At 46.5% G+C, this 71,399-nt stretch overlaps 2 protein-coding genes across 4 annotated transcripts in view; both read left to right on the top strand.

Annotated features, from left to right (window-relative positions):
• The first annotated feature begins 20,727 nt into the window (after nt 1-20,727).
• LOC309326041 (uncharacterized protein) lies at nt 20,728-46,423 on the top strand. Of its 3 annotated transcripts, XM_081834570.1 has the most exons (7): nt 20,728-20,853; nt 37,884-38,011; nt 40,242-40,379; nt 40,902-41,064; nt 43,057-43,105; nt 43,923-44,321; nt 46,257-46,423. In XM_081834570.1, the coding sequence occupies exons 4-7, from the start codon at nt 40,934-40,936 to the stop codon at nt 46,356-46,358; spliced, it is 681 nt and encodes a 226-aa protein (XP_081690696.1). In that variant the 5' UTR covers nt 20,728-20,853; nt 37,884-38,011; nt 40,242-40,379; nt 40,902-40,933; the 3' UTR covers nt 46,359-46,423. The 3 variants fall into 3 exon arrangements, with proteins under 3 accessions (XP_081690696.1, XP_081690695.1, XP_081690697.1); XM_081834569.1 differs by lacking the exon at nt 20,728-20,853 and having other exon boundaries at nt 37,849-38,011; XM_081834571.1 differs by lacking the exons at nt 20,728-20,853; nt 37,884-38,011 and having other exon boundaries at nt 40,119-40,379.
• Nucleotides 46,424-66,253: 19,830 nt separating this feature from the next.
• Nucleotides 66,254-71,399, top strand: part of XIRP1 (xin actin binding repeat containing 1) — a 14,040-nt gene continuing 8,894 nt past the window's right edge. Inside the window, exons 1-3 of the mRNA XM_081834120.1 lie at nt 66,254-66,339; nt 68,795-68,849; nt 71,081-71,399. The exon at nt 71,081-71,399 is cut by the window's right edge and continues 8,894 nt beyond it. Of these exons, the coding sequence (XP_081690246.1) occupies nt 71,081-71,399 (319 nt within the window). The 5' untranslated portion in view covers nt 66,254-66,339; nt 68,795-68,849. The remainder of the gene's footprint in view (nt 66,340-68,794; nt 68,850-71,080) is intronic.

The following is a 71,399-nucleotide window of genomic DNA, read 5'->3' as shown; positions in this document are numbered from 1 at the left end:
GCCCCTTCCTCCACTGAGCATCCTGCCTTCCACGTACTTCATTTCTTCACAACGCTGAATCTAACCTGGTTTCCAGCTTCCACGGGAGGTCACAGATCCTTTCAGAAAGGATTATTAATGAAGTGCAAGCACAAAGTGGAGCTCAGTGAGCCGTAATGGCGTTTCTCGCCAAGCATGTGTGGCCGTCGGGAGCTCGAAGGACTTCTATGTTGATAGGAAGGTCTTCTGCCTTCAGAGGGCCCTCTCTTTTCTTTTCCATTTGGAGAGTGTGCAGGAGAAACAAGCCCTTCTCCCTCCCACTCCACTGCCCAGTGGCAAGACCCCAGATGGGGAGAGCCAAGTTTAGAGCTGGACTTCGGCTGTGTCATAACCGCTTAGATCAATCATGTCTCATTAAGTATGGTGACGAATACAACCAGGCATCACCCATCACAACCGCTACCCGTCAGCCTCAGGGGGAACATAGAAGATCTACATTTTCAAGAGGTTATAAGCAAGCCATCCTTCCGCTTGGTCCCATGTTTTCTCTTGGTTTCAGAAAGACATGGAAAGGAAAAAGAAAGGAAAAACCAACCAACACAATATATGCTCTTAATATTGCATGCCACATGGATTCGCAGCCAAAGTTAGGAGGGGGAAATAAGTTGAACGGAATCCGTTCCAGAAGTCCGTTTGACTTCCAAAACCAAAGTTTGCCATCAGCATGCTGATGACACCCAACTCTATCTGTTAATGGATGGCCATCCTGACTCGGCCCCAGACACACTGACCAGATGTTTGGAAGCTGTGGCTGGATGGTTACGTGGGAGCTGGTTGAAGTTAAATCCTTCAAAGACAGAGGTCCTCTGGCTGGCTCGGGAAGATATGAGATGGTGGGGGCAACTCCCATCTCTTGCGGGGGCGCAATTAGTGCCAGCACCGTCCGTTAAGAGTTTGGGTGTAATCTTCAACGCCTCCCTTTCCATGGAGGCGCAGATTGCAACTATAACAAAGGCGGCATTTTTTCATCTCCGCCAAGCTAAGCAGTTGGTTCCTTACCTCTCTCGCCCTGACCTAGCCACTGTGATCCACGCGACGGTCACCTCCAGACTGGATTATTGTAACTCACTCTACATGGGGCTGCCCTTGAGACTGACCCAGAAACTCCAGCAGGTGCAGAATGCCATGGCAAGACTCCTTATGGGGTCCTCGCTGTGGGATCACATTCTCCTGGTGCTATACCAGCTGCACTGGCTCCCGGTGGAGTACAGGATAAGGTTTAAGGTGCTGGTTTAAACTTTTAAAGCCTGACTCCCTCCTTTGGCAATCTTCACAGAACTCTAGACCAATGGTTGCCACTAATTTGATTTGAACTGATTTTATAATGAACTGATTTTAGAATGTTGTATTATTTTACTGTTGTTAGCCACTCTGAGCCCGGCTTTGGCTGGGGAGGGTGGGATATTAATAAATTATTATTATTATTATTATTATTATTATTATTATTATTATTATTAAAGTGTGGCTTCTGGTTGGCTGCAGGAAGCTCCTGCAGCCAATCGGAAGCTCCATCGGACCTTCGGCTTCCAAAAATAGTTCACAAACTGGAACAGTCACTTCCGGGTTTCGATTGTTCGGGAGACAAAACATTCAAGAACTAGGCTGTTCGGAAACCCAGGTACGACTGTAACTATGAACTTTTGGTCAAGTATTTTCCTGCTCCTGCTAAGATCAGAAGATGAGTCCTTTCTGCTGGTTCCTCCTCAGTATCAGGTACCTGGTGTTGGAAGCCCAGGAAAGGGCCTTTTCAGTGATGGCTCCTTCTATGTAGAATTCCCTTCCTCTTGAGCTGTGCCTGGCCCCCATTCCGCTATAGTTTCAGATGGTTATTTAGGATTCCTCTTTTTTGGCAGGTGTTAGGAGAAGATACTTGATTGCTCCTGCTACTATTAGCAATGGCTATTCTGGTGTTGTGATGTGTTTTTGCAGGTCATTTTGATGGCTTTCTATCCATTTTGCCTTGTTGCAAGCAGCTCTGCAGTTTGTGCAGGGAGGTGCAAAAACCATCTAAAGAAATGTCATTCAGGTGATGCAACCTAGTCTGAGGTCCAAGCTAAATACCTGAGAGAAGTAAGAGCCCCACACAAATTACAACAGGCCTCTCTCTTGTCAAACCTATGCTTCATTCCTCTGTTATTAATGGCTTCCTCCAAACAATTCGGAGAATCGCAGTTCCGTGAGGGTGCTGAGAATTCCTTGGCGGAGATCATTCTGCACCACGGAGTGGCAATTTTCAGCATTCCCTGGGGCAAAGGAACAAAGGCTGTAGCAGTTTCCTTTGGCCTCCAGTGATTCCCACATCAGATGGTCATTTGACAGCAAACAAATTACGCAGGGCTCGTTGTCTGGACATGTTTGGCACTGTGAAGCAGGATAATTCTCAGCACTCCTGTGCTGAATGAATCCATCAGTTCTGGCTTTTCTCAGCTTCTTAAATTCAGTCCACCCCATTTCTGGAGGAGTTTACTAACTTCTTTGTTTGTTTGTTTTTAGAAAACCTCAAACAAATATTTGCACACATTTATTTTTTTTGCCTGTGTTTCTCCTACTATATGGATTTTTTGCACACAATCTTCCCAAATATTATGTATTTCTATGCTTTGTTCTCACTAATATATGCATTGCCCTCTCTTAGGACATGCTCCTTGCACACAGGTTTTGGAACTGCATCCCAAAATTCAGAAGAGTGCCAGTTTCAAAGGACAACTACATTTCAATTCTTGCCTTTAGTTCTGGAAGAGCAAAGTAGGTTGTTTTGCATTAAACTGATTGGATTTATCCCCCACCCTCATCCATTCCTACTCCAAAAATTATAACTGCTCCAATTGTGCACCCTACTTAAATAGTTAAATCCACTTTTGCCTCTGATGTTTTCCATCTTTGGGGTTTCAGGTCTTACGGGGCAACCTTGTCCATTTTGTTCCTCACTGAACTCCAGTTCCCAGAACTGTCTGAATCTCTACCATTTTCAGTGCAGGAGGCCACTAAATATTGCTTCTCCTAGGCTCCTGGTTTTCCACAATGAGAGGATGTTGCTGGATGGAACTGATCCAGCAAGCCTCTTCTTACATCCTTATCTGGTTGGCTGGATTTTCTTTTTTTAATGCTTATGAAACTTCATAATTTAAATTTGTATTTAAATAGGTATTTGAATGCACCAAAATGCATATTTAAATTCCATGCCCACATTTTGAAACACATTCCATCCGAAAACGTTGCTACTTTTAAACATTTTTTATTCCCTCCAAAGTTGCTTATATATTAAAATAAGAGTATACATCAAAAGCAGAGACATCACCTTGCCAACAAAGGTCCATATAGTTAAAGCCATGGTTTTCCCAGTAGTGATGTATGGAAGTGAGAGCTGGACCATAAAGAAGGCTGATCGCTGAAGAATTGATGCTTTTGAATTATGGTGCTGGAGGAGACTCTTGAGAGTCCCATGGACTGCAAGAAGATCAAACTGATCCATTCTGAAGGAAATCAGCCCTCAGTGGTCACTAGCCAGTGGTCACTGGAAGGACAGATCATGAAGCTGAGGCTCCAATACTTTGGCCACCTCATGAGAAGAGAAGACTCCCTGGAAAAGACCCTGATGTTGGGAAAGATTGAGGGCACAAGGAGAAGGGGACAACAGAGGACGAGATGGTTGGACAGTGTTCTCGAAGCCACAAACATGAGTCTGACCAAACTGCAGAAGGCAGTGGAAGACAGGAGTGCCTGGTGTGCTCTGGTGCATGGGGTCACGAAGAGTCGGACACGACTAAATGACTAAACAACAACAACAACAACAACATACATCAACTGCAGCAGAATAAATTAGTACACACACGCACCCTGAAACTCCCGGGTTATATCACAAAATCCAGAGGAGTGCAAAACTTGAAGGGTAATTAGGCTCCGATTTCATGAATTGTGCCCAGGAGGCATGAATCTGCTCAATTTCCTTAAAAACGCAGACCAGACAAAATTCTCCCTCCCTAGACTGTGCTACACTCATTCCCCGAGATCTGCTTATCCACCCACGAAAACGCTGCCAAACGAGATCTGCGTGCAGCCTAATACTTTCTGCTTTTATTATTTTGTAAAATAACGTTCTGGCTGGATGGCAATCTGTGGAACAAAGGTTCCCTTCCCTCTGTACTCTGCGACAAAAATAGACCTGCCGAGTTATTTTTAGCACGGATCAAGTGCAAAGCGGGTCTAAATTCTTACCGCCAGCAATGAATATACCTCTAAGAGTGTCTGGGAACTCCTGTAAACAGTGATTTGCAACGAGGCTTCTTATTGCCGGAGAGGCATAATTATCTATTCTCTAATTTCATAGTTCGTGTCTCATAACATCAAGGTGTTTAGGGTAGGGAGACAGAGCAATATATCACAAAGCACCGCACACACAGTTTTTCGAGCCTCGATTTCTACTGAGCAAAGGACGCATTACTATGCATACATGAGAGGAAGGAAAAATAAGTTTCCAGAAATGTTACCTCAATCTTTTCTTGTATACGGAATTTTGTGGCAAGGGTGGTAACAGGCTATTATATCCCTCCTCACCTCTGCATTCGCAGAGCCATTTGCTTTTCACGCCAGGAAGCAGTTTTCAGAAAAGAGCACTTATATTCCGGATTTTAACATTTGATCCACAGCTCTTGTCATTGTCACATACCTTAGTTCGGCTTCTGTCCACAACACTTCAGCCGTGCAGGCTGTTAGGAAGATAACATATGAAGATATGAGCAGAGGTTGCGGAATTTGGGGCTTTTTAGTTTTTTTGGGGGGGAAGGAAGGTGTGCAGGGAAAAGGCAGGATGATAAGAAGTGTGCAGGATTATACGGCATGTGGGGAAATGTAGACACAAAGAGGTTTCTCTCTCTTTCTCTCTCCCTCTTGAAATCCTGGGACATGAGGTCATCATTGGGGAGTTCAGGACAGACAAAAAAAGTAATTTTCACACAGTGTATGGTTAAAACTATGGACTTTGCTGCCGCAAGGTGCTACAACACCTTGGTTTTTTGAAAGAGGATTTGATAAGGCCATCAAAAGCTCCCGGTCATGGTAGCGATGTGGCAACGTCTCTGTTGGGGGTCGCAAGCAGGAGAGGTCTACTGTACTCCTGATCTCATTGGAAGCCCCTCACAGAAAACCCCACAAAACCCCACTCTTTACCGCCAAATCAGCGCAAACGGCAGTCCATGGGAAACCCAAACTGCTGTTTGTTCTGATTCAGCATTGAAGAGCGGTTTTTTGTGGGGAAAGCACCAGGGCCATAAAGAAAAGCACTCAGAATAACCGCTTTAAAACACGTAAGTGTGGGTGAGCCTTCAAATGAAATATGCGCTTTTTGTACACTTGCGTGGGACTGTCACAGAGTTGAAAGGCACCCTGAGGCAGTGACGTAGCAAGGTCAGGTGGTACCCGGCGCGAAATTTGTTTTAATCACTCCCCCCCCCCACATATTGAAATCTAATTGGACTCCCAAGAGACTGCGATCTGCTCACAGTATAAGAAGACTGCCTGTGATCTACCCATTGCCAGGAGTTTTTGAGCTTTTATTCAGGGAAGGGTTGACCAAAATTGTTGCGCTTTTTCAGGGGGAGGGCTGGCCAAAGTTGTTGAGCTCTCTACAGCAGCACGGGAGTGTGGGGCTGTCAAAACGAAGAGCAAAGGGGGGAACGCCACAGCTCCCCCCCTTTCACCAATGGCTTGGGGTAGGCAGGAGTCGCAGGCTGGCGGCAAGCCGATGACACCCCCCTCAGTGATGACACCCAGGGCAGTCCGTCCCACCCCCACCTTGCTCCGCCCCTGCCCTGAGGATCGTCTAGTCCAGCCTTTCTCAACCTGTGGGTCCCCAGATGTTGTTGAACTACAACTCCCATCACCCCTAGCTAGTAAGGCCAGAGCTCGGGGATGATGGGAGATGTAGTCCAACAACATCTGGGGACCCACAGGTTGAGAACCACTGATCTAGTGCAACCCCCTGCAATGTATGACTGTGCAGCTGTCCTATACAGTGGTACCTCGGGTTACAGACGCTTCGGGTTACAGACGCTTCAGGTTACAGACTCCGCTAACCCAGAAATAGTACCTCAGGTTGAGAACTTTACATCATGATGAGAAAAGAAATCGCGTGGCGACAGCGGGAGGCCCCATTAGCTAAAGTGGTACCTCAGGTTAAGAACAGTTTCAGGTTAAGAACAGACCTCTGGAAGGAATTACGTTCTTAACCCAAGGTACCACTGTACAGGGATTGAACTTGCAACCTTGGCATTCTCAGAACCACACTCTAACCAACTGATCTATCCAGGCTGACATGAGAAAAACTGGAGAAACTGAGACTGGCAGATCCACCCATCCCTGTGTCAATTTCCACAGCGGGGCTGCTCTTGGCATGTTTTGTGGGTCTTGGGGAAAGAGGGGACAGGGTGGTGGAGTGTCACACTGAACAGAGCCATTGGTCGGCCTGACCTACTACTAAGGGACCAAGAAAGGGTGTAGCAAGTAGTTTTTCAGTGATCGGTTCGTGTGCTGGCCCCAGGGGTAACCCGAGAAACACGGTCCAGGTCCGGTCCAGAATCCGAAGGTTCCGCTAGGAGTCAGTCCAACAGGGTCAAGGCAAGACACGAGGCAGGAAACCAGGCAAGGACAGGTATAGGATCTCAGGCAGGATCCAGCATACAGCAATGTTGCTCCCGCAACCTGGGGCGGGGTCCGACAGCCTTTTATCTTTGTCGGGGTAACGGCCAGTCCTGATCCCCCGGCGACTCACCTCCCTGTTTCGCCCAAAGGCGAGCACTCCTCCTGCGAGTACTCAGGTCTCTCCTTCTCTCAGACCTGAGCCTCTGCAGCTCGGGAGACGTCGGTGGGTTACTAGACCCAGGGGCCACCTCAGCCTTTCCTGACCAAACCAGTAGTGGAGCAGCTGTAAGTGATGGCTCAGCTGAAGGCAACGAGGTAATTCCTGCATCTGGAGTCAGGGCAGGCTCCGGCCCCTGACTCGGCCCAGCTGGTGTTTGTTGCTGGGGAACCTGTGCAGACTGGGACTCTTCAGAATCAGGCCCCAGACTTGGTTCAGATGATGCCTGAGGCAGAGGATCCAGTGCGGACTGAAACCCCTCTGGTTCTGAGTCCGAGCCCGAGTCCCAGGCCATCACAGTTCGGTTCCACCCCACGTGCTGCTTTCAGAGCAAACCTGGAAATCAAGACTCTACCTTTGAGTAGTCTCAACACGTCAAGTCGTCTTGAATGCAAAACACAGTTTGAAACCTGTATTAAATGTTTCTCTTCCACTCTGCACAGCATTAAATGGTCGCCCACAAAGAAAGAAGCCAACTAAGTCCCCGGCCATTATTTTAAGCTCTTGCTTCCCCCTGCAAATGCAATCCAGAGCACTGAAAAACCGCAAGCTGCTCTTGGTTTCTGGAGCACACAGGTATGTGATTTGTGAGAGTTAAAAATGTAGCAGCAGCTAATAGCGTCCGTGTGCAACTCGGCGTGTGTGCTGGAGCGTGTGGCAGAGTTTTTCTGCAGAGTGATGGGTTGCAATAATCCAGCCAAGACATTATAAACACTCACACACCATAGACTACTAATTCCGCCTTAGGCTGCCTGCAGCGTTTCTGGGTTATTGTCCTAGAAAGCCAACAGTCCAGACATTTCTTGTTGCCGCGACTGACTCATGTGAACTGGAAACGACATGAAACGCTCCCCAAGCACCTTTGTGAGCAAAATCTTCCCTCTCTGAGACCCACATCGACTCTGAGCTGTGCAAGATTCCAGGGGTCCCAGATTTCCTTTTGGGTTCAAACAGAAATCAAACATGGCTCTCAAACATTTCCTTTCCCTCTCTCTACCCAGCTTGCTCTTTTACTTCTAGGTCACATCACTGTAAAAAAAAAACACCCCCCAAAACAACTCTACTCTAAACCCTGTTGAGGGAGGGGCACCCGCCCATTTGCCCTCTCACACAGAACCCCTTAATTTCCCTTTATTTAGTTATTCATTCATCTACATTGGCTCCCAGTACGTTTCCGAGCACAATTCAAAGTGTTGGTGCTGACCTTTATAGCTCTAAACTCTACTCTAAACCCTGTTGAGGGAGGGGCACCCGCCCATTTGCCCTCTCACACAGAACCCCTTAATTTCCCTTTATTTAGTTATTCATTCATCTACATTGGCTCCCAGTACGTTTCCGAGCACAATTCAAAGTGTTGGTGCTGACCTTTATAGCTCTAAACGGTCTTGGCCCAGTATACCTGAAGGAGTGTCTCCACCCCCATTCTTCAGCCAAGACACTGAGGTCCAGCTCCCAGGGCCTTCTGACGGTTCCCTCACTGCGAGAAGTGAGGTTACAGGGAACCAGGCAGAGGGCCTTCTCAGTGGTGGCGCCTGCCCTGTGGAACACCCTCCCATCAGATGTCAAGAAAATAAACTACTATCTGACTTTTAGAAGATACCTGAAGGCAGGTTTAAAAGTTTAATTCTATTTTTAATATTCTGTTGGGACCCACCCAGAGTGGATGGGGAAACCCAGTCTGATGGGTGGGGTAATAATAATAATAATAATAATAATAATAATAATAATAATAGTAATAGGAGAATCCGAGACCAGGGAGAAGAGTCGGTGGAGGAAGATTGGAGGAAATTTAAAGACTATTTACAGAAACATTGTAAAATTAATATTTGTTAGAAGGATGTTGGAATAATATTATATGATTTTAGCAGGAATGATATAAAGGATTTGGGAATAACTGACTGTTAATTGGTGAAAGGAGGAAAAGTAAAGTTACATTATATTAAGACACTTTACAGGACAAAAATTTTAAAAGAAGGAAAGGATTTGCTGAAATAGATAATCAGCCTAGAATACAAAAAAGGGAAGTGTGAGGAGGTCAAGGAAATAAGCTAATGAAAGAATAGTAATGAGGAGATCTGATGCATTTTCTTTTTTGTGTTTCTGTTTCTGTTTAATGGGTTTTATTTTTCTTTTTTTTCTTCTTTTTTATGTTGTGGTGTGTTGTTTTGTTTTTGTTTAATGTGGTATGTTTATTTTTTCTTTCTGTAATTGTTGAAACTTTAATAAATATTATATAATAATAATAATAATAATAATTACAGTTACAGATAGGTAGCCGTGTTGGTCTGCCATAGTCAAAACAAAAAATTCCTTCCAGTAGCACCTTAAAGACCAACTAAGTTAGTTCTAGGTATGAGCTTTCGTGTGCATGCACACTTCTTCAGATACTTCAGTTATCTGAAGAAGTGTGCATGCACACAAAAGCTCATACCTAGAACTAACTTAGTTGATCTTTAAGGTGCTACTGGAAGGAATTTTTTGTAATAATTACAGTGGTACCTCGGGATGCGAACAGGATCCGTTCCAGAGCCCCGTTCGCATCCTGAATAGAACATAAGACGCAATTGCGCATCGTGCGCGGGTCGTGTTTTGCCACTTCCGCGCATGCGCAAGCGGCGAAACCTGGAAGTAACCGGGTTGCCACAGAGCATAACTTGCTCAACCTGAAGCACATTCAACCCGAGGTATGGCAGTATTATTATTATTATTTTCTGCTTTTTCCTTCTGATGCCCTGTGGTTAGGGGTGGGGGCCAAATTGAGTTCGGTTTGCATTTTCATGCCAACCCAGCGAATTCAAATTCTCTGAATCGAAGCATGGTTGAGCCACAGACACATTTGGCTCCCCGGGCATACTCTTGGTGAGGAGTTGTGACCCTAACGCCTGCACGCTATTGCAATAACATAGCAATCTTGACGCACCTAATTCTGTAGGCTTGAAATTGGCAGAGGTTTGACGTATAGCTTCATCTGAGTGAGGCAGAAGGGAATCCTCCCCAAAGGCATTTATCCTTTCATGAAGAAAGGGACTCTTTTGCTGTTTCTTTTGCTTGTTCTTTCCATTGGACAGGCAGAAAACAACTCTTTAATCTACACCGAAATGATTGTTTTGGTGGTCAGCTGGCAAGAGGAACTGCGCAGCCCAGCCACTTTGGGGGGGGGTGGTAGAAGATGCTGTAGGGATTTTCGGGAGACCCAGAAATCGATGGGCGGTGAGGCTTGCTGTCCATTGATCAAAGCCTGCATCGCAAATAACCCTTCTGGGCCTGGTGCCAAAGATGCTGGGCTTGAAAAGAGCCCTTTGATACCTGGCGAGGATAATCTGTCATTCTAGAGTCATAATCCACTTTCTCCTTTAGTTTAACCAGAGAGCTGCAGTTCAGGTGTGAAATGTTAAAATCCCAGCTCAGAGGAGATGAGCAGGACTTTGGCATGTTGTCGTTGCTGTTTCTGGAGATTTGCTTCGCTCTTTTCCCTCGAGGCAGCTGTAGTAGCGAAGTTCAGCTTCCTTTCAAAGAGAGGAGAAACACATTTCAGAACCCCTTCTGAGCAAAATGGAATCAAAATTCTTTTCACCTTCCCTTGAAAACCCAGCCTTCAGTCCCTTGGGATCCTCCAAAATCGCCCGGAATGAAAAGAAGAACAATATTGATAAATCTTTGCACATCCTTCTGTAATTATTTTTACTGCTCATGTGGATATTTCACAGACCCTCCATACAGACACAGCCAATTCCAAGCTCTTGTGTCCTCACGAAAATTCGTCAGCATTTGAGTGGTAATTTCTCTTAATATGCACATTTTGTGTGTGTGTACGCAATTTCCCCTAATATACACATTTTTTGCAAAAGCATTCTCCCCCGACATTATCTATTTATTTATTTGCTCACATACTTATTTATAAAAATATGCACATGCCGCCCTCTCACAGAACATCAAGCGGAGGTGTACAGCAATGTTGTAAAAGTACCCTTTAAAAGGAATACAGAACAATCATTAAAATGACTGGCTGCTTTTTGGTATGCTATTTTCTTTTCTTTTTCTGGGTGGGATGCTTCTTTTTTTTAAAAAAAAAAACTTTTAAAGTTTTTATTATTAAAATAATTCAGCATCAATACACACATATTGCGAATGTACAAGCATACAAACATACATTTCATACAATCCTTAAAAATGTTCAAGCATACCTCCACTCAATCCCACAGATAATTCCTTTTCCCATCACCATCCCTCACCCCTCACCCCACCCTTGTGTTAGACTTCCAATCTACTCAATTGCAATTTCTTTCCACTTCTATTACTTTCTTTCACACACCTTTAACCTAATTTCATGCTCCTTTTTCTATTACACATTGTTATCCATCTTATTTAGTATTTCAGTATTTTAAACGGAACTTGTTTATTCTACTAGGAGTTCTGATTTTTCAATATGGTTTTGCAAGTATCCTTTAAACACCTCCCAGTCCCTGTCTATCTCAAAAGAGAAGACAGCTATTTTCAATGAATTTATGCATTCATCAGCATGATTTGCCCAAGTATATGCCATTTTGTACGCATGCCTTGGCTACAGAGATGCTTTGCGAAATTCAGAGAGGTGCGAATTTCAAAGGATGGCTGTCCGGAGTGTGTGCAGGAGCCATGCCCTGTGACCAGTAGGACTTCGCAGGATTGGGGCCTTCCTAAGTTTGTTCTGGAGAGGCAAGGTGCGGCCGCACAGGTGAGGCCACTTGGTAACACAGCATTTCCCTTCGGCTCTTTGCCACAGCAACACGTTTCCTGCCTTGCTGCATTTGGCTTCTTGCTTTTGACCCTCGGACCCTTGACTTTGTGACTCCCTGCTTCCTGACCCTTGGACCCCTGGCTTCTGGACTTTCATTCCTGCTCCCACCTCGCCATCTTGCCCCCGGTCCCGACATCCTCAGCCGGGACTTCAATCGCCCGTAGAATGGACCGTGACAATGGCTGTGCTTTGGTTGTTCCAGGAAGTGTGAATTCAGCATGTTGGCCTTTAGTTGTGAAGTGGATCAAATATCTCAACCATCCCTACTTAGGAAGGAGACTTTAGCTCCTCTTCACTGCATCATCATCACCAGTCCTGCCGGAACCATGAATGTTAGAGGCGATGAGGAGCCTTTTCTACTCTTTTAGGCTTCTTGCTCAATTCAGAATCCTGATTCTTCCAGTGATCCAAATCTCTATTATCAACATCACCAATTTATTAATTGCCTTCTAAAGAACTGTCTCAAGGCGATGTACGCTGAATATCATCAAAGTTTAAAACTCAAAGGAGCAAATACATTTAAAACAAAATTAAAACATATAAAGTAGACTTAAAAGGGACACAGGTGGCACTGTGGGTTAAACCACAGAGCCTAGGACTTGCCGATCAGAAGGTCGGCGGTTCGAATGCCCGCGACGGGGTGAGCTCCCTCTTGCTCAGTCCCTGCTCCTGCCAACCTAGCAGTTCGAAAGCATGTCAAAGTGCAAGTAGATAAATAGGGAAGGTAAACGGCATTTCCGTGTGCTGCTCTGGTTCGCCAGAAGTGGCTTAGTCATGACCCAGAAGCTGTATGCTGGCTCCCTTGGCCAATAAAGCGAGATGAGCTCCCAGAGTCGGTCACAACTGGACCTAATGGTCAGGGGTCCTTTTAAAGCAGACTTAGGGTAGACACCCATTTCTCCAGCTGAGAAAGCCTGTCAGAACAAACATGTCATTGATTGTTTCTGAAAATGCAGGTAGTGGGAGCCTTTCAAATCTTGTCATGAATGCAATTCCGTAGAAGTGGGGCAGCCACACTGAAAGCCTTGCTCTGAGTTACTGTGAACTGGGCTTCTGAGATCTTCAGAACTTGCAAGAGAAACTATTTGCACTTCTTAGTGCACTCCTACAGAAGATTTAAAACCCAGCCAGACTTGACAATTCCCCTTTGTCCCACAGAGGTTGGACTGTGTAAACTCTTAATAAATACTTCCCAAGCAATCTGGTCATCAATGCACACTTGCCCAGGGAACTAACACGAATTACACAACTTGATTTGCATCACTCTCATTTCTCAACGATTTAAAGAACCCATTTTAAAATCTCGCCCCCCCTGCTGCCAACAAGGGTTGCCTCCCTTGTAAAAGATTGGCGATTTGTTCTTCTGTAATCTTGTAGCCACTGGAGGGGGAGAGAGCTGGGGGTATCTTAGGGCACAAGTTCAGAGTAACAAGAGCAGAAGAACTTGCTGGATCAAGCCAAAGATCAAAGATCTAATCCAGGGGTGGCCAACTCCCAAGAGACTGTGATCTACTCACAGAGTTAAAAACTGGCAGTGATCTACCCCCTTTGGGGGGGGGTTCAGGTCAAGGTAGTTGAGCTTTTTTTTAGGAAGGAAAGCCCTGTTTTGGGGGGTTCAGGTTGAAGTTGTTGAACTCTTTAGGGAGGAGGAAAGCCACATTTTTGGGGGGTTCAGGGCAAAAATGTTGACCTTTTTTTAGGGGAGCCCAAAGTTGTTGAGCTTCTTTGGGGGGAGCCAGTGATCTACCAGTGATCTACCACAGATGTCCAGTGATCTACCGGTAGATCACGATCTACCTGTTGGACGTGCCTGATCTAATCCAACAATGGACATTCGGAGGACACCCAGGACTATAGCACCACACACTGGTGCTGGAGCTATCATGCAGTGGTTCCTTGGCATGAAAACCGTTCCCCAAGAGAGAGACCTTGAAAAACATTGCAATAGATCAGTGGTTCCCAAAATCGGGGCAATGGAGGAAAGGGGGCGGCAGAGGGCGTGAGAGGCACAAATGACTATCAGACTTTAAAAAGCTGGTATCTCCAGAGCGAGTCCATCGATTTTGTTGAATTAATTAAACTAAATCATTTTAATTGAATTTTGAATAAATGTGCAGTTACTGTTTCTAACTTTATTGTGCCACTATTTTCCTTAGTGGGATTATTGCTTTCTTCATCATCATCATCATCATCATCGAATTTATATACCGCTCCATACCTGGGGGTCTCAGGGCGGTTCACAGAATAAAATCAAGATATAAAACCACAAAAAACATAATAAAAATAAAGACAACAACCCAATAGCCCCCCCTAAAAAAAACATTTTAAAGGGGCATGTGATGTAAATCAGATCAACCAAAGATCTGGTTAAAAGGGAATGTTTTCCACTGGCGCTTACAGGTGTATAATAAAGGTGTATTATGTATTTTGTTTTTTCTATTGTAATTTAAGGTTGTGAACTGCCCTGAGATCTATGGATGAAGGGCCGTTTGATGATGAAGATGAAGATGAAGATGAAGATGAAGATGAAGATGAAGATGAAGATGAAGATGAAGATGAAGATGAAGATGAAGATGAAGATAATAATAATAATAATAATAATAATAATAATAATAATAATAATAATTTATTTATACCCCGCCCATCTGGCTGGGTTTCCGCAGCCACTCTGGGCAGCTTCTAACAGAATATTAAAATACAATAATCTATTAAACATTTAAAGCTTCCCTAAACAGGGCTACCTTCAGATGTCTTCTAAAAGTCTCGTAATTGTTTTTCTCTTTGACATCTGATGGGAGGGCATTCCACAGGGCGGGTGCCACTACCGAAAAGGCCCTCTGCCTGGTTCCCTGTAACTTGGCTTCTTGCAGTGAGGGAACCGACAGAAGGCCCTTGATGCTGGACCTCAGTGTCCAGGCAGAACGATAGGGGTGGAGATGCTCCTTCAGGTATACTGGACCAAGGCCGTTTAGGGCTTTAAAGGTCAGCACCAACACCGTGAATAATAATAATAATAATAATAATAATAATGCTTTTGATAGGGTAGGGAGCCCTGGGGATAAGTTTATGGAACCAAGTGTTGGATCGTGGCATTCTTGCAACTGCAAAAAAAAAAAAAAATCCCTTGCAATTCTTCCTGGCACTAATAGCAAAAGCTGCATGGATTCGGGAATCAACAACCAAACGACTCGCACCAACAAGTTGCACGAAATCAACACTTCCGTCGCGAGTGACATGCCGCTTATTAATGGCAGGTGTGAGAAAGTTAAGCACGGCGTGTACACAGATCTTTATCCGCAGCTATTCTTCAACAGACTGGCAGAGACGCATCGCTGCCTGCTGGGCAGGAGACAGAGAGGGATTAGATGTTAGGCGGGAGACCCCCAACCTCCCAGCTGTAAGTTTCTGAAGAATACAGATGTGTCCTCGGCTGATGAGAAGCGCAGACAGGGGTCTGGGAAGGAGATACATCAACAATGAAGGTTATTGCCATATAAGGCAAAGAAAGCAATGGCGCTTGCCGGGGGGGGGGAGAAAAGCAGGTTCAGGCAGACGGGGAGATCGTGGGATCAGAGCATTGGCACGTTGCGTGGTGCCGGGATGAAAAATAGGCAAGGGAGCTAGGACGACAGACAGCCAGATCAGCCAATGAACAGAGCTCTCAGTACGGGGAGGAATGGAGCCTGGGATGGTGTGTGTTTGTGTGTGTGTGTGTGTGTGTGTGTGAGAGAGAGAGAGAGAGAGAGAGAGAGAGGGAGAGAATGGACCATAAAGAAGGCTGATCGCCGAAGAATTGATGCTTTTGAATTCTGAATTCTGGTGCTGGAGGAGACTCTTGAGAGTCCCATGGACTGCAAGAAGAACCAACCTATCCATTCTGAAGGAAATCAGCCCTGAGTGCTCACTGGAAGGACAGATCCTGAAGCTGAGGCTCCAATACTTTGGTCACCTCATGAGAAGAGAAGACTCTCTGGAAAAGACCCTGATGTTGGGAAAGATGGAGGGCACAAGGAGAAGGGGACGACAGAGGATGAGATGGTTGGATGGTGTTCTCGAAGCTACCAGCATGAGTTTGACCAAACTGCGGGAGGCAGTGGAAGACAGGAGTGCCTGGCGTGCTCTGGTCCAGGGGGTCACAAACAGGCGGACACGACTAAACGACTAAACAGCAACAACAGCATGATCCGGAAAGCTGTCTGTGGACAAATGCCAGCTCCCTCAGCCTTGAAAGCGAGATGAGCACCACATCCCCATAGTCACCTTTGACTGGACTTAAGTTTAAATTCTTATAAACTTGTTTTCTATGTTTTTTGTTTTCTATGTTTTTTAGCGGTTCTTATTTTTATCTGTAAGCTGTCTTGGGTGCCGTCAGGGGAAAAGGCAGTGTATAAAGAAATATATCATCATCATCATAATTATAGGCCACACTTCCATAACAAAAAACAAGGCGATTTCCAGAAATTACAAACCCAGCATGACAATAAGTTCAATAAAAGCACCAGTAAATACTGGTTGTGGAAAAGAAATTTGCATTTCAAAGGCCCGTCTGAATAATATAGTTTTCCAAAGGCATCTAAATGGAAGCAGGGATTATTCCCACTAGATATCTATTGGCAGGGAGTTCCACAGGGCAAGCCAGCGTGTTCCATAGTTTAACTATGTGCCTTTTAACTGTCCTCAATCTTCCAACATCCTTTTGAAAAGCAGTGGAGGCTGGTCTATGAGGGCAAATGGGGCACTGCCCCCACCAAACCCAGCCTACCTTCTGCCAGCGCCTCCACCTGTTTGCCCTTTTACTTGCAACCAGTCCAGGGGGTGCCACGGAGTGCCAGCTTCCTCTTCCTTAGTCTTATTTGTAGAACTCAGTAGGAAGTATGACCGGGACAAAGCTATACAGTGGTACCTTGGGTTAAGTACTTAATTCATTCCGGAGGTCCGTTCTTAACCTGAAACTGTTCTTAACCTGAGGCACCACTTTGGCTAATGGGGCCTCCTGCTGCCGCTGCCGCCGCACCACCGAAGCACATTTTCTATTCTCATCCTGAAGCAAAGTTCTTAACCTGAGGTACTACCGTATTTTTCACTCCATAAGGCGCACCAGACCATTAGGCGCACCTAGTTTTTAGAGGGGGAAATCAAGAAAAAAAATATTATCCCCCCCCAGCCCCAAGTGCGCACAGCCGGTCCACTTCTCCCAGAGCTTCTCGGGTTTGCCGGGGGAAGCCCGGGTCCCCCCCCCCCCAGCCCCAAAGAGCAAAGAAGCTGAGACAGCCAGCAGGATCCATCCCGCTCGCTGTCTTGGCTTCCTCTTTAGCTGCGCGCGGCTATAGCAATTGCCCCACCTCCCGCACAAGCCCACAGGAGCCATGCACCCTTTAAGGAGTGCACGGCTCCTGCGGGCTTTTCTACGAGGAGGGAGAAGGAACTGACTTGCCGCGTCAGTCCCTTCTCCCTTCTGGGGAAAAGCCCGCAAGAGCCGCGTGGAGCTTGTGTGCGGCTCTTGGGGGCTTTTCCTGCCCGCCGCCCCCCTGCATTTGCGCCATAAGACACACACACACTTCTCCTTACTTTTTAGGAGGGAAAAAGTGCATCTTATGGAGCGAAAAATATGGTATTTCTGGGTTAGTGGAGTCTGTAACCTGAAGCATATGTAACCTGAGGTACCACTGTAATCCGCTGGCTCTGCTTTTCATTGGCTCTGGCGCCACCTGCTGTTCAGCTCCTTGCCTTCTGGCCTACCAGCTGCAAAGGTCAGCAATCGCCACTGTTGAAAAGTAGCCCTTCCTTCTTCTTCGAAGAAAGGCACCAGGTGGATTTAAAGAACTAAAACAGCAACCACGTCTTAAAGAGAGTTCATTCGGCGCAACCTATTTCTCAAGGCTAAAGGATGACGAGGCTCCAAATGTCCTGGTTCGCATACGAGATGATGAACGATCTCAAAAACAGAGGGTAGGTGCCGATCTATTAATTCCAGCCTCGTGGTTCTCCCACACCTCCGCCCGGCGTCTCCTCGTGGAACGGCGATCAGAATTGCACCTTTGCCGCATAAGGAAGCCGGGAATTAATGAGGGCAAAGTCTCGGAGCTCCTTTCCTTCGCAGAAGTGACACGGAAGCTGTGAATAATGAGCTTTCGCGCTACGCAGGCCCCTCTCCAAGGACCCAAATGTAGACACGTTCCATTAAGAAGCCACTCCATCAAAGGGTCCCGGGAGGAGACGCGCTGGTGCGTTTTCCAGAAAGATGCCACAGAGCGGAGGGGGCAGGGGGAGGCTGGCGGATGATAGATGCCCGATATGATGTGCAAAGCTAACCACAGAGGACCGGATGAAGAGACATCGTCGACAGGTAATGGAAGACACTCATTCCGATTCCCAAACAAGCCTCGGAAGGAGACCTGCACGCAGTGATTATTTGCTACAACTTATTTATCATTCGGGTATCCTGCTGCTCCTTGGAAAAGCTCAGGGCAGCTTATCGATGGTTGCCAAAATGTCCCTCATCTTTTTCCTTTTCCTTTTTTTCTTTATACTTTTCAAATTTATACGTTCCATTAATTCGACAATCCATTTAACATTTCTTCTTCCCCCTCTTTCTGCGGCTCCTTAAATTTATTTTTCCATATCTTCTGCACATCCACATTCATTTAATTTACTCATTTAATTATCTACTGCATATATATACTTTCACAAAACTGCAGACTTTTACAATAATCCTGCTAATGTTTTTATCTGCTTACAATTTGTCTGTAAATATTCAATAAACCACTTCCATTCTTTTATAAAGAGTTTGTTGTCTTGATTTCTTATGCTTCTGGTAAGTTTCGCCATTTCTGCATACTCCATAAGATTTTTTTATCCATTCTCCCTTTACTGGGACTTCTGCTTCATTCCATTTTTGGCCAGGAAGCATTCTTGCTGCTGTAGTAGCATACATAAATAAATTATACAATTTAGGTAGTTCTCTCCCTATAAATTCCCAAAATAAAAGCTTCTGGGTTGTTTTTTCAAAAACCTTATTTTGAACATCTTTTTCAATTCATTATATATCATTTCCCAGTAAGCTTTAACCTTACTACAAGACCACCACCATTTATCCAAAATGCCTCTCATCCATACACCTTCCAGGGCCAAACCAGCTCTATATGTGCAAAAGAACCACAGGGCCAGATTTAGGTTTGATGAGGCCCTAAGCTACTGAAGGTAATGGGGCTCTTTATATGTCCAGCTGTCCTTTGTCTACAACAAATTGTCGCTGGTTTTTTTGGTGTTGAATATATGCTATATGGTAATTTATGGACCTAATAGGTATCTAAAGCCATTTGCATGCAACAAAATATGTATTTTATCGAAGTAATTGTTGATCCCTTATTTTAGCTGCTGATCCCTTATTTTTGAGGCTGCTGGTCCCTTATTTTCAAATCTGTAAGTTGACAGCTATGCAACCAGTCCATGCAGAATCTAGGCACCCTATATATAGAAATGAGCAAACCAGTGATATTTTAGGGAGCAGGCTAGCAGGCCTGACTTACACCATAGGAGCCTACACAACACAAAACACTGTTGCTGTGTGTAGGTTTTATTTTATTTGTTTTTTATCTTATATTTTGGAAATGTACATTCAGGTTTTTTCCCCTTTACATTTTTTGGGGGCTCCCAAGAGAGTGGGACCCTAAGCTATAGCATGTTCAGCTTATACGTAAATCCAGCACTGAGCCTCCCAAAATGGAAACCACACACCTGTTCCCCAAACCAGGGAGCAAATTAACCCCTGACTGTGTGCAGAATTGGCTTCAAATGCACATGTTATTTAAAATCACCCACCCAGCTACGCTAGCTGCCCACCCGCTCCTCCTTTAGGGCTAAAGATATGAAATACCCACCTGTGCCAAAAAATATCTGAAGAGTGGGAACTGAACCAGAGAGAAGTATTTGCTCTGAGGTACAGTGGTACCTTGGGTTACAGATGTTTCATGTTACAGACTCCGCTAACCCAGAAATAGTACCTTAGGTTAAGAACTTTGCTTCAGGATGAGAACAGAAATCGTGTGATGGCGGCAGCAGGAGGCCCCATTAGCTAAAGTGATACCTCAGGTTAAGAACGGACCTCCAGAACAAATTAAGTTCTTAACCCGAGGTACCACTGTATAGTATACCCCCAATGGTGAAGAAACATATCTTCAGCCACAGTCTCTTCTGGGCAATTTTGCAGGGGCCGTGAGACTGTGGTGGGTGGAGCCAGAGGTAAAAGTGGGCAGGGAAATGGGTGCAAATATTTAGCTTCATAAAACCATAGAATTGTCGAGGTGGAAGGGATCCCCAGGGTCATCTAGTCCAACCCAATGCAATGGAGGAATCTCAACTAAAACATCCATCGTAAATGGCCATCCATCCTCTGCTTAAAAACAATCTCAACATTGTAGAGAACTATCTTCCAGAACCCTGGGAGTAATAATGTTAAACTATCCAATAATCCAGCTTGGTGAACGTGAGCTGTCTGGAGAATGTTCAATAAACACCAGTCGTTCTTAACATTCACCAGGCATTTAGCTATTTCGACCCTGCTTTTTCAGCATTAAATGTTGTCCGCCTGTCTCTCAAAGATGTTCAGGTAGAACCTAAGGAAACACAAACGAAGCCACAATAAAACCCGAGAGCATTAAAAAACCCAACAACACTGGGTGAGGAGAGGAAGGCATTTCTTAGAGGCCAGGGTCACACCGACACCATGCTGCATTTAACTTCATCACCCCGTTTGTGGGTGATGAATGGGATACAATGAAACAGCAAGCGCAAAATTCATGGGGAACCTAAATCTCTGCCAAAGCATTTCATCGAGTTCTGGGCAGGGTCTCCCTATTATGAACGGCCAGCGCATTATCCCCCCCAGGGAGCAAAAGATAAATACCGTGACCCTGGAAAAGCATGTCACAGAAAATAGCTTCCCAGTCTCCAAATTGCAACAAAAGGGGAGAAAACAACACCTTGCAGCTTACATTTTCGAAACAGTAAACGTATTGTTCCGACTTGATTTCCTGAGGGCAAGAGTTGGAACGCAGCACGGAGCCTAATGGGAAAGGGACGCAACAGGTAGGAATGGCTTCGAAAACACCTATTCTAACCCACCAGGTGTGCTCAAAGATATTCAGGCAGCATCAAGCCCAATATTGGCACTCGGCGCTATCGGGTAAATGCCAGGCTCCACAGTCCCCTCAAGGGTCCACCATGGCTGGCCACCGCCCCCTGCCAGAACCTCCTTTGCTTCTTACATTCTTACCAGGGTGACAGGGACTTTGCAAGGCACCAACAGAGGCTGCAACCGCCCACTATTACCATTTAACAAATAGGGACCAATTCACCTACGAGATGGTCTTACCCCACATGTGCCCACCTGACTGCTTTGATCAGCCGAGTTGGCGCGAATACTGCTGCCACATGATACCCGTTCCACATCTGTAAGAACCCACTTTGGATCTACCAGCCTGTTGAGATCAAGCAGGTACCTTCACTGTTCTCTTTTTGACGCCTACGCAGGTGCTTCGCAGGTGGCACTGTGGGTTAAACCACAGAGCCTGGGACTTGCCGATCAGAAGGTCGGCGGTTCGAATCCCCGCGACGGAGTGAGCTCCTGTTGCTCGGTCCCTGCTCCTGCCAACCTAGCAATTCAAAAGCACGTCAAAGTGCAAGTAGATAAATAGGTACCGCTCCAGCGGAAAGGTAAATGGCGTTTCCGTGCACTGCTCTGGTTCGCCAGAAGCGGCTTAGTCATGCTGGCCACATGACACGGAAGCTGTACGCCAGCTCCCTCGGCCAGTAAAGTGAGATGAGCACCGCAACCCCAGAGCCGGTCACGACTGGACCGAACGGTCAGGGGTCGCTTTACCTTTACTTACCCAGGTGCTTTGAAAGTGAAGGTGATTTTCTGTTTTAGAAAGTTAACTTTCATCTGTTTCAAAGTAAGATTGTTGTTCCCACCCCCACCCCCTTTGCTGGTGCTCTTTTGTCTTTCGTACAGCACTGTGAGGTTTTTTTGTTTTTACTTTCAAGCGGTGTAAAATTTTTACGAAAGGAAAAAATACATTAATTTCCCCCATGGTGCCTCTGTTTTTAACTACGTTGGGGTGCCCAGAAGCATTCTGGGGGGAAAGGAGGCATCAGGCAGCTGCGTCTGCCCACCACTTGGTAAGTTTGGGGGGGGTGTCACCATTGTGATGCAGGAGGTCACACAAGGATGTGTGGGGCTAAGGCCTAACACTGACCCTGAATATCCCTATGGTTTGCAAATGTCCAGCAGTGGCTTGGGGAGTTAGGATCCTGTCAAGCTTCAAGGACTTGTCTTCCTTCCCTCCTTTGGCAGTAGATAAGCAGAACAAAGCAAATGGAGTCTCTTACCAGTTAGAGATTTTAATGATCACAGCGAGAGAACAAAGGATCCTTTCCTAGGAATGGTGGTGCTCCCAGTTAAGGGTTCCTCCCACTTCCCCTCTTGTCACCCACGTTACTTCCGCGTCCTGCAACCTGATCTCACAACCACTCTGCTTTCTGCGCCACCACCTTATCTGCTCTCCTTGACCTTTGGCTGAGCGGATGGACGCTTTCCAGCGAGAGAGTCTGTTAACTCTTCCTCTCCCATTTCTTCTCCTAGCTGTTCACCAGCCAGTTCTTCCCAACTTCGGCCTTCTGAACTACGTCCCTCTACAAACCGCTTTTCCAAATCTATACTGGGAAGATTCAGGATCCTAATCAGGAGCAGGGGAAGGGGGAGGCTCCCACTATTATTCCTCAGTGCAGCCCTCCTCAGCACAGTCCCTGACAGATCCGCACCCAACTCCATCAAAACGCAGGCTTTGTACTGTATTTTCCCGTGTATTAGACTAGGTTTCCCCCCCCCTAAAAAATAATGTCCAAAATTAGGGGGCGTCTTATACACGGATAGTGCCGAGGGTGGATTTTCTTAAATCTGAGTCCTCCAAAATAGAGGGTGTCTTATACATGGGGGCATCTTATAGACAGAAAAATACGGTATGTGTCTGATTTACTCTGGAGCTGAACTTGGAGACTTTCCACCTAGGGGTGGGCAAATCTACTAATTTTGGTTTCTTTCAGTTCTCATTCCCACCCCATCTTCAGTAAAGTTATCCACGTTTTCACATTTGTGGGGATCCCTCCCCCACAAAGTCCACTTGAAAATTCACCAGCATTTTAGTGTGAAATTCTCCCAACGTAGACGTTCTTGTGTGCAATCTGGCCTAATATTTTGGTGGTTTTGCTTACATAGGCATTTATATACAGTGGTGCCTCGCAAGACGAAATTAATCTGTTCCGTGAGGCTCTTCGTATAGCGGTTTTTTCGTCTTGCGAAGCAAGCCCATTGACAGCTTAGCAGATTAGCGCTATTAGCGGTTTAGCGGCTTTTAGCGATCAGCTGTTAAGCGGCTTATCAGCGGCTTATCAGCTGATAAGCGGCTTAGCGGCTTAGGAAAAGGGGGGGAGGGGGGAAAACCCGCAGGAACTCGCAAGACATTTTTGTCTTGCGAAGCAAGCCCATAGGGAAATTCGTTTAGCGAAGCGCCTCCAAAATGGAAAACCCTTTCGTCTAGCGGGTTTTCCGTCTTGCGAGGCGTTCGTCTTGTGGGGCACCACTGTACCTGTTTTAGGAATGTAGGAAGCTGTCAGACCATTGCTCCCTCTAGCTCAGTACTGTCTGAAATGACAGACAGTGGCTCTCTATGATTTTAGACCAGATTCCCTCCTTGAACCTGGGATCTTTTGCATGCAAGGCTGATGTTCTATCATTGAGCTTCAGCCCTCCAAATGGGTGCCGTTTTGTACACAATACTTGGCCGGAGAGGCGCATTGTGGGAAAACCAGAGCCGTGCGAATCTTGCGGGATGGTTATTTCAATTCGCACATTGCTTTCCGAAAGTGCGAAATCAGAAGATTCGCCTTTTGGTGCGAACTGAACCGAATCTCTCCCCCCGCCCCCACCATTCCCATTTTCCCTCCAAATGTCTTCTTCCTGAAAAGTTCAGGCAAAGATCTCCAAGTTTCCAGCAGGCCAACCCCAATTGGGGAGCTTTGAGGGCATCTGAACCCAGGCCAAGCCAGGCTTTGTTCAGAAGAAAGCGGAGAAGCCCCAGCTTGTTGCAACATGCATTGGGGTGGGTGAGTGGGTGGGGGGCTTAAAAACAAGCTGGTTTTAAGCATGCTGCTGTTTTGCAAGGGCTTCCATGGCAACCATGAAAGTAAACAAGCCCAAACAGCTCAAAATAGCTGCCTTCTGCAGCACGGTTATTGTCTCTGTCACTTGGCCAAAGCGGTGAGTTATGGCCAAGTGCAAATAGCCCATGGAGCGCTTGGCTCTGTTCAGTCTGTTTCGCAAGCAGCTGGAAATGCTTAAGGGGAGGGGGCTGTCCCAGAAGGAGAGCGGGGTCCAGTTAGAGTTGGGAGAGTGGAGGTAGGATGCTTTGGGGAAAGCAAGGGTTGGTGTGTTTGGGATTTGGCCTGCCTGCCAGCCAGGAAATCAAGATAGCTTGGCTCCAGAATGGATTTTGAAATGGCAGCACTATTTGGCGCTGTGGGTTAAACCACAGAGCCTAGGACTTGCTGATCAGAAGGTCGGCAGTTCGAATCCCCATGATGGGGTGAGCTCCCGTTGCTCGGTCCCTGCTCCTGCCAACCTAGCAGTTCGAAAGCACATCAAAGTGCAAGTAGATAAATAGATACCACTCTGGCAGGAAGGTAAACAGCATTTCTGTGCGCTGCTCTGGTTCGCCAGATGCGGCTTAGTCATGTTGGCCACATGACCCGGAAGCTGTCTGCAGACAAACGCTGGCTCCCTCGGCCAATAAAGTGAGATGAACGCAGCAACCCCAGAGTCGGTCACGGCTGGACCTAAAGGTCAGGGGTCCCTTTACCTTACAAGCCTTTGACAACTTGGGAACTGTTTACATACAAGAACACTTTACCCAATATATGGGCTGGTATTCCATGCTCTCTTCTTGCTCTCTCATTGGTCTGGTGCCTCGTTGTGTTCCTTGAGGGATGCTGAAGTCTGACCTAAGTCCTTAGGACCCCCAACAGCTGCTGGTTCCCTCCTCTGAGTTGCCTTTGCCCTGCCAGCCCTGGTACCCCCACCACTCAATGACAGGTAGTTTATAACCTCTAGGTTAGGTTGCTTCAATGGGTTAAACATAGGGCTGCCTCTGAAAACAGTTCAGAAACTTCAGCTGGTGCGGAATTAGGTAGCCAGGTTCCTCACCAGGGCAAGATGGTTTGAGCATATAACGCCAGTCCTGGCCTGACCGCACTGGCTGCCAATTGGTTCCACACTGGTTTTGACCTCTAAAGCCTTAAATGGCTCAGGATCACAATACTCCAAGGGCCTCCTCCCTCCTTATGGACCTACCTGGAACCTGAGATCGTCTTCTGAGGCCCATCTTCATGTGCCTCCTCCACAAGAGGTCTGGAGGGTGGCAACACAAAAACAGGGCCTTCTCTGCAGTGGCTCCCTGTCTGTGGAATGCTCTCCCCAGGGAAGTTCGCCTGGCACCTTCATTATATGCCTTCAGACACCAGGCAAAAACATTTCTCTTCAACCAGGCCTTTGGCTGATTAACATCTTATACAGCTTTTTAATGTGTTTGTGGGAGTGGGTGGGAAGGGGGGTTATTGGGTTTAGGGTTTTTCTGTTCTCAATTTTATCATGCATTTTGTGTTTTTATGTTGCACTATTATGTTGTGAACTTCCCTGAAGAAGAAGAAGAGTTTGGATTTGATATCCCGCCTTTCACTCCCCTTCAGGAGTCTCAAAGCGGCTAACATTCTCCTTTCCCTTCCTCCCCCACAACAAACACTCTGTGAGGTGAGCGAGGCTGAGAGACTTCAAAGAAGTGTGACTGGCCCAAGATCACCCAGCAGCTGCATGTGGAGGAGCGGAGACTCGAACCCAGTTCCCCAGATTACAAGACTACTGCTCTTAACCACTACACCACACTGGCTCTCACTGAGATCTATGAATGAAGGACGGTATACAAATTTGATAAATATAATGGTAATGATAACGATAACTCGAATAGCGACTGCTGTCAGAAACAGAGTCACAATCCATCTTCTCGTTACTACTATATTTAGATGGGTTTTTTTAAAACTGTCTCGTCTGATTAATTTTTCCATGCACTGCCTTGAGTGAAGGGCAATGGATATACAAATTAAGTATAGTAAATAAAGCATGACTTATTATTACATCAAAACTGTTCCAGCACCAAGGCCACATTTACCCCCTGACGCAACAAGGGTCCAAAAAAGTGCCGGTATAAATCCAAGTTGAAAACTCGGCTGCAGAAGTTGCATTGTGTTGATCCTAGATGGCGCTTCCTTCCCAAAATGCAGAATTGCAGGTCAAATGGTGCAGCGCAAATTAGCCCCCCCCCCCTCCTTTCCTCCCCCCCTCCAAAGATTGCTAGATGAACTCAGCTGTTTTCTCTTAAATCAGCTCAAAGGGGCTGCCTTTAGCATCTGTTCCTAATCCTTTTGTGAGGAAACCAATATCCTTCTGATTTTGCCATTGACTGGTGTTTCACAAGCGGTGGGGGGTTTGGCCCTCTCCTGTTTATTTCGATGGGGTTTCGGCAGGGGAACTTTCCAGAAGATCAGGGCCCTTCTGAGGAAAGCAAGCTGTGCCCTGACTATGGGGCCAGGATGAAAACACACCCACCCACCCACCCACACACACACACACACACCTGCCTCTTCCTTCATCTCATGTACCAAGATGACACTCAATTAAAGAAAATTGTCATGATACAGTGGTACCTGTATCATGATACAGTGGAGAGCCAGTGTGGTGTAGTGGTTAAGAGCAGTAGTCTCATAATCTGGGGAACCGGGTTCGCTTCCCCGCTCCTCCACATGCAGCTGCTGGGTGGCCTTGGGCCAGTCACACTTCTCTCAGCCCCACTCACCTCTCAGAGTGTTTGTTGTGGGGGAGGAAGGGAAAGGAAAATGTTAGCCGCTTTGAGACTCCTTAAAGGGAGTGAAAGGCGGAATATCAAATCCAAACTCTTCTTCTTCTTCTTCTACCTTGGGTTAAGTACTTAATTTGTTCCGGAGGTCCGTTCTTAACCTGAAACTGTTCTTAACCTGAAGCACCACTTTAGCTAATGGGGCCTCCTGCTGCTGCCGCGCTGCTGGAGCACGATTTCTGTTCTCATCCTGAAGCAAAGTTCTTAACCCAAGGTAATATTTCTGGGTTAGCGGAGTCTGTAAGCTGAAGCGTCTGTAACGTGAAGCATATGTAACCCGAGGTACCACTGTACTAAGAGTGTATTAAATCTTTTTCTTTACGCAACTGCTGTAGCCAGAATAGCCGATGCACAAATGTGGAAGGTCAAAAACAGTCCAACGAAAGAGGACTGGCAGAATAAGTTAATGGAATATGTGGAAGCAAAATAATAACAATAAAAAAAAAAATCCTTCCAGTAGCACCTTAGAGACCAACTAAGTTTGTTATTGGTATGAGCTTTCGTAATTTTTTTGTTGTTGTTTGTTTAGACTATGGCAGACCAACACGGTTACCTACCGGTAACTAGGAATATGTGGAGTCAGCAGCGCTGACTGCAAAGAAACCAGGATGAACATAAGAGAGGAGTGGGAAAACTTTGGGGCATATTTAAAGAATTACAGCAGTTACATAAATCTCTGAGTAGGACTGGGTATAGGAACAGCAGCTACATCAACTAGAAAGATATGTAGCACGACTAAGAGTAAAGAGGAACCCATGGAGAGGTGTGGGGGGATAATGTAGGATAATGAAGAACATTGTGAAATGGACCTACCAATTTACTGCAAAAGCATAAATAAAATAAAATTTAAAAAGTGTCGTGATAAAACGTCCTTGCACAAGCTGCACTAGGTTGCAGCACGCCTGTCAGATGTGACAAATAGAGACACCTTTCGATTCATTGCATTTGCAGCTGCAGAAAAATTCAGAGCCCAGGGAAAAGACGCCAAGCATTGTAAGGAAACAGGACTCTCAGTTTTACCAGGTAAAGGGACAATTTTCTGGTCCCTTGCAAATCACTCAGTCTGTTTCAGATTCTTTTTAAATGTGTCACAACATGATCCTAACTGTCTTCACCCAGAAGTAACTCCTATCAAACTAGCCACGAAGCGTTGCCGTATTAATGATGCCTCTGCTCTTCTTGCTATCAATTTTCAAAATTCAATAGAAGACGTGATAAAGTTACGCATGAGCTTAGCTGGTTAGAAGCAGCTCAGACAGGGATACTCTCCATGTAAGAGGTGGTCCAGTCCTGTTCTGCAGAACGCAGCGCCAATCCGAAATATCCTACTAATGCAATTTGCTGGGCATGCTGCAAATTACCTTTCCATGCGAGGATTACAAGAATTGTGGAGGGAAGGGATTAGGAAAAATTCACAGTGTCAGGGTCGGGCCAGCACAATTGGATCTGGTTTTTTCTTCCTTTTTATTTTCCCGTTTTCTGGTTTTATTGGAAGTCATAGCTGAGTTGACCTGGAAACCCAAATGTGCATTGGGGTGGGGACAACCACTTAGTGGGGAAGGTTTCCTTACAATGTGGTAAAAATGAAAAACCGTTGAATTAATTTTAATATCCCACAGGGTAACGGAAAAAGCGAGGCACCTGGCTAGGGTTGTGAAATTTCCAAACTTTGAGAGAAACCAGAGAAGCAAAGGGACTTTCCTGAGTAGGTTTCTTTCCAAGACGGAAGGATCTGAATGCACACCTGGGCGACACACCTGGCATTCCTCCACCTGGCTCTTTGGGGCTTTCCTTCTTTTAACATTTATGAAGATCTGGCTATAATTTCCATTCTCGGCCAGTGTGCCAAATGCCTGGAAAGTGGTATAGAAAGAGAGGATGTTGTTGCCCTTCCCCCAGTTAAAATCTGATAAAATGGGCCTGATTAAGGAATATTAGTTGGAAAGAGGAGATCCTGTTGCAGATGCTTTTGCACTGCAGCTCAGAAATAAAGAAGTTCTCCCCAACTAAACTAAAAATAATATCTTTTTTTTTAGTTTAGTTTAAGGCAAGGGTAAGAAGCCTGCATCCTTCCAGATATTGCTGGAATCCAACTCCCATCATCCTTCACCTTTATCCAGGCTGCCTGTGGCTGATGGAAGTGGGAGTCCAACAACATATGGAGAGCTGTTCAGGTTTTGTTGGGATCCTGCTTCCATCAGCCGCATCTGGCATGGCCAATAGGAGTGGGAGCCGGTTATGTACTCAGTTGAATAGGATCCAAAATGCAGCAGTCTGATTGGTCCTAGAACAATAGGATTCAGAATGCAGCAGTCTGATTGGTCCTAGAACAATAGAACCCAGAATGCGGCAGTCTGATTGATCCACAGGAGCCACCCAATCCAGCTCCAGGTGGAAGTGAATCCGCAACCTGATTGGGGCCCATTGTGTAAATAATGTATATAAAGCAGACATTCTGGGGGAACTTCCATTCCTCCTCACCACTATGAGCTGAATAAAGTGCATGAAATCCACTCTTGACGAGTATATTTCACTGGCGACGAAGGTGGGATCCTGCTGACCTGACCGCCACACACAGCACCGCAGCACCGCCACCTGCCGTACTGCTGCCTCGCACCGTGTATCCAGGCTTCAGCTCCGGGCCCCAAGGAACTCAGAATGGCAACCGACAGCAGCTTCTCACCATTCAACCCAGTATTCGGAGACTGAGAAGCGTACGCCTCCCATTTCACCTTCCTCCTAGAAGCCAAAGGGGTCACCAACGAAGAAGACGCCATGAAGAGGGCGATATTCTTCAGTGTCTGCAGAGAGGAGACATTCGAAATCGCCCGGACTCTCCTTGCACCTGAAGGCATTGCTACTGTTCCTTACAATACAATAATGGAATGGCTGAAGGGGCACTGCTCGCCACAACCCTCAGTGGTGGCTCATCGAAATGCCTTCTACACAAAGCGGCAAGCCCCTGGGGAAACCATAACTGGGTTTGAGACCTCTCTCCACCAAGCCGCCTGGTTCTGCAACTTCTCAGAGTTGGAGAACATGCTTCGTGACTGCCTCGTTGGTGGCCTGAAGGATGAGAAGCTGCAACGATGCCTCTACGCTAAGAAGGACCTAACGTTCCAGGTCGCTCTGGAGGAGGCCCTGGCAACTAAAGCTGCCGAGAGGTTGATGCAAGAGGCACAGCCGAGCCAGCCGTCCCAACCGAGGGTCCACCACGAAGACCTCACTGATGACCCAGGATCCAACAGGGAGGAGGTGCACTGAGTTCAGCAGCGCACTCAAGCAGCGCACAGACCACAGCTGCCTCAACAAGAAGAAGGGAACTGCGCAAGCTGCAAGGAGAGTCACGAGAGGAGAACCTGCCGTTTCCACCTTCAGGTGTCTTTTGAAAGTAAAATAGTTGTTTCTTGCCTTGACATCACAGGGCAGGAGCCACTACCGAGAAGGTCCTCTGCCTGGTTCCCTGTAACCCCACTTCTCACAGTGAGGGAACCGCCAGAAGGCCCTCAGTGTCCGGGCTGGATGATGGGGGTGGAGACGCTCCTTCAGGTATACAGGACCAAGGCCATTTAGGGCCGTTTAGGGCTTTAAAGGTCAGCACCAACACTTTGAATTGCACTCAGAAATGTACTGGGAGCCAATGAAGATCTTTCAGGATCGCTGTTATATAGTCTCGGCAGCCACTCCCAGTCACCAGTCAAGCTGCCGCATTCTGGATTGATTGCAGTTTCCGAGTTACCTTCAAAGATAGCCCCACATAGAGTGCATTGCAGTAGTCCAAGCAATATTTTCACCCAGGCTGCAAACCTTTATGGGGGAGCAGAGGCCCTTCAGAATTCATACCCCCAGTTGGGCTGTAGGTCAGCCATGGGGTAAATGTGTCATCTGGCTGTAGCCTAAGCTATAATAATGTAAAGGTAAAGGTACCCCTGCCCGTACGGGCCAGTCTTGACAGACTCTGGGGTTGTGCGCTCATCTCACTCTATAGGCCGGGTGCCAGCGCTGTCCGCAGACACTTCCGGGTCACGTGGCCAGCGTGACGAAGCTGCATCTGGCGAGCCAGCACCAGCGCAGCACACGGAAACGCCGTTTACCTTCCCGCTAGTAAGCGGTCCCTATTTATCTACTTGCACCCGGGGGTGCTTTCGAACTGCTAGGTTGGCAGGCGCTGGGACCGAACGACGGGAGCGCACCCCGCCGCGGGGATTCGAACCGCCGACCTTTCGATCGGCAAGTCCTAGGCGCTGAGGCTTTAACCCACAGCGCCACCTGAGTGGATGCTTTTTGCACAATCTCCCATCAAGTCTTGCTCAAGGTGCATGGTGGAGAAGTCAGTGCAATACAACCTTATCTATCCTCATTCTTTCTCCAATGCCAAATGCTCTACTTCTGATTTCTGAGTCATCTTCTTTCTGCTTCCTTCTTTTATGATGAACGTCCGCATGTATGCCTCCATTCGCCCTAGACATCTTGCTAGTTTCTTCCTCAAGTTTCTTTTAACAGAAGCAAGGTCTGTGCTCCCTCTGCTGGCCTGATTAGGAATGACATTGGTGTATATAGTTCCAGTTACAGATAGGTAGCCGTGTTGGTCTGCCATAGTCAAAACAAAACAAATTACTTCCAGTAGCACCTTAAAGACCAACTAAGTCAGTTCTTGGTATGAGCTTTCGTGTGCATGCACACTTCTTCAGATACACTGAAACAGAAGTCACCAGACCCTTCTATATAGTGAGAAGGTGGGGAGGGGTATTACTCAGAAGGGTGGTGGGAATGGGTGATTGGCAGATGGCTGTGATGAGCCTGTTGACGACTCTTAACGACTGCAATAGGTCTTACAGGAAAAAGCAAGGGGTGAAAAGGTGAAAAATGGCTTTGTCATGTATAATGAGATAAGAATCCAAGGTCTTTGTTCAGACCAGGTTTCTCCATGGTTTTAAGTTTGGTGATAAGTTGTAATTCAGCAGCTTCTCTTTCCAGTCTATTTCTGAAATTCCTTTGTAGTAAAACAGCTACTTTGAGATCTTGTATAGAATGTCCTGGGAGGTTGAAGTGTTCTCCTACTGGTTTCTCTGTCTTGTGATTCCTGATGTCCGATTTATGTCCGTTTATTCTTTGGCGTAAGGTTTGGCCTGTTTGTCCAATATAGAGAGCTGAAGGACACTGTTGGCATTTGATGGCATACACAATGTTAGACGATGAGCGATTAAATAGTCCTGAGATGGTATGTGTGATGTTGTTGGGGCCAGTAATGGTGTTGTCCGGGTGTATGTGGCAGCAAAGTTGGCATCTGGGTTTATTGCAGGCTCTGGTGCCAGTGTCCGTGTTAGGTCTGGTTGTAGTATTATTGTGGGTTAGGAGTTGTTTAAGACTGGGTGGCTGTCTGTAGGCAATGAAAGGTCTTCCTCCCAGAGCTTGAGAAAGAGAACTGTCATTGTCCAGGAGAGGTTGTAGATCTCTGATGATGCGTTGTACTGTTTGGTGTATATAGGACTGACAAGATGAAACAGCAAAACCTTTAGCATATTAACTCGGAAGAAATCTGGCTGTGTTCAGCAGGGCTTATGTTCAGGAAAGTGTGTGCAGGGTTGCCGCTCCTGGTGCCATTAGTTAAAGTTAAAGATAGGACCAAAATTTAGAATGAAATTTGGTTGTTTCAAAAAGTTCAGACTTGGAAGAATGCCACCAAGAAATTAAAATTTAAGCCTTGATGTATGTCCAGGCAATCACGTTCAGTAACAGTTTACCAAGTTCAAGACTGCTTCTAAAAAGCCCTTAAACCAAACAGTAAAGATAATTCAGAATGCTGAGGAGTATTTGTGCTCTAAAAAGTCAGGAAGTTAGAGAGTACATGTTCAGCCCGGACACTGAGGTCCAGCTCCAAGGGCCTTCTGGCAGTTCCCTCATTGCAAGAAGTGAGGTTACAGGGCAGAGGGCCTTCTTGGTGGTGGCGCCCACCCTGTAGAATGCCCTCCCATCAGATGTCAAGGAGATAAGCAATTATCTGACTTTTAGAAGACATCTGAAGGCAGCCCTGTTTAGGGAAGTTTTTTAATGTTTGATGTTTTATAGTGTTTTTAATATTCTGTTGGGAGCCGCCCAGAGTGGCTGGGGAAACCCAGCCAGATGGGCAGGGTATCCATAAATAATAATAATAATTATTATTATTATTATTATTATTATTATTATTATTATTATTATTAGCTGTTTGAGAGTGGAACAGACTCCCTCAGACTCCTTGTTGGTTTTTAAGCAGAGGGGTTTTGACTAGAAGACCCTCGGGGTCCCCTCCAACTCTACCATTCTATGATTCCTGGACTCAGCACATGCTCAGAGGCACCTGGTTTCTTAATTCCTAGCCACAATTTTGCACCTCAGGAGGGACCCCAGGGTTGCAGTAAAAACGAAAGAACAAGCCTGAGCACTTGGGCCCTGAGCCTTCCCTGAAAGCTCTTCCATGCGACTTGCTCCAGTTATTGCCATTGGCCTTGTGCCCATCGCTCTGCGCACAGAGATGCATTTGCACCTCTTCTGCAGGCTGATGTACACTTAGGCAACACTGCTCCCGCGAGGTTATTAATAGGTTTCCTGAACATTTCCTGCCTTGAGATGCTTCCTCCCCAGCAGGGAGAGAAGGGCCTTGGGATTCTTCCTTCTCCTGGCTTATGCTTCACGTTGACCTTCCGTCTCAAGGTTGGTACTTTCAAAGCTTACAATGTGCAGCGCCAGTTACCTCAAGCAAGAACAGCTTTTCAACAGGAACTCATCAGCTGTAGGAGAGTCGCATTATTTCAGAAGCAGCCCAGGAAGCAAATAAAGTAAATAAATGGTGAGAAGAACCATCTTCATCTGGACACATAGTCAACAGACCCTGGACACCTTCCACCAGAAATTCAATGATTTTCACCCCACAATCAACCTAACAATGAATCAATCTATGCAAGAAATACATTTTTTGGACTATAAAAATACAGGATGGACGCATAGACACCACCTTATACCGTAAACCAACTGACTGACAAACATATCTACATGCCTCTAGCTACCATCCCAAACATACCAAACAGTCCATTGTATATAGCCAGGCACTACGTTACAGCCGCATCTGTTCCAATTCTACAGACAGAGATTCTCACCTAAGAGATCTACAGCAAACCTTTTTAGAACTAAAATACCCAGCAGATGAAGTTAGACAACAGATCAACAGAGCCAGACTGATACCCAGAGAGAACTTGCTGCAAGACAGACCCAAAAAAGAAAATAACAGAACACCTCTAGTCATCACATATAGCTCCCAAGTTAAAACAGTACAACGCATCATCAGAGATCTACAACCTCTCCTGGACAATGACAGTTCTCTTTCTCAAGCTCTGGGAGGAAGACCTTTCATTGCCTACAGACAGCCACCCAATCTTAAACAACTCCTAACCCACAATAATACTACAACCAGACCTAACACGGACACTGGCACCAGAGCCTGCAATAAACCCAGATGCCAACTTTGCTGCCACATACACCCGGACAACACCATTACTGGCCCCAACAACATCACACATACCATCTCAGGACTATTTAATTGCTCATCGTCTAACATTGTGTATGCCATCAAATGCCAACAGTGTCCTTCAGCTCTCTATATTGGACAAACAGGCCAAACCTTACGCCAAAGAATAAACGGACATAAATCGGACATCAGGAATCACAAGACAGAGAAACCAGTAGGAGAACACTTCAATCTCCCAGGACATTCTATACAAGATCTGAAAGTAGCTGTTCTTTTCAAAGGAATTTCAGAAATAGACTGGAAAGAGAAGCTGCTGAATTGCAACTTATTACCAAACTTAAAACCATGGAGAGACCTGGTCTGAACAAAGACATTGGATTCTTATCTCATTATACATGACAAAGCCATTTTTCACCTTCTCACCCCTTGCTTTTTCCTGTAAGACCTATTGCAGTCGTTAAGAGTCGTCAACAGGCTCATCACAGCTATCTGCCAATCACCCATTCCCACCACCCTTCTGAGTAATACCCCTCCCCACCTTCTCACTATATAGAAGGGTCTGGTGACTTCTGTTTCAGTGTATCTGAAGAAGTGTGCATGCACACGAAAGCTCATACCAAGAACTAACTTAGTTGGTCTTTAAGGTGCTACTGGAAGGAATTTTTTTTCTTTTATTTTGTTTTGACTATGGCAGACCAACACGGCTACCTATCTGTAACTGGAAAGTATGGAGTTATCTGACTGACGAGTCAAGGAGATAAGTAACTATACAACCTTTAGAAGATGTCTGAAGGCAGCCCTGTATAGGCAAGTTTGTAAATGTGCAATGTTTTATTATGTTTTGATATACAATCTTACCTCGGGCTACAGACGCTTCAGGTTGCGTTTTTTCGGGTTACGCACCCGCTGAAACCCGGAAGTACCGGAATGGGTTACTTCCAGGTTTCGGCGGTCGCACATGTGCAGAAGTGCGAAATGACAGCCCGTGCGTGCACAGACACGCCGCTGCGGGTTGCGAATGTGCATGGATCACGTTCACAACCCAAGCATCCACTGTATGTTGGAAACTGCCTAGAGTGGCTGGTGCATTACAGTATTTACAGTATTATTATTATTATTATTATTATTATTATTATTAAAAGGACATCCCTGTTTTCATCAGAGAAATGCTGGAGGGTATGAGGTTAATCCAGAATGGGTGGGAAATGGAAAAACCCAATTAATTAGGAACTCTGAGTCTGAATTTTTATATATATATAAATATTTTTTATTAAGTTTTAGAGATAACAACAAACAAGAAAAAGAAAAAGAAATACACAAAAATACAAAGTTATAAAACACATAAGAAAAAAAATAGTTTCAAAAAAGGAAAGAAAAAACACATTTTTTTTAAAAAAGAAGAAAAAACACAAAAATCCCTCTTTTTACTTCTCATCTTTGATTCACTTATTTTCTTGACTTCCTCACATCTCCCTTTTTCATCCCTGTTGAAAAATTAATTCAGCAAATTCATATCCTATTAATTTGTCTAATTATCCATCCAATCTTATTTTCAGCCTCGTTGCTAGAACCCCTTCAATTCATTTCAATGCCATTAGCATTCAAAAATTTTACAATATTTCTGTAAGTAAATTTTAAATTTCTTCCAGTCTTCTTCCACCGACTCTTCTCCCTGGTCTCGGATTCTGCCAGTCATTTCCGCCATCTCCATATATCTCTGAGTCTGAAATTTTATATAGAGAGATTTCAGTAGAAGTGGATGTGAAAACAGCACTCCTGAGATTGTTATAGGTTCACTAAGGAAAAGGACATTTCCGTGCAATCATTTATTGGCAAGGAACAGAGACCCCGTGGGCGGAGCTAAAGCATTTCCAGATTCCGTGCCCATGTAAACAAAGATCAGTGGTTCTGAATAAGTCATTTACAGTCATACCTCGGGTTGCGAACACTGCGGTTTGTGTGTTTTCGGGTTACGGACCGCGCTGAACCCGGAAGTACCAGAACGGGTTTCAGTGCTCTCGCATGCACAGAAACACTAAATCATGCTTTGCGCATGCACAGAAATGCCAAATCGCATCATGCATGTGCACAGATGCGGCTGCAGTTGCGAACGTGCCTCCCACACAGATCACGTTCGCAACCCGAGGTATGACTGTATACTGTATATCTCTATTTAAAGTAGAGATTGCAAAGATGGCACTCTCCAAATTTTGATGGGCTGCAGCTCCCATCACCCCTGACTGCTGGCCATGCTGGGAAGGGTTGATGGGAGTTGAAGATACAGTGGTGCCTCGCAAGACGAAAAGAATCCGTTCTGCGAGTCTCTTCGTCTAGCATTTTTTTTGTCTTGCGAAGCAAGCCCATTGACGGCTTAGCGGATTAGCGCTATTAGCGGTTTAGCGGCTTTTAGCGGCTTATCGGCTTATCAGATAAGCGGCTTAGCGGCTTAGAAAAAGGGGGGGGGAGGAAAAAAAACCCCGCAGGAACTCGCAAGACATTTTCGTCTTGCGAAGCAAGCCCATAGGAAATTCGTTTTGCGAAGCACCTCCAAAACGGAAAACTCTTTCGTCTAGCAAGTTTTCCGTCTTGCGAGGCATTCATCTTGCGGGGCACCACTGTAACAGCATCTGTTTCTAAACCAACCAACCAACCAACCTCTTCCTCCATCCCCATTCCACTCCCCAAAATGATACACAACACTGCCTAAATTAGGATCCTGCAATGCCTGGTAGAGCCGATCTTTAGATCAGATAGAACTAGGGTGGAAGAGAAAGCTTTTCAGATATTCCCATCTACAGAAGATTGTGATGCCCTGGCAGTCTGTGTTGCAGCAGCAACATTAGGCACCACTACGCTTTTTTCAAAAAAAAAGTATGTTTCGTTTGCTGTACGTCTGCATTTAGCTGATAACTTTTGGTTCCTTAACAAGGAGCCAATAATTATGGAAATGACTTTTGGGGGCTGGAGAAATCTCAGTGGGGAAAATGACAGGGAGCCAAGTGATCTGAAACGCAGTAGTAGGTTGTGACAAGAAAAAATATTCAGTAGCTGGGTGTTTCAGTCTAAATGGGGGCAGACAGTTCTCTGTCCTTCCCGGATGGAGAAATGGGAAATTTCAGAAGCAGCGTTCAACAGATGGTGCTCTCCCTCGTTCTTTTGCAACAACCTCTGAGATCCAAGCTTTCGTCAAGAAACCAGGGGAAATGGAGTTTGAAGTCTCAGACCAGAGGCGGGCAATTGAAATTAAAGAGATATGTATCATTGCACAAGGCGAACACATGTTTATTTGGGCCTGCACTCAGCACAAGCCAAACCGTGTGTGTGTGTGTGTGTGTGTGTGTGTGTGTGTGTGTGTGTGTGTCTCTCTCTCTCTCTCTCTCTCTCTCTCACACACACACACACACACACACAGTGCTTTTTTCTGGGTGGATGCAGGGGTACGCATACCCCTAAATATTTTGTCAATCTTTGTACTTTTGTCCATTTACTGTATTTGTTTTTCCCTATTTGAACTATAAAACGGCGATTTTCTTGAGTCAAAATGAGAGTCCCCCCTAAACATTGTGGGTGTTGTGGTTTTTTTAAGCACTCTGTGTGTGTGTGTAAAATCAGGAACTCCATGAAGCTGGGGGTGGGGGGTGGCAGCGGGGAATGAAGCCAGGAAACATCACTAATTATTTTATTTTTTAACAGATTGCAAGCACAAACAAGACTGTGTAAACGAAACTAGAAATGCTACTGTCAAAACAGGACCCTGTTTTTTTAAAAAAAAAACCAAATGCCACCACAACAAAAACAGTGCTTATTCCTTATGACTGAAGGTGAGAGCGGCCCTTTCCCACCAACCTCACTCTGTCCTCAGCCTGCCTGTCTCCCTGCTTATAATCACTTCAGCTGCTTTGCCTGGCTGCCAACTTCCTGGCTTCTTAACCTCAGCGCTGCTCTCCTCGAATTAATTGGGGAAGAGAGAAAACTAGTATCAGTTGCCTCGGCCTCCACCTGCATTTGTTTCTGGCTCCACCTGCTGTTGGTGGCCTTCCATCCCACCATCCCTAATGGGTACCAGCCTCCACGGATTCCTTTAGTCACCAGCCATTTGTGTCTCCTAAGCAGCCCATAGCCCTTCTTGGTTAGGCACCTGTAACCATCGTCCTCCTTAACAGCAGTGGCGTTGTCGCACCTCACCCCAAACTTGTGCGACTCCAGGGGTCCCAGGTGCTAACCCAGGGTTCGTGTTTCCTTTGGAATGAGGCACAGCAGAGACTGCGGTGCCTTTAGGATATACGATTTATTTATACATATGTAACTACCAGCCAGTTAAGGGAGAGATGCCCACCCATTTGTCGTCTGGCACAGAGCCACTTCCTTAATGATCTGTACTTAGAGGGTCATTATCACACCAGGAAGCTGTTAGAATTCCTGCTCCGTGATTGCAGTCATGGGAATGTTGTCTTTTACATGATGGTATATGTTTTGACTCCAAAGAGTGGGAGGTGACAGAGACAGGATGCTTGTGTTACTATGTTCTGTGAAGTGGGACCTTGTATTTTGTTCTCTCTCTTCGCTGTCTGATGCTAGAGACAGAGGGAGCCATGTTGCAGTGCTTCGTGTGTGTTTATATGTAAATAAAGTAGATTAGCCAAAATGCTGAGTTGCTGAGGTCTGTTAAGGAAGCTGTGCAAACTCTGCGGATCCCTAAGTGTGCCGATGTCTGTTGGCATCAGTTGCTGTGATGTTCAGGCTGAAGAAAGCTTATGAAGCTCCCAAACGATCGACCAGGAGGGAGAGAACATGTCAGTCAGGCATGTGTCTCTACCAGGGTCCTACTCGAGTGTAGGCTGAGCTCCTGACAACAGCTAGCCTGGCTATTCCAGGATTTTGAATCCTTGCTTAGATTTTAACACTTACTGTAACCAGGAATTAGAAGGGTCTCGGCATGCGGCTTACACCCCTCCCCAAATTATAACAGCGTGTTGAACTTCATTATTTTCTAAAAGGCTGTGTCTGGATCCAGCCCCCTAAGTGAGAAATGAGCGCTGCACCTCTTCACCAATTTCTCACTATAGTATAGTCTTTCCAAGTTAAGGAAACCATTGGCTAGGACCAGGAAGAGCTTTAGGCTTAAGTTTTTGAGTTTTTGCTTACTAGCACAATCCTGTTGTCAAAGTTCTTCCTCCTTCCCCTTTCCACACCCTGAACAAAGGACATTCCTGGACAATGAATAGCCAGCAAGGATATTCTTTTGGTGCCCCAATGGCCCTCTTGTTAACATATTAACATCAGCTATTTGTGCCTCAAAGCTCTTAGAATCATAAAGTGAGAACAGACCCAAAATAAATAAAATAAAATTCCTAGCGTTATGAGAATCCTCCATCAGAGACCACTAAATTTTCAAACTTGGGTCTCCAGCTGTTGTTGGACTACAACTCCCATCATCCCTGGCCACTGGTCCTGCTAGCTAGGAGTGATGGGAGTTGTAGTCCATCAACAGCTGGGGTCCCAAGTTTGAGAAATGCTATACATGGTTTCCACACACAAATAGCTCAACCTGCACAAGCCAAGGGTAAATTTACTATCAAAGAAGTAGCTCCAATATAACTCAAGTAAGCCTTATGCCCAAGTATCCCACATTAGAAAGAAATCAGAGGATTAGATCGAAATTACGTAAATCCGTTTTAGTTCCCATCACTATCAAGTACAGTGGTACCTCGGGTTACAGACGCTTCAGGTTACAGACTCCGCTAACCCAGAAATAGTACCTCGGGTTAAGAACTTTGCTTCAGGATGAGAACAGAAATTGTGCAGTGTGGCGCAGCAGCAGGAGGAGGCCCCATTAGCTAAAGTGGTGCTTCAGGTTAAGAACAGTTTCAGGTTAAGAACAGACCTCCAGAACGAATTAAGTTCTTAACCCAAGGTACCGCTGTAGTGGGGTTTGCAGATCCGACCAAAGCCCCTCCCCCACAAGAAAACCCGAGCTTTCTCTCTCTCCTCTCAAGCTCTGCCATTGCTGTTCTCAAGGCCTAACTTTTAATGTTTAATTGGATCCCAAAGTCAGTGGACTTTGCCCACCTGGTTGCTGCAGCTAAACAGCCCAGACAAAAGACAAGAAACTGGAAGTCCCCACCTGGAGAAGTCTTCAGGATGCTTTTGCCGTGCTCCAGTGCGGGCTAGGAAACCAACCGTTGGCAGGTAAGTACCGTGGTCTGTTAACCATCTCAAACAAATAAATAAATCGTTTCCTCCTGTGTCTATACCATCCCTTCTCCAAGGCACTCAGAGCGGACCTTCAAAGGTTCCACATTAACCTCAAAGAGCCGTCAGGGAGGCTGTGGGAGGGAGTTGCCTTGTAGCCCCCAAGCAACTTTCATGCCTGTAATGGGATTCAAACTCAGAGCTTCTTTGTCTGAGCTCAAGGAAAGCCAGTCTAGAGTCCTACAGATGTCGTTGCACTCTAGCTCCGATCAACCTTAGCCAATGGTAAGAGATTGATAACTTTCTTGTCCATGGTTTTTGTCTCACCCTCTTCTAAAGCCATCCACATCGGTGGCCGCCAGTACTTTTTGTGGGAGCAAACTGGTTTTTAATCCATTTTAACATCTCTCCCCATCCTTCTCCCCTTTTAAAGCACCTCCTTCAACCTTCCTTGATATCTGGTTTGTTAGAATGTCTTGAATTCGTACCTTCAGAAGCTTCTTTTTAATATACCACCAGGTGTGAGGATTCAATGATGCTAATTTGCTGACATGGACAGAAGTCCCAGCGTGAGATCACGGGCTTCCCAGAGATTGTCAAATACTTTGGAGTCGCCGGGGAGAAAACAGAATTTTGGACCTGCACCTCTGGGAAGAAAGTCCGTTTCGGAATTAGTGGTTCAGTAAGGAGAATGCCTTTAGCATTTTTTTAAGAGTGGCTTTAATTACTTATTTCCTGGTGTTGCTTTTTTCCTTGGCTTTCTTTGATAGGTAAAGTGTTATTTTGCTATACAAGCAACGCAAACTGAAAATGAAAGGGCATCAATCACTAAAGCCCAAGAAACAGTCTCAATAAGGGGGAATTCATCGACAACCCTCATGCCACCTCCGAACAGCAAGAAAAAGCAGGGAAACTTTTAACTAACTGTGCAGGGGATCTCAGCCGAACGTTGCTTATTTTGAATAGCATTACTGGAGGAGCTTGGCCACGGGATAAGGAATTTCTGGATAAGACAGCATGATAGTAACCAAATGCTTTGCGGAGACTCTGTTTTAATCCCGGTTCCAGCTGAGGGGAAAAACAGCCTCTGAAAAGTGAAAGATAATCCACATACCTCTCAAACTGTTCCACCATAACCCCAAACACAGCCTCTCCCTTCCCTTCCCACTAAATTACTGGTGGTCCAGGAACAGCAACAACAAATGGCTAGAGAGAGATGGAGGTGGGGTTCAATTCTCTCAATTTGTCCCTTTCCCTTTGTGTTGGCTAATAGCATGCCAGGGTGCAGGGACATACAGTGGTACCTCGGGTTACAGACACTTCAGGTTACGTACGCTTCAGGTTACAGACTCCGCTAACCCAGAAATAGTACCTCGGGTTAAGAACTTTGCTTCAGGATGAGAACAGAAATCGTGCTCCGGCGGCGCGGCAGCAGTGAGAGGCCCCATTAGCTAAAGTGGTGCTTCAGGGTAAGAACAGTTTCAGGTTAAGAATGGACCTCTGGAACGAATTAAGTACTTAACCCGAGGCACCGCTGTATGGAAGATGTAGTTCTCATAAGGCACAGGTGGGGAACCTGTGGCACTTTGGGTAGTGTTACCAGACGTCCCCGTTTCCCAGGGACAGTCCCCAGATTAGACTAAGTCCCTGGACAAATTCCATCCCCGGAATGTCCCCGGATTTCATCTCATGTCCCTGGGAAACACAACAGTGGCAGTCTCAGCAGCCCGGAGCGGTTGGCTCTGGCTGGCTTCAGGAGCTGCTCAGAAGTTCCCATATGATGGTGGGGCAGGGGCTCTAAGATGCAGCTTCCAGGCTGCCTCCACCTTCCCTGACTCCAGCAACTAAGCTGCGAAGGGAGGCTTCAAGCTGTCTATCGGAGCAGCCTCTCAAATCCTACTTGTGTGCAAGCAGGAGCGGGCAAGGATATCTCAGCTGTGAAGGGAGGCTTCACGCTGCCTATCAGAGCTTGTGTGCAAGCAGGAGGGGGCAGGGATATCTCAGTTAGGCAACAGGAAGCCTCTTTTTCCAGCTGAGAGATCCCTGCTCCCTCCTGCTTGCACGCAGGTAGGAGTTGGGATGGGGCTGCTCCAAAAGGCAGTGTGAAGCCTCCCTTCCCAGTTGAGGGATCCCCACCCCCTCCTGCCTGCACATAAGTAGGAATGGGATTGGGGCTGCTCCAATGGGAAGGGAGGCATTGGGCTGCCCGAGCCTCACCACCGCCTCCACTCTCGGCCCTCCTTCTCCGCCTTCCATGCCTGACCCACCGCACACTGCTTCCCCACCGAAGAACCAACAACTCAGGGGCTGCCCAGGGTCATGGAGAAAGGAGATAGAAGCCTCGGAGGAAGGGGAAATGTGGTGGTTTAGTTCAAGGTGGTGGCCGCCCCATCGCTGCAGCATCACTGTCCCGAACGCGTAGTAATTAATTAATTAATTAATTAATTAAAGTGTCCCCCAGATTCATTGAAAAAAATCTGGTAACCTTAACTTTGGGTGCTGTTGGACACCAACTCCCATAAAACCTAGCCAGCACTTGGCGGAAGTGATGGGAGATGTCATCCCAAGTGGCCATGAGTTCCACAGGTCAGCCAGTCCTGTCCTAAGGGCTCCCCAGGGAGGTGGTATGACTGGTTCGTTTTTGTTTCCCTGAGGTCTGTTTTCCTTATTGTAGGTATCAGAATATATCAGAAAATGCTTCCACAACTGAAGAGAAGTCAAAGGTGAGCGAGAAGGCCGAAGAGGTTTAAGTTAGACTGTGAACTGCCCTGAAATCTTTGGATGAAAGGCGGTATATAAATTTCATAAATTGACCTATTCCTCCCTCACCTCAACAGCATACGAATCAATATGGCTATCCTGACCCAGCAATGTCCTCTCACACACAGACAAACCACACTGCAACAAAAACTCTGCCTCCCTCTTGACACTCTGCTTCTTTTGCAGAATATATATTTAAATAAAACTTCCTCTTCCACAAAATTCAAAGGGTGCAGGGGTTTCGCTTCAGAATTTAGAAGACATAGAAAGGCAGTTTTTTAAAAAAACTGTTTAAAGTTTTATTATGTTTTTCCATATGTTGGAAGCCGATGGGTGAGGTACAATTATTATTATTATTATTATTATTATTATTATTATTATTATTATTATTATTATTATTTAGGGCATTGGCACCTGAACAGAGGCACCAGGTTGCCGCCAAGATTGTGGGGGCCCAACAGCCTTTAAACAAATATTGAGGGGACCGACATGCCTTTGGCCCCTAGAGTTGGCACACCTGGACCCAAATATGGAGTTCAGGGGGGTGGATAATGTTGAAAATAAATGGGTATTAAAAAAATAGCTGTCCAGATCATGAATAATCATGGCAAGGAGAGTCATTCAAGTGTAACAGGTCACCTGACTGGAGAGTGAAATTCGAAGCGAGACAAGGTTAAACATTGCAGGACGAGTCTTTTGCCCCAGTGGCATGTGCTAAAATAACAGTATATATGGGATATATGGTGTAGCCGGTAAGCCTGTTCTTTGTTACGGTTTCAGGTCCTAGAGAGAAGGCTTCTGCAGAAGGCCCCAGCGCATGGGTCTGGCCCCAAATCAGACGTCATCCAAAACAATGACCCCAGAGCCCCCGGGAGCAGATCCGCGGAGAATTTTACCCTCCGACAAACCAGAGAAGTGAAGAGCAAGAGCTGTGATTCTCAGGCTAGCTTTGACTCCCGAAGAGCTGCATCCTCACCAAGCCTTAACGGATTCCTTGCCGTAACTTCAGCTGCTGACCTTCCTAGGAAGAGCCAGGTCACATCCAGGAAAATGGCAGCCACCCAACAGCCAAGCGCTGGGTCCAAGCCTGCTTCCTTGCTCCTTTCCCAGGGAAACAGCAGAAGAGAGGGGAAGTACGACGTCGTCACCCACCTGCAAGAAAACAAATCGGACAGCGAGGTGGGTGCCCTTTCTTATTCCAAAGAGCGTGAGGGAGGGGCAAGAATCCTGAAAGATACTCAGAGTCGAGTGTGGATTTTATGCTCTTTATTCAGCTTATAAGGGATGTGGGTGGCGCTGTGGGTTAAACCACAGAGCCTAGGACTTGCCGATCAGAAGGTCGGCGGTTCGAACCCCCGTGACGGGGTCAGCTCCCGTTGCTCAGTCCCAGCTCCTGCCAACCTAGCAGCTTGAAAGCACATCAAAGTGCAAGTAGATAAATAGGTACCGCTCTGGTGGGAAGGTGAACGGCATTTTCATGTGCTGCTCTGGTTCACCAGAAGCGGCTTAGTCATGCTGGCCACATGACCTGGAAGCTGTACGCCGGCTCCCTCGGCCAATAAAGCGCCGCAACCCCAGAGACAACCACGACTGGACCTAATGGTCAGGGGTCCCTTTACCTTTACCTTATTCAGCTCATAGTAGTGAGGGAATGAAAGTTCCCCCAAAATATCTGCTTTATATACATTATTTACACAATGGGTCCCACGTGATTGGCTAATTCCGGGATTCTCCTGTAGGCCAATCAGGTTGCGGATTCACTTCCACCTGGAGCTGGATTGGGTGGCTCCTGTGGACCAATCATTCTGCATTCTGAATCCTATTGTTCTAGGACCAATCAGGCTGCTGCATTTTGGATCCTATTCAACTCAGTAGATAACAAATCCTGTCTGAAATCTTGGAAAGCTATGGCCAGTTAGTGTTTACAGTACTGAGACAGTTGGACCCAGTGGGCTAACTTATACTAAGGCAGCTTCCCAGGTCCCATTTTCAATCATAGCTCAGCTGGTAGAGCATGAGACTCTTTAATCTCAGGATTGTGGGTTCGAATCCCATGTTCGGTCAAAGATTCCTACGTTGAAGGGGGTTGGGCTAGATGACTGGCGTGATCCCTTCCAACATGTATGATTCTGTGAATCCCTGGACTACAGTTTTAAAGGATGAGGTATCAGCTGTTGGGAAAGGGATAGGAAAGACTTGGCCTGAGTGAGAAAACACATGTTCAGATGTTAGACCTGTTGAAATCAACACACCTCGTTTAATGTGTTCTGTTTCTTCATGAGGTCTCGAGACTTCAGCAAGTGACTTCACACCATGCCCATTGGCCTCATTTTTTTAAAATGATATTTATTAAAGTTTCAAGAGAATTACAAAAATGAAAAAAGGAAAAAGAAAACAAAAAATACAAAGTACAGAAAAAGTAAAAAAACAATTAAAAACATTTCAATCTTTCTGTGTCTTATCTTTCATTTACTTATTTCCCTGACCTCCTCACACCTCCCTCTTTTGTATTCTAGTTCAATAGTTGTTTCAGCAAGTCCTTACCCTTTTTGCATTTATCTTAATACTTTATCGTAGTATATTATAACTTTACAATTTTTTACATGTTGACAATCCGTTTTTACATATCTCTTAACAACATTATTGCTAAAACCACTTCGCTTCATTCCAACCTCCCTCTAACATTCCTTAATCTTACAATGTTTCTGTAAATAAACTTTAAATTTCTTCCAATCTTCTTCTACCGACTCTTCTCCCTGGTCTCGGATTCTTCCAGTCATTTTCGCCAGTTCCATGTACTCCATCACCTTCATCTGCCATTCTTCCCGGGTGGGTAGATCTTGTGTCTTCCAATACTTCGCGATGAGTATTCTTGCTGCTGTTGTTGCATACATAAAGAAAGTTCTTTCCTTCTTTGGCACCAATTGTCCGACCATGCCCAGGAGAAAGGCCTCTGGTTTTTTCAAGAAAGTATATTTAAATACCTTTTTCATTTCGTTATAAATCATCTCCCAGAAAGCCTTAATCCTTGGTCACGTCCACCAAAGGTGAAAGAATGTACCTTGCCCATTGGCCTCATAACACACCTTGTCTTGTCACTTTATCACCATCCAGGAAGCGCTACTCACAAGGAGAAAGAAGGCGTCTCCTCTCCCTTCGACAACGCTTGGTGCAGCTGCTACCTGCGCCTCAAGAAAAGTCAACAGCTGTGAGTGAACTAATCTGTTTTGGTCCCTGGGGGGGAATCCTTCCTTTTCGCAACCATGATCTGGTCAAGATTTGGCATACAATCATACCTCGGGTTATATGTGCTTCAGTTTGAGCGTTTTCAAGTTACGCTCCATGGCGACCCGGAAGTAATGGAGCACGTTACTTCTGGGTTTCGCCGCATGCGCAGACACTCAAAATGGCGTCACGCACATGCACGGAAGCGGCAAAACACAACCCATGCACGCACAGACACGCAGTCATGTCTTACGTGTTACTCAGGATGCGAACGGGGCTCCGGAACGGATTCTGTTCGCATCCAGAGGTACCACTGTAATGACCTGTCCCCAAGCAATCGTGTCACCTCAAGAACCTGTAAAGGTAAAGGGACCCCTGACCATTAGGTCCAGTCACAGGCGACTCTGGGGTTGCGGCGCTCATCTCGCTTTACTGTCTGAGGGAGCCGGCGTACAGCTTCCGGGTCATGTGGCCAGCATGACTAAGCCACTTCTGGTGAACCAGAGCAGTGCACGGAAACGCTGTTTACCTTCCCGCTGGAGTGGTACCTATTTATCTACTTGCACTTTGACGTGCTTTCAAACTGCTAGGTTGGCAGGAGCAGGGACCGAGCAACGGGAGCTCACCCCATCACGGGGATTTGAACCACCATCCTTCTGATCGGCAAGCCCTAGGCTCAATGGTTTAGACCACAGAGCCCACCCATGTCCCTTGTTGTTGTTTTTGTTTAGTCGTTTAGACTAGAGCACGCCAGGCACTCCTGTCTTCCACTGCCTCCCACAGTTTGGTCAGACTCATGTTTGTAGCTTCGAGAACACTGTCCAACCATCTCGTCCTCTGTCGTCCCCTTCTCCTTGTGCCCTCCATCTTTCCCAACATCAGGGTCTTTTCCAGGGAGTCTTCTCTTCTCATGAGGTGGCCAAAGTACTGGAGCCTCAGCTTCAGGATCTGTCCTTCCAGTGAGCACTCAGGGCTGATTTCCTTCAGAATGGAGAGGTTTGATCTTCTTGCAGTCCATGGGACTCTCAAGAGTCTCCTCCAGCACCATAATTCAAAAGCATCAATTCTTCGGCGATCAGCCTTCTTTATGGTCCAGCTCTCACTTCCATACATCACTACTGGGAAAACCATGGCTTTAACTATACGGACCTTTGTTGGCAAGGTGATGTCTCTGCTTTGTTGGCAAAGTGATGTCTCAAGGTGATGTCCCACGTCCCTTACCCTTGCTTACCCTTTTGCATCACTTGAAGAATTTTATAAACTCATTAAAAATACCAAGGTGGGGAGGGGGGAAAGGAAAAACTTGGTGTTCCCCCACACTGCACAACAACCACAGATCTTGCTAGAAAAGACAACAGGACTTTTATGATTGAAGTGCTGTTCTATTCTCACCAATTTATCGGCGGGGTTTCTATTAAAATGTTGTTAGAGCAATCACCATTGAGAAAGCTCAGAGTGCCACCTGGTGGGGAATGTGCTGTTTGCTTTTCCTGGAAATCCTAATTCAGGGATGGGGAACTTGTGGTCCTCCATACATTGTTGGACTCCAACTACCATAATATTGTGTGAAGGCAATAGCCCTCCCATGTTTGGCCACCTCTTCTGTGGCTATGAGTGTGGAAGAAGATTGTTACTCCCAAACGCATCCATTCATCGGAAGTGTGTTTGCCCTGTTCACAGCTACTGAGGCATGTGTGGAGGTCGGGCACGATTCTGCTTCTCCTTTCCATGCCATCAGGGCAGGACTTTGGGGCAGAGGTCCATGGCCCCACGCAACAGAGCAAGACCGGCCCACCCATGAGGCAAAGTGAGACGACTGTCTCAGGCAGCAAGACCCACAGGGACGGCAAATCCCACTGCAGAGATTTATCTACTTGTTCCTGATGTAAATCTTCCCTCACCCCTTCTTCCCTGGCAGGGAAGGGAGGGACGCCATTTTGTTGCTTGCCTTAGGCGCCAAAATGTCTTGGGCCAGTCCTGCAACAGAGTGAACAGGAGGGCCCGCAAACGCAGCAAAGTGCAATTATTATTATTATTATTATTAAATTTACATACCGCCCTTCATCAAAATATCTCAGGGCGGTTCATGGTTTGAAGTAATAGTGAAGTAATAGACATTGGCATCTATGTGGAGAGAGGGGGGCATGAGACCATTATGTCCGGAGTCTAACATTATGTTGTTTAGGGAAGTTTTCAATGTTTGATGTTTTATTGCACTTTTAATTCTGTTCGGAGCCTCCCAGAGTGGTGCGCACCGACCCCTCTCGCTCTCCAGGCTGCAGGAAGCTATCCGCAAGCCTTGCGCACCCGGGGGGAGTTCCCCCAGGCGCGCAAGGCTTGTGGGCAGCAGCCTGCAGCCCAGAGCACTGGCGCCCTCCAGAGGACACCCCGTGCTTCGCGCAGGTGTCGGCAAGCCTCACGCACCTGGGGGATCTCCCCCCGGGAGCGCGAGGCTTGCGGGCAGCAGCCTGCAGCACAGAGCTCGGGGCGCCCTCCAGAGGATGCCCCGTGCTTCAGGCAGGTGTCCGCAAGCCTTGCGCACCCGGGGGAACTCCCCCCGGGCGCACAAGGCTTGCAGAGACGCCCTGTGTTTTGCGCAGGTGTCTGGAAGCCTTGCAAGCCCGGCGGGAGTTGCCGCCGGGCTCGCAAGGCTTGCGGATAGCAGCCTGTTCTGGGGGCTGGGGTCATTTCCCCCCCCCCCAAAAAAAGAGGTGCGTCCTATGGGCCAGTGCATCCTATAGCGCAAAAAATACGGTATTTCTATATCTATCTATCTATCTATCATCTATATCTATCTATCTATCTATCATCTATATCTATCTATCTATCTATCTATATCTATATTTATCTATCTATCTATCATCTATCTATCTATCTATATCTATATCTATATCTATATCTATATCTATATCTATATCTATATCTATATCTCTATCTATCTATCTATCTATCTATCTATCTATCTATCTATCATCTATCTATCTATCTATCTATCTATCTATCATCATCTATCTATCATCTATCTATCATCTATCTATCTCTATCTACCGTCTTCTCTTTATCTTTTCTGTCTCCCTATTTCTCGATTTTTTTTCTTTCTCCATATTTTGGTTTCTCGTTATTCTCCGTCTTTAACGACAAAAGTTTGACTTTTGTTGTATTTTATGTTGATAACCTGAGACGGGCCCAGGCTCTCTCACCCTTGCGGGGGGGTGTGACTGCTTATTCATGGCTCTTTATTTAAGCTGCGTTACGGAAGGCGAAGGGAAGATGGCTTTGGCCTCAGAAGCATACCTTTTATGCACCGCATCCATAAATAAGCTAATTGTCATGAAGGAGGCATTTCTGTGTGCTGTTGTTTAGTGTCCAGGGTGAAGGTGAATGAATCTGCAGGGGAGAGGAATCCACCGGCATGAGGTCACCCTTTCCGTTCTTGGGGAAGCTGCATTTCCCAGCCCCCAGGCCTCTAAATGCACTTGCCAGCAATGACATCTGACACTGGGAAAAGCCATTCCTTTCCCAAAAATGCTCCTGAAATGTTTGCTCACCCGAGTGTCACCCAGAGCTCGGCTGTCACAAGCCCGGGTGACACAATGACACATTTGTGACATAGCTACGAGATGCGTAGGGATGAGCGGACCGGCTAGTTTTTGCTGCCTCTTCTGTTTTCTCATTTTCCCAAGGCTTATTTATTTATTCGATTTAACAAAACCAAGCTTTTCCAAAACATAAAACAAAGCAAACATGAAAATTGTCATAAAGGACAAATAGATAAAAGACAAAGTTTAAAAACTGATATTTTTAAAAATCAACATGTTGGTAATTAAAATCAGGAGTTGATATAAAATCAGATTAAAACAGACAGCCTGGGCCAGGCATGTCCAAAGTCTGTTTCAGGGGCCTAATCCGGTTGTGGCGGTTTATTTTCTGGGGTAAAATCCTAAAAAAAACCTCAACAACTTCAAAAAAGCCCAACAACTTTGGCTGGCCCCCACGGCCCTTCACTTCATCAAATCTGGCCCTCTTTGAAAAAAGTTTGGACATTACTGGCCTAGGCTATCTGAAGGACCATATTCTCCCATACCTGTCTTGGCCCTGAGATCTTTGGGGGAGACCTTTCTCTTTGTCCCCGCACCCTCACAGGAATGCTTGGTGGGGAAGTGGGAGAGGGCCTTCTCAGTGGTGGCTCCCAGACTTTGGAATTCACTCCCTAGAGAAGCCAAATTATCTCCCTCCTTGTTGTTCTTCCTCTAGCAGGTGATGACTTTTATTCCAACAGGCCTTTGGGAACTGACCGTTTTTGAAGGAAGCAGCTTTAATATTGCTGTGCTTTTTTATTATTTGTAATTTAATCAATTTGTTTGTGTAATATTGTTTTAATTCTGTTAGAGTTTAATTACTTACTAATGGTGATCTTTCCTATGTTTTTAGCTGTTTGTATTTTATCTGTGTTGCTTTAGTCTATGTATGGACTCACCTTGAGTCCAGCTCTGGGGAAAAGGTGAGAAGATATTATTATTATTATTATTATTATTATTATTATTATTATTATTATTATTATTACATGTCACACACACCCCAGGAAAAGAGCACATACCTGTCAACTACCTCATTTGGGGCTGAGATCTTTCCTTTTCACATCCACAGTCTCGCGCAGCATCCCCAAAACATGTGTTTTGGGGCACTGTGCCCGAAAAACTGCTTTTTCCGGTCCACAATCTTGCCATGCCCCCCAAAAGTGCTTTTTTCTGGGTCCGCAATCTCATGTGGGTCTTGAGATTTGCGGAGGATTTGGGTCCCCGAAGATGGTGTCCCAGATTTGGGCCACGTCTTGTCGGAGGGTATGAGATCACCAGTCTTGACGTGCTCAGAGGCACCTTGCCCGTGCCTGTCTTACAGCCTATATTAGTTCGAGGGAACCTTGTCAGGAGAAAATGAGACAGAGACCTCCCATGGCCTGGGCTAAAGGTAAAGGTACCCTTGACCGTAAGGTCCAGTTGTGGATGACTCGGGTCGCAGCGCTCATCTCGCTCTATAGGCCGAGGGAGCCGGCATTTGTCCGCAGACAGCTTCCGGGTCATGTGGCCAGCATGACTAAGCCGCTTCTGGTGAAACCAGAGTAGCGCATGGAAACACCGTTTACCTTCCCGCTGGAGTGGTACCTATTTATCTACTTGCACTTTGATGTGCTTTCGAACTGCTAGGTTGGCAGGAGCAGGGACCAAGCAACGGGAGCTCACCCCGTCGCGGGGATTCGAACCGCCGACCTTCTGATTGGCAAGTCCTAGGCTATGTGGTTTAACCCACAGCGCCACCAGCATCCCAATGGCCTGGGCAAAAAACAAACAAAACAAACCACTGCAGGCCAAGACCTTGGGCTTAACTGGGCTTTAGACTGGGCTAATGGTCTGAAATTAGTTTCTGATCTCACAAGGTGTGTTTGACCTGGTGCCGTCGTCGTCATGACATGACGCCTTAGAGCATGACTCAGCAAAGCGTCCCTAGTCCCCGATGTGCTTCTTCCCTTACCGAATTACGATTTACCGAGGGTGGAGGCAGCAGTGGGGGCTTCGCGGACTGAGTCAGCCCTCTTGGCACCGCAAATTTTGTAGGCTCCTTCTACTGCTCCCATACTGGTGTACAAGAAATCGTGATTGACTCAGCCTGATGGAATAGCAGCGCCTGCCCCCTAAAAATAGACCACCCTTTTCACCCTCCCAACATAGCTCAGGATTCCAAGATATAATCAGCTGCGAGGGGCCGGCTGGAGACACTCAGAGCCAGGATCGGAGCGTGGAGCAGGTCTCTCCTCCCTAGGATATTCCAACGGCCCAGCCTTTCCAAGACTCCAACCCAGGACTTGCCGTTGCAGATTGCTGGGAACTCTCCGTAAGTCGTTTCTTGATATATTGCAAAGGGAAGGGGAAGCTAACGGAAGCTAAATCTGTGGATTTAGGTTGGAGTTAGGGATTGTCAAATACAGTGGCATCTTAATTTGTTCTGGAGGTCCGTACTTAACTTGAAACTGTTCTTAACTTTTCTTAACTGTTCTTCACTTGAAACCTGAAGCACCACTTTAGCTAATGGGGCCTCCCACTGCCGCCGCCAGAGCATGATTTCTGTTCTCATCCTGAAGCAAAGTTCTTAACCTGAAGCACTATTTCTGGGTTAGCGGAGTCTGTAACCTGAAGCATATGTAACCCGTGGTACCACTGTATCTCGTTGAGCAAAGCCAGATTAATGTACCTGGCTTTTCTTTGTGGAGCCAAAACTTCTGCCGGATGGTGGTCATTGTTATTTTTCTGTAGTCAGGCACGTGTTCCTTTGGCCTGGTGAACAGTCGCATCCAGATTGCGGCCTGACCCTTTTGGAAGCTGGTCTATCTTTTGATGTGGGCATAACTAGTCCCAGATGCGAAGGGTGGACCTGGATTCAGGTCTCGGGCAAATCCACTGAAATGGATAAAGAGAGTATTTCCACAAACATCCCACCCCACCCTCCAGACACACATTTTGACTCTTCCTGAGATCTTGGAGGGGTTTCTGCCATTCAGAGCCTGAAGCTACAGGTGGTCTACAGGTACCAAACCGCCTGCCTCCGTTGTGTTTTATCTCATATTGTGGTTTTAGGGTGTTATTTTAATTGTCATTGTTGTGATTTAATTGCCTGAGTAATGGTGGCGTGGAATTTTAGTGTTGGGAATGGGGGATTTTGGAAGGCACCTAGTCGAAACTTGTGTGATGGAGTGATCAGACTGAAGAACTGTAGAATGGGAAGGGACCACAAGGATCATCTAGTCCAACCCCCTACAATCAGCTAAAGAATCCAAAGGGCAGCTTTGTATACCCTAGACCAGGATTCCCCAAACTTGGGTCTCCAGCTGTTGTTGGACTACAACTCCCATCATCCCTAGCTAGCACAACCAGTGGTCAGGGATGATGGGAACTGTAGTCCAAAAACAGCTGGAAACCCAGGTTTGAGGAACCCTGCCTTAGGCTACTCTTCCCCAACCAAAGATTCTCCAGAGACTAACTCCCATCAGTCCCAGCTGAAACAGCTACACATGGAGACTCCCTACAAATATTTGGTCTAGTCTTGAGAGTGGATAAGGGACACGGGTTAAACCACAGAGCCTAGGGCTTGCCGATCAGAAGGTCGGCGGTTCGAATCCCCATGACGGGGTGAGCTCCCATTGCTTGGTCCCTGCTCCTGCCAACCTAGCAGTTCGAAAACACGTCAAAGTGCAAGTAGGTAAATAGGTACCACTCCAGCGGGAAGGTAAACGGCGTTTCCGTGCGCTGCTCTGGTTCCCGAGAAGTGGCTTAGTCATGCTGGCCACATGACCCGGAAGCTGTCTTTGGACAAACGCCGGCTCCCTCGGCCAATAAAACGAGATGAGCGCCGCAACCCCACAGTCGTCCGCAACTGGACCTAACAGTCAGTGGTACCTTTACCTTTAGAGAGTGGATGGTTTTACATCAAATGGGTGGAAACCTGATCTGGCGTTTGGGTGACTTCAGGTGCTGATCATCATGGCTTCAAAGCACCTCCAAGGGCTCGGAAAGGCCCTGTATGGTGCTTCGAAGTGCCATGGTCCAGCCATCTTCAAAGCAGCACCTTGAAGGTGCTTCAAGCCTGCATGTTGCAGGTATTGGCCTTGCCATCAAGTTCTGGGGGAAATGGCTTCATGGGTCAAATTAGAACCCAACCTGGGCCAAACTGAACTATCCACAGACAAGAGAGGAAGGCATGGTGAGACTTTCTACTCATGGGGCATTGCACAGTCTTTTCATTGCTGTCTTCAGAAATATATTACATAGCAAGATGAAAGAGTTGGTGCCCAGTGACATGGGGGTGCTTATTATGGAACAGACCCCCTATTCCCCTCATATAATTGCAATTCCCAGAGCTCCCTGGGAAGAGAGACTGACAGACCCTCCAAGTGGCCCTATGTTCCAGGGACTGTCTCAGATTTACAGAAGCCGTCCTGGTTTCTGATTTGATCCCGCCATGTCCCGCTTTTCCTTAAGACGTCCCTATTTTCATCAGATAAATGTTGGTGGGGATGTCTCTATATTCATGGGAGGAATGTTGGAGGGTATGGACTGAGTGTTAAACCACAATGATAATTTCAGTTCTGTGAGGGGAATAGGGGCTTCGTAAGAACTCTCAGAGAGGGATGCGGGTGGCGCTGTGGGTTAAACGACAGAGCCTAGGACTTGCTGATCAGAAAGTCAGTGGTTCAAATCCCCACGACGGGGTGAGCTCCCGTTGTTCGGTCCCTGCTCCTGCCCACCTAGCAGTTCAAAAGCACGTCAAAGTGCAAGTAGATAAATAGGTACCTCTCCAGAGGGAAGGTAAACGGTGTTTCCATGCGCTGCTCTGGTTCGCCAGAAGTGGCTTAGTCATGCTGGCCACAGGACCTGGAAGCTGTATGCCGGCTCCCTCGGCCAATAAAGCGAGATGGGCGCCGCAACCCCAGAGTCGGTCATGACTGGATCTAATGGTCAGGAGTCCCTTTACCTTTACCTTTAAGAACTCTCAGCACCCTTGGCAAACTACAACTCCCATAATTCTTTGGGGGAACCCATGGCTGTTTAAAGCAATAGGATAGCTCTTCAAATGCATGGTGCATAAAACAAAGGTGAAGAACGAAAGGGAAATGGATCGGCAGTTGCTTTTCACGTCTGTTTTAATTCCTCTTTGCCCCCTGCAGCTACCAATTCATTTCAGCATCCAAAACAAATCTGGGTGCATTACATTTCATTTTCCATTCATTTTTAGTTTAAAAAATGCACAGCCTTAAAATACCACCCTCTGCCTGTCTGGACAACTACGCTCCGTTCAGCGCCAGCAATGCGACGATAATTCCAAACAATACCACCGGCTCACGCATTGTATTTCTGAAAGCTCTTTAACATTCCAAAGGATCCCTCCTGCAACCCCCCGGCCTTTTGCACAGGAATGAAACTGGGCTTCTCTCACCAGCTGCCCGCTCAAAGGCAAACCTCCTCTCGCCCCCACATCCCAGAATGCCACCAGCAGTTGTCACTCGCCTTTGCATTTTTGAACCAGGAATAGCAGCTCTGCATTCTTTCAAACATGATTATCTCCCCTGCCTGCCCACCCCCCACCCCCCAATCTTGTTTTTTCTCTCAGCCCAAATGTAACAAGCACAATGACTTTTGTCTCAAACAAGGGGCCATTTGCAAGTAATGTGTGCGAAAGAGGGTGGGGGGGAGAGAGACTGCCCCTTCCGAGCAGACAAAACTCCAGGTTCAGCAGAAGGAACGTGTTAATTCTGCACCATCAACTATTCAGTGGACAATCGTATTTGCCTGCTCAAAAGTAAGCCCCACAGAGCTCAGTGAGGGATAAGATTGCAACCTAAATGGGATGTATGTGTCAGTGCAAGCCCGGAGGGTAGGACTCGAATCCATGGCTTCAAGTTACAAGATTCCAGCTAAACATCAGGAAGAACTTTGTGACAGTAAGAGCTGTTTGTCAGCAGAACCGTCTCCCTCGGGAGGTTGTAGACCAAGCATAGGCAAACTCGGCCCTCCAGATGTTTTGGGACTACAACTCCCATCATCCCTGACCACTGGTCCTCCTGTTAGCTAGGGATGATGGGAGCTGTAGTCCCAAAACATCTGGAGAGCCGAGTTTGCCTGTGCCTGTTGTAGACTCTCCTTCCTTGGAGGTTTTTGAGCAGATGTTGAACGGCCACCTGTCACATATGATCTAGCTGAGATTCCTGCATTGCAGGGGGTTAGACTATAGGACCTTCGGGGTCCCTTCCAACTCTACAATTCGGTGATTCTACTATTCCAAAGACCATGCGGTTGAGGTGAGGGTGGGGAGTGATTTCCAGCGGCTGTGCTAGATCTTTGAAGCTGCCCCTTCCATTTGCATCCGCCTTCAGACTTCATTGCTTGCCTGGACCAGAAAACGCCTTGGAGAGAGAGAGAGAGAGAGAGAGAGAGAGAGAGAGAGAGAGAGAGCTGGGATGGTGTTGCTGCATCAGGAATGCAGACAGGATCAAGAGCCTGGCAGCAGGACAATGGCATTGCCAGCACAAAGACAAAAAGGGGGCGGAACAGGGCGGTGCCAGGGGGCTGAGCGTACACCCATTGCCTGAATGGGGCTTGCAGGCTTGCATATATAGCTGGACCCATCACCCTCCAGTTAAAAGGATGCATTGGCTCCCACCCCCCACCCCCGGGGCTATTATTGCTGCTTATCCATCTATGAGAATCCCCCGAGGCCGGGGGCACGAGCGGCGCCGGCGCTTAGCAAGTCTTTTGTCAAGGCCCGAATTATCTTGCAGCGGAGCAAAAGGGAGAGGGATTAGGGGAGAGGCCACGCGAGTGAATTCCTTAACTTCCAGCCACAGATACGCGGGCCGTTGGAAGGCAGGGCTGGGATGCTTGACGTCCTTGGTCCAGGCCAAGATACCTCTCCGCAGAAAGTCAGGCAAGGCAAAGACAGATGGAGTGCAAGTGGAAGGAAAAGATGGCGGGCCGTTCTAGCATTTTGGCAAATTTATTCAGTCTTAACAAATAGGGTTTTGGGTATGAGGAATTCAGATCTGCTTTTATTTTGCGATTGGGCAGCACTGGAAAAATCCTCTTGGAATGACACTCCATCAAAATGTCATGAATTCATGGAGATGGGGAGAAAATGGCACGCAGGGCCTTTTTGCAACCAGAAAGGTCTCTGTGATCATCACCTGCTGCCACACAGAACCAGAGGGTTGCAAGGGACCGTGAGGGTCACCTGGTCCAACTCCTTGCCATTGAAGGAAACTTTTCCCCAACATGGGTTTCGAACCCACAACCCTGAAAATAAGGGTCTCATTCTCTACCGACTGAGCTATACGAGCTGATGTGGCAGTGAGAATGTTGTTTTTTTATTCTTCTTCTTAAAAAAGGAACTTACAAGGAACTTCCACTGCTTCCTAAGGAATCAAAACTTTGAGGGAATGTCACCCCTCCCCATTTTATTTAAACCCCCCTCACCGACTTTCAAAGCTTAAAGTTCTTCCAGTTCAGCACTAAATAAAATAATAATAATAATAATAATAATAATAATAATAATAATAATAATAATTTATTTATACCCTGCCCATCTGGCTGGGTTTCCCCAGCCACTCTTGGCGGCTTCCAACCAAATATTAAAAACAATACAGCATTAGACATTAAAAACTTCCCTAAACAGGGCTTCCTTCAGTTGTCTTTTACAAATAAAATAGTTGTTTATTGCCTTGACATCTGCTGGGAGGGCGTTCCACAGGGCAGGCACCACTACTGAGAAGGCCCTCTGCCTGGTTCCCTGTAACCTCACTTCTTGCAGCGAGGGAACCGCCAGAAGGCCCTCAGAGCTGGACCTCAGTGTCTGGCTTCTCCATGCTTCCTCCCCTTGGCTTTTCCCTTGCAAGGATGGTTTAGGATTCCTAAGATTCCATGACGTTCTGTGAAGAAATCACAAATCACATCAATGAGGGCTTGGGGTATATTCCAGGCGAACATTTCTACTATGGCATGACTGCATGGTGGGTTTGAATGCAATAGCAGGGGCGGACTTTGGTAATCTTTCGTAATATGGTGCCCTGTGCAAGGCCATAATTTGGCACCCCAAAATTGATCTTCTCAATTATGGGGCTTCTAAATTTGCACCCCCTCGGCTCAGTACCAGGCGTGGGGAAGCTGCCCATACCACCCTAAATCTAGCAATGGCAAGAGAAACTAGTCTTAAAATTGACTCTTATCAGGGTTGTTAGTCTGTACAGGCCCTTCTCATTAGAGATGCGGGGGGGGGAGTGACCCACAAGAAAGAAAGAAAAAAGTCTGCTTTTTCTAGCACCTGCTTTGCCTGACTCCCAGTAATTCCAGTACTGAGCAGAATGGAAAGCAGGGAGTGGGGGCAGGGAGGCTTAGCCTTAGGCTGGAGACAGACAAACAGACAGACAGGCTGAAGCAGGGGAGTAGTCATGTGGCTGTGAGGGGGCATGGCTCTCTTCTACTCAGAAGTAAACCTAGGATGCTGGGGAATGTAGAGGCCACCAGCACAAGGTGAGGCAATGAGCGAGCAGCAAAGTATTTGCAAGTTGAAGAAGTAGTATTGCATGCTCTGGTTATCTCCCGCTTGGACTACTGCAATGCGCTCTATGTGGGGCTACCTTTGAAGGTGACCCGGAAACTACAACTAATCCAGAATGCGGCAGCTAGACTGGTGATTGGGAGCGGCCACCGAGGCCACATAACACCAGTCCTGAAAGACCTACATTGGCTCCCAGTACGTTTCCGAGCACAATTCAAAGTGTTGGTGCTGACCTTTAAAGCCCTAAATGGCCTCAGTCCAGTATACCTGAAGGAGCGTCTCCACCCCCATTGTTCTGCCCGGAAACTGAGGTCCAGCACCGAGGGCCTTCTGGCGGTTCCCTCATTGCGAAAAGCAAAGCTACAGGGAACCAGACAGAGGGCCTTCTCGGTAGTGGCACCTGCCCTGTGGAACCCCCTCCCATCAGATGTCAAAGAGATAAACAACTACCTGAGATTCAGAAGACATCTTAAGGCAGCCCTGTTCAGGGAAGTTTTTAATGTGTGACATCTTAGTGTATTTTAGGTCTTTGTGGAAGCCGCCCAGAGTGACTGGGGAAACCCAGCCAGATGGGCGGATACAAGTATTATTATTATTATTATTGGCACTTGAGAGCCCTCCCACCTTGACAATTCTATGGTTCCACGACTTTGGAAGACTGGAAATGGCCAGCAGGCAGCAAAGGGGGAAAGGAAGCAGGAAGGGGCAAGTACTTAATGGCGTGGTCCAAGGAGATGGGGTGTGAAAGCTGGGAATCCCAATGTAACCCCAAAACTGAAGTATGCCAGACTCCTGCTGCAGGGCAGAAGTCATTCCAGAAATCCTTTTCACACTCCTCCGTTAGGAGAAAAGCAGGTTTTTGCTCCAGGGCTTTGCAGCAAACATCTTTTTCCTCTTTCACATAATCATTCAGCCACATGGGGCACCTCTAGACTTGTCAGCATTTTTGCAGATACTGGGATAAAATTTAGGTTGGTGTTATTGATGTGTCCTGTCACCCACTTGAAAAGAGAAACCAAATAGTTGCAGTTAGGAAAGTGACAGGGAAAGGTATTGAAATTTGTGGGGCATCTGAAAGATGAATGGGAAGTTGTCTAAATAACCTGCAACCCAACCGGGACGAATGCTGAATAAAGACCCAACGGAATCTAAACTCCGCAGGAGTTTTGTGCAAGCAAATTAGGAAGGACTCTCAGCCAATAGGTGGTCTGGGGAACAGGCGCCAGGCTTAACCCAAAATGATCTGGTGAATTCTTATGCAAGATGCATTTCAAGGAAACATCTATAAATCCAGTGATGTTTGCCAGGGTGGTGGTGTTTTTTTGTACACCCATCGGGCATCGCTATATATTGCCCACTGTTAAATTCAGGCCCTGGGTTTGCAAGTTCCTCATCTGAGAAATTTCAAGGGAAGCCAAAAGGATTTCGGCAAGGGTAGGGAAACTCCTTGTTGTGGGGTGGCATGCTGTTAAGGCAGCAATGCTGATGAAAATAATCAAGGCTTGGTGCGATCAGTGCATGGATCACTCTTCTCCCAAGGAAGAAAGGCAAGCTGCGGTGCAACACAGCTCACAGCAGGCTAGACTGGGTGCTGTGCCTCTCTGCTCCTGCAGAGAGAGAAATCCTGCTGGCATTTGGGGCAGCCACAGCAGGGCTTATGCCGCGACACACAATAGGGTTTTTTCGCTTAGCAGGCCTCTTTGTCCGGGGCAGATGGATTCAGCAGCAAAGCTGACAACACGCTCTTGGCCACCTCCAGCGGAGAGGCTGGGCGCTGAGCTTGCAGCTTTGCCCTTTTTTTAATAGGCGGTTGCGTCCGTCGGCAAGCCAGGGGTGGATGGTGGCACTCAGCCGGTCTGGAGAAGGAAGCCATCGATGCTAACAGGTGGGTGGCACCGCTGGACGATACACTCACCGTGATTTTAACGCAGCAGCAAAACAGGGCAGGGCAGGAAGGGGGAGAGAAGAAGGAGTTGTCTATTTGACTATAGATTCTGGATCTTGGAGTAAATCTGGGTATTGCATGAGCATTTTTAGTAAGGATGGCTACAGTGGAGAGAAAAAACGAGTCAAGTGTAAAACAGCCTCTGCCGACCTCATGGCCTCCAGATCTTTTGGACTACCTGCTGCTGATGGGACTTGTAGTCCACAACATCTGGAAGGCAGCCAGTTCGGCAGAGATTGATGGATGCCACAGGTTGACTACTCAAGAGCTTGAGCTATTTGTAGCAAGGAAGGAAAAAGGCAACCAGGCCAAAGTAGCCGATCTCACCCACAGAGAGGTTGCCAGCTTTCTACTGTTGGGTGTGAGGCTGTTCTCATACCGTACATCTTAACATTTAGACATTAACTATGTTTTTTGGCACCAGTGATAAGCTTTCCTCCAGATGCAATAGCAGTTACGGTGTGTGTGTGTGTGTGTGTGTGTGTGTGTGCGCGCGCGTGAGAGAGAGAGAGAGAGAGAGAGAGAGAGAGAGAGAGATTGGAACAGAGGTGGAAGCAAAGGGTTAAAGCCCTCCCCCAACCATGATCCCAGTTTGGATCAGTGCCCCTCCCATATGGCTGCTATTTACAAAGCACCAGGCAGCCCCTTGCATGATTATCGCCAAGTCATATTATGGGCATAGCCAGGATTTATGGGGGGGGGCAGGGTTTATGTGGGGGGGGGGGCAGAACCGAGTTCTCTGCGACACAACTGGTCAGTAAGTTAAATAGTTTTATTTATTTACTTGATTTGGGGGAGGGGCAGCTGACCCCCTTCTTGCCCCCTGGCAACGCCTATGGGTTATATATGATGTCGTGAGTTGGGAGGGTGGGCGTGGCTTGAAAGAAATGGCCTTGCAGGCCAAACTGGAAACACTACTGGGTCAAATTAGGTCTGTGGGGCTGGAGTTACCCCGCTCCTCTTTTGAAGAAAGGGAAAGCCTGTCTGTTTTTCATTTTCCGCCAGAAGTGTATGGAGTTTGCAGGCCTGGTCACCCCTTCTGACTGCCGCTATACTGAGGACATGCATCTGGTCTGATCTAGCTGTCTCCTCTTATGTTCTTATATGCAATCAAAATATTATTATTTCTTCTTCAAAAAACCCGTCATTGGCATTTCCAGGCTCAGAACCAGCCATACTGGTGGCCACCATGCTTTGCTTTGCTTTCTCACAGAGGAATTGGAGACTCCTGAACATAGCTGTCAACGTTTCCCTTTTTTTAAGGGAAATTCCCTTATTCCGAATAGGATTCCTCACAAGAAAAGGGAAACGTTGACAGCTATGCTCCTGAACGCTTTCTAAATTACCTTCTGTTGCGTTTCATCCAACTCACTCTCCTATGATCTGTGGATTCCTGACTCTGTTCTATAGTCATAACTCTCGGTTCTCGCTGCTGACAATCTCTCCCTGCTCTCAAGTTGCAGGCTTACCCAAAAAGTTTGCTCTCACCTGCTTGGTTTTACACTTCAGTAGACCCACACCTCACAAGCGTCCTGGAAAAAAACAGAACACCCTGCTTTTTCCTGCAAGAGCACTGGTCACTGTGATCTCGCATGGTTTTGCACTGAGATCTCACCTTGAAAAAGCATTTACCGTATTTTTCGCTCTATAAGAACCACCAGACCACAAGACACACCTAGTTTTTGGAGGAGGAAAACAAGAAAAAAAATATTCTGAATCTCAGAAGCCAGAACAGCAAGAGGGATAGCTGCGCAGTGAAAGCAGAAATCCCTCTTGCTGTTCTGGCTTCTGGGATAGCTGCGCAGCCTGCATTTGCTCCATAAGGCGCACACACAATTCCCCTTACTTTTTAGGAGAGAAAAAGTGAGTCTTATAGAGCAAAAAATGCGGTATTTTGGAGCCGCAATCTTGTGCAGCACTCCAAAACATGCACTTTTTGATGAGAGCATGCCCCCCATGTGTGTCTTTTGGGCTCTGTGATCTCGTACAGGTCACATGACTTGCAGGGAGCACAGACAGGAAGTTCCACATCGCCATTTGGGGACTCTGCATGTTGGTGGGTATGGGGACCTTGCCTTGTCTGGGACAGAGCTTGATTCTGCTACAACTTCCCGTTATCCCTCCCAAGAAACACATTTCTCCACTTGGAACTCAGGGCTGGGGGAATTTCAGGGACGCATCCAGAACATCTGGAACAATGTTTGATTCTGAGTCTGGATTGACTACTAATTTGGATGCCACATGTCACAGAAGAGCATTAATTAAGTTGCCAAGCCACAGCAGAAATTGGTTGCTTGCTACTAATAATGTGTCCACACCTGGACACTGAAGTTTAAGGACAGACCACATGATAAGCACGAGTCTTCAGTGTGATGCAGCAGCAAAAATGCCGAATGCAATTCTAGGCTGCCTCAACAGAAGCATAGCATCTTATGGTATTGTTGCGTTCTGCTTTGGTCGGACTGTTATGTACTGAAGTTCTCACCCTGGGCCAGCAAGGGGATACTGTAGATAGTCTTCACTCAGGTCCACATATGCAAATAAGGGATTGAAAATGACATTCAGTGATTGGATAGTTACAGAAAGTGTTACAGTTGTGTTGTAGTTGAGCTCTATATAAGCAGGCTGGCTGAACCCTTCAGTTCAGTTCTGTCCTGGCCTATGAATAAACAAGAGCTGTTTGAAGAATTGCTGTGTCGCCTGATATCTTCACCCACGACTTAACACAGACTTTGGCGGGGATGCTGTACATACTTCTGGGCACTGCGGTTTAGAAAGGATATCCTTGAATCAAAGACCTGAAGAGGTGGAAGGGACCGCACGGATCATCTAGTCCAGCCCCCTGCAGTGCAGGAATCTTTCAGCCAACATAGGGCATTGAACCCGTGCCCTGAGATTAAGGCCAGAGGAGGGTGGGAAAGACGAAGAGGGGAGATTGAAGCAGTTGGGAATCTTTAGCATGGGGAAGGGATAAAATGCAGTTTGAAAGGATACATCCAAAACTAATGCCAATTTTCAAGGTGGTTTTTAAAAGACGGATGAGGGGATGAGAAGATGCTTGTGAATGAACATATGTGAATCTGATGCAGGGCAGAAATAGACTGATCCGTCCTACATAAGCGTGGCCTTGGGATGTGAAGTGGAGGTTATAAAAATAGACCCCCTCAAAGAAGCATGTTTCTCAGTAAAAGATGCGAACTCTGTATTGTGGGCATCTGCACAGCGAGAGTCAAATGCCTAGACTGGCTGGGGCCGCTATGCCTGGCCGGCCCGTTGCATCAGTTGTGTGCATGATAGATGTGTCACGCACTGGAATAATAAGTGCAAGGCATCCCCGTGGTTCAGCATGGCATTTTCAGCTGTTTGAGATGTTTAAATGTCAAGGCCCGTCATAAATTGGTCTCTGAAGCAGCCTCTCACCCGACGCTGTACTCTGGGGGAAGGGCAGCTTGCATGAAGAAAGCCGCAGGTTCAAAGCCCAGTGTTAAGTTGTGGGTGAACATATCAGACGACACAGCGATTCTTCAGACAGCTCTTGTTTATTCACAGGCCAGAACAGAACTGAACTGAAGGGTTCAGCCAGCCTGCTTATATAGAGCTCCACTACAACGCAACTGTAACCACTTTCTGTAACTATCCAATAACTGAACGTCACTTTCAATCCCTTATTTGCATATGTGGATTGAGTGAAAACTATCTACAGTATCCCCCTGCTAGCCCAGGGTGAGATAACACACAGCATCTCCAGGTAGGGCTGGGGAAATCCTGCCTAAAACCCTGGATAGCCACTGCCAGTCAGTGCAGACAATACTAAGTCAGATGGACCAATGATCTGACTCAGTTTAAGGCAGATCCCTATGTTCCTGGTGCAAGAGAGCACACAGGGGTATTCTTCACAACTTCTCTTCAAAACACACAAAAATGGGCACTGGGCATGTGCTGGTCCCCCCTTTCCAAGTATTTTAAAAGTGGTGAAGAATACACAATTCCTGACCACTCCTGCATGTCTGCCCTATTCAAATATCCACTTTTATTGAATTTGGAGCTTGAGTTTGCTTCTCTTCCTCTTCCCTCCGCCTCCTCTTTTCCTTTTGTGTTGTGTGTTTTGCCATCTACCCTGCACGGAGCTGCAATCCCAGCGCCTTTAACAAACCACAGTTCCCAGGATTCTTGGGGGGGGGGAGCCATGTGCATTAAATGTGCTTTAAATGTATGGGGCGAATGTCACCAAGGCACGTGACTCAGGCTGCTGTCTGTAACTCCTTTTCTCGGAAATGTTGCTTTATAAGAGCTGATAAGCCAACAGTGGGCTGAGAAGCATCAAGCACAATAAAGCGAGGGGAGTTGAGCGTTGCAGTAGATTAAGCTACACAGAAAACCTTTCGCCTTTAAATTGCATCTCAGTTTGGCAACCCCAGAGGACATGGAGCTAGAGGTATCAAAATGGCACACAGTTGCACTCCTAAAAATGGGTTTCAAGTGACTTGCTCTAAAGCAGATCCTATGAAGCCTTTTTTTAAAAAAGTGACAATGATAATACCAGGCAACATACCTGAGATTTTATGAGTACCAAAGTTCATCTCGGAAAAGGTGTTTTGAGAAGAAATCTGCCCTTTAGTCTCACTGTCGCAGATCTGCAACAAATAATAGCGTTGTGATTATTTGTGAAAGGTATCACAGTGCTTTTTTCTTCCCCCTTTCTGTTTTCTTTGGGTATTTGGGACTGGGTTTAGCAGTCCTTAATTGCTGGAAGCCTCTCTTCGGTCTTTGGAATGCCATATCCATCAGAGTTGGGGAGATGGTCAGAGAGACTGCTTGAAGCAAGTTTGAATTTAGGCAGAGCGGAGCGGGGAGTTTAGCTGAGCAGGAAGCAATGGGGCTGTGAGGGGTCCAAAATAGGAGATCAACAGTGAAATCTTATATCTGTCTAGTAAAAAAAATAAGCCCTGTTGAGTTCAACAAGACTTCTTAGCAAGGGCTCACCCTCACTGTTCCTTTGCTTCTGGGGTTAACAACCGCAGGGCTTGTTTTTAGTACCGTGTAGGCTAGACGAGGACGTGGGTGGCGCTGTTTGGACACGGGTGGCGCTGTGGGTTAAACCACAGAGCCTAGGACTTGCCAATCAGAAAGTCAGCGGTTCGAATCCCTGCGATGGGGTGAGCTCCTGTTGCTCGGTTCCTGCTCCTGCCAACCTAGCAGTTCGAAAACACGTCCAAGTGCAAGTAGATAAATAGGTACCACTCCGGCGGGAAGGTGAACGGCATTTCCGTGCGCTGCTCTGGTTCGCCAGAAGCGGCTTAGTCATGCTGGCCACATGACCCAGAAGCTGTACACTGGCTCCCTCGGCCGATAAAGCAAGATGAGCACAGCAACCCCAGAGTTGGCCACGACTGGACCTAATGGTCAGGGGTCCCTTTACCTTTACCTTTACCTTTACCTTTGGGCCAGATTTAGCGGTGTGGCCATCGGTTGCTAACCAGGATCATACATTATCTGGACCCTGAAGCAGTAAGCTTCCTAGCAGGAGGGTGAGGCTTCACTCCACAAATGGGCAAATGCTGGGATAGCTCAAGACTCTTAATCTCAGTGTCGCGGGTTCAAGCCCCTCGTTGAGCAAAAGATTCCTGCATTTCAGGGAGTTGGACTAGATGACCCTCGGGGTCCCATCCGATGCTACAGTTCTGTGATTCTGTGAAGTAGTATTTCTACTGGTGCTGGAAATCTGGCACACATCTTACCGTATCTATCTTTGTCCCTGTTGCAGATGAGAAGACCCTGGGAGTTTTAAACAGCTCGGGCCACAAAAGCCACATACTTCGCCAAGGACACAGAACGGCCTCGTTCCCCTCTGTGAAGGAGCGGTCCGTTCTCTATCTGTCTCAGGCAGCAGCTGCCGCTGCAGATCTCCCTAGTGGTCTGACAGAACCAGTAAGTTTCTCAGCCTTGACATTCCTCCCATTTTTCTGAGCTAAAAGAAGTATTTGAGCCATGCCTTCCTCCGGCAAATGGTCATACTGGAGTAGAGGAGAATTGGGGCACAGGGTGGGAGGGTCAATGCTATTATGGGAGTGTGTTTTTGTGGTCATCTCCCTCTGTCCAAGTAGCTAATATACAATGCATAGATCTGAAATGGCTGTCGGGCAATTTTAAAAGTTCAAATAATTGCAGACACTGTGTTCAGATTGGCATCAGCTTGTTTCAGGGCATAGTCATGCAACAGCTTAGTTGGTTAGACCGGGGCGCTGATAATGCTAAGGTTGCAGGTTCAATCCCCGTATGGGATTGAATATTCCTGCATTTCAGGAGGTTGGACTAGATGACCCTCAGGGACCCTTCCAGCCCTACAATTCTACAATTCTGTGATAACTGATATGAATTAGGAATGGTGGAGAAATCCAACCTGGTTCACATTTCAGCAGTAACCATCCTAATTTGAATTTCCGACACAATATGTTGACCGAAGCACAGTTCTCCTTCAAAATTTGTTCTTCTAATTTTGCGATGCAGGTCTCCAACCAAATCATGTGTGCAAAATAAATATATTGGGGGAGTGGCTCTGTAGAAATGGATATGTTAGTGAAAACAAAAAAAAAATATAATGGATTTTATTAAGGAAAATTTGCTGTCAAACCTATAATACAAAAATGTATATATTAGGAGAAATTTGCACTAAAACGCTGGTGATTTTTTTAATGACTTTTTAAAAAAATACCTACTGATGCAGGCATGTTGAGAAGTGAACTTACTGCTGGAAAAACGAGGGGACTGAAACTGAAACTGAGCAGCTAGCCCAACATGAATACAGAGCGCTCTTGATGCAAAATGGATCAGGGCTCCTGCACATTTAACAGTTGTATAGAAGAGTACCCTTCTAGGGCCGCAGCAATAAAACCACTAGCACATTTGAAAAAGCTAAGCAGGGTTCAGTGTGGCTTCAAATTGGATGGGGGACCGCGTCTTGAGATTCACGCATTGCATGGACTAGATGGACCACTGTTGTTCTCTTCCAACTCTACAAGTCTATGATTTTATGAAAGAGCCTGGTTGCTAGAGGAGGCCAAATGGCCGCCTAGCATCATTTTCTCACAGGGTCCAACCAGGTGTTCCACAGGGATAATAATAATAATAATAATAATAATAATAATAATAATAATAAGTACTTATTTATTAGTTATACCCCGCCCATCTGGGTATAACTCTGGGCGGCTAAAAACATGATAAAATCTCAAACATTAAAAACTTCCCTAAACAGAATTGCCTTCAGATGTCTTCTAAAAGTCAGATAGTTGTTTATTTCCTTGACATCTGATGGGAGGGAATGCAATGAGGCAACTGCCAGAAGGGCCTCGGTGCTGGACCTTAGTGTTCGGTATGAATGATGGAGGTGGAGACGCTCCTTCAGGTATACTGGACAGAGGCCGTTTAGGGCTTTGAAGGTCAGCACCAACACTTTGAATTGTGCTCGGAAACGTATTGGGAGCCAATGCAGGTCTTTTAGGGAAACCCTCCAGGAAGGCCTGAGCACATCAGTATTCTGACCACCTGTGATTCCGAGCAACTGGTACCCAGAGGCGAACCTTCCCTGACACTGGGAGCAGTTGTATAACCATTGTGGCTAGTAGAGATTGGTTGCCTTACCCTCTAATTCGTGTTAAAGCCACCCAAATGCGTGTCCAGCACTGCATACTGTCTGAATTTTAACAGCTGGAATTCCCTCCTCTGCACAGCTGTGAAAAGTGCAGGACCCCTGCTCACTTTTTCATGTGCCCACCCTGCCAAAGAACTTGGGGGATAACAGTTGGTGAATCCCAGTCTCCCCATCCCATCCTATGCTGCTGCCACATTGAACTACAACTCCCAGAATTCCATGGCCAATGGCAGAGGCGGCTTTGGGGCAGCACGATCAGTTCTTTTGCAGGGCCCTAGGGGGCGTCTTCTCGTCTCCTTCCCAAAGCCTAGTTAGCTCTTGCCCAGCTTTGGGAAGGAGGAAGGAGGGCCCTAGGACCTTGCCAGAGCCACATGCCTCCTTCCCAAACCCTGCTCCTCCCTTACCTAGCTTTGGGCAGGTGGCTTTGGGCTGGGGGGTCATGTGTCAAATTTTGGCCCCGCACAGGGTGCCGGATTAACAAGGTCCACCCCTGGCTCGTCAAACCAGTCTATTCATGTTGAGCAGGACAAATGCGCCTCCACTGTGGTGAAACTGAAAGATCAGAATATTCAGATAAAATAGCTTTAGAGAAATGCACCTATACACTGACATTGAATTTGGTATTTCCATATTTGTAGCTTACAGGCCTACCAATATGTATTTAGTGGTGTGGGTGTGTATGTGTGTGTGCATATATATATATAAGTATAAATCTACTTTCTGTGTTTCGTTCAGAATTTCATACACAAGATCCCTTTCTAATTCTCTGCATAACCAGAAAGCAAATAAGGTAGGAAATGCTACAAACATAGGTGTGGTTGCCTAATCCAGTATCTGTAGGCGGTTGTGCGGTTTATGCTAACAATGAATGCAGGCTTTGTGTCTCACGCTGAGCTTCAACGTCACCTTGTGTTTTAAACCTCACTAATGTGGAATTGGCGGAAAGCACTAAACGGCAATTGAAACCGGAGTGATTTGCAGTTTGGTTTGCAGTGTACTGATTTCTGTTGTTGTTACGTTGCTGTTGTTTACTAATACGCTGTCCAGACTTTTGTTTACTGGAAATGCTTGTGCATCCAATTGAGGGACTCATCCTGTACAAAAAGCGGGTGGGACTCACCTGTTTAAATTCTGAGCTACCCATTGCATTCTCTGCAATGTCGGATTCCTCTCAATAGTACCCTCTGTGCATCAGGTTCAAACACGGAAGGGGCAATATACCAAAAGCCACACTTTCCATATTGAAATTCAGCTCTTTTTCAGGAGGGAACTCCTCTGAATTTTGCAATGCGGTTCCCCAACCGATGAATGCATACGAAACATGTATATTAGCAAACGCTGCATGCATTAAAAGAATGCATTTTTTTAAATGTACAAAAGTGCATTGAATTGAGGGGAATTGGTTGCCAAATTTAATTAACTGCGTGCCAAGAAAAAGTGTCTATTAGGATCAACGTGCATGGGAAAGCGTATGAATTCTCATGCAAACATTATTTACTTATCGCATTGCTATGCTTCCTTTTCCTCCAAGGAGCTCAAAGTGGGGTACGTGGTCCTCCCTCTCCTCTTTTAATCACAACAATAACCCTGTGAGGTAGTGAGAGGCAGTGACTTCATGGCCATGTTAGGATTTGAACCCTGGTCTCCTAGGTCCTAGTACCAAACTGTAGCATACTGGTGCAAAAATTCACAAATGTATGTGAAAATGGGGCAAACCGAATTCAAGACTTGGAAAACGTGTTATTCTCTAACCACGTGGTGCTCTCGGGTGCAATGGTACCCTCAAGGTCTTCCTTTGCTACCCATGAAGCCTCTGAACCACCACTCATTTCGCCCTCGGTCATGAGGTGGTGAGGTTCTCTTTTCCTGTCGCAAAAAGTACATAGAGTTGATGAAGGAACTTGGAAGACTGACACTCCTTCCCACTTCCTCTTTGAACTCTATGCACTTTCCAAGGCTCAGATTCATCTACAAGATTCAGCCTTTACTCAGATCTCTTGGAAAAGCAAAGCACATACATGTCCCTTTCTCTCTTTCTGCCTCTTTGGCAGGGTATTGCAGATATTAATATTGCTTAGCTTCAAGCGGTTGGGTGCATAAAAACAGACTCATTTTGGAAATAGAACATTACCAAGGCCCATAAGTTTAATTAAAAACTTTACTTGCAGAACTTTATTCAAAGCATAACAAAAACATCAGATGATACATCCAAACAGTTCCGTAAGACATATTTCAGTCCAAAGCATAGGCTTAGCATCTTACCAAATATGAAATAATTCCAGCAGAGGTCTGTCTCTTCCCACATCCTGCATTCCTGTCTGAGGCTGTGTGCTCCTGGAGAGCTTCATTTACATCCTCACAGAGCCTAGGAACAAAAAGCTCCAGCCACCACCCTTCCAAGATGGCAAATTTGCAGTTCAATGCCTCTCATGTTATCTAAGGTTAAACACTCACGTGTTAGCTAGCAGAAAACATCAATAGTTAATTGTCAACTCAGTTAAAGCTCAGAGTCTCTTAGAATACTGCAGTGGAATTTTCCAATGTTAAACCTTTCAGCAATACACAGGCATTCCCATATCAGTGTGAATTAAACAATTATACTTAACACAGGGGAGCTGATCTTGGAAAGGGAGGAGAGAAGTGACCAGAGGTCATGGCACCTGCACTCACTCAAAAATCCAAATTCACCCACAGGCTTGAAAAGGTTGGCAACCCCTCTTCTAGCTAAATAGAAACATAGGACTTAAAGACTGAAGAAACAAGCACCTGGGAAGAGTTTGTGTTGTAGCTTCTCAATGAAGTTACGGGTGTCTTTAGCACCGCTAACCGGAAACCAGTTGTGGTGGTTGTGCGAGTTTGCAGTGGTGTGGCGCTTGTTGTGCTTTGCAGGTACGGAATGAACACGCAGCTAGGCATATTAACCCAAGCTGCTGCATGGATTTGACCTTTCTCACTAACAAGCTGGTGTACTGACGAAGGGATTGTGCTGACTTTAAAAAAAATAAAATTGTTTCCTTAAGGATGGCAGAAGCTCAGAACGAAAAGTCTTCCAAGGCAAACATCAAGTCGGATGAGGATTTGCTCCCACCTCCTCCACCCCAGGATTCTGCCTCAGCTGCAGCTTCCGCTCCCGCGACTCAGGATACTAACCCTCTGCCTCCACCTCCTCCCAAGGAGTCCTTCTCCAGGTTCTACCAGCAGCGCCAGGTGAATGAGCTGAAGAGACTTTACCGCCATATGCACCCAGAGCTGAGGAAAAACCTGGAAGAGGCTGTGTCAGAGGACCTGGCAGAGATGCTGAGTACCGACGACCCTGGCGCACAGGCCATAGTGAATCTAG

This window comes from Podarcis erhardii (assembly GCF_964252035.2).
Source record: "Podarcis erhardii genome assembly, chromosome: 12".
Classification (NCBI taxonomy): Eukaryota; Metazoa; Chordata; class Lepidosauria; order Squamata; family Lacertidae; genus Podarcis; species Podarcis erhardii.
The sequence above is the reverse complement of the archived record's forward strand: the minus strand, read 5'-3'. Positions and strand labels throughout refer to the sequence as shown.

What these genes read in the sequence shown, in the direction of transcription:
- LOC309326041 (XM_081834570.1), top strand. Translation starts at nt 40,934, where the DNA reads ATGGACAGAAGTCCCAGCGTGAGATCACGGGCTTCCCAGAGATTGTCA. An exon ending in CAACTGAAGAGAAGTCAAAG is followed by an intron (nt 43,106 to 43,922) that starts GTGAGCGAGAAG and finishes TTACGGTTTCAG; the next exon opens with GTCCTAGAGAGAAGGCTTCT. An exon ending in AAAACAAATCGGACAGCGAG is followed by an intron (nt 44,322 to 46,256) that starts GTGGGTGCCCTT and finishes ATCACCATCCAG; the next exon opens with GAAGCGCTACTCACAAGGAG.